Raw genomic sequence first — 72,089 nt, forward strand, 5'->3', positions numbered from 1 at the left:
TGTGTAGCCAAGTTCACATTCCATGTATTAGTGATATCTTATGATGTTTCTTTTTCTGTGTGACTTATTTCAGTTAGAATCATCATACCTGAATCCACTCATTATGCTGCTACGGGCCTGATGACATAGATTTCATGGCTGAGTGATTTTGCATTGTACATAAGTACCACAACTTCTTTATCCATTTTTCACTTTCTGCGATATTGAACTTGTACCGTAAATGAGGTTCTTGTAAACAGAGCCGTCCCAAACATTGGGGTGGCTGTGTCTTTTTGATTTTAATTTCCCTAAGCTATAGGACCATAAGTGGAAGTGCCCTAGGCTCTGTTGCTTTGTTTTTTAGATGTTTCAGGAAACACCATACACTTCTCCCGAGTGTCTGTTGGCAATTTACATCCCGCCCATCAGCATAACAAGGCTCCCAGTTCTCCATGGCCTGTCCTGCGTTTCTGGATTTTACACTTTTTTCAGATGGCCCTTTTGACCGGGGGGAAGTGAGACTTCATTGTAGTGCAGATTTCCTTTGCAAGCTTGCTTGGTTGGCCAAAAAGGGCGTATGCGTTTTTTCCTGAATATATTCAGGAAAAAACGCATACGCCCTTTTTGGCCAAGTGCATCATTGTGGACGTTCTGCCTCTTTTCCTATGCTTTCAATGCAATTCCAGTTTACCTCCTGAAATCGGTTTCCTGCAATTCTGCCCCGCTTTCAAGTCCTCTTGGCAGCCTTACTTCAGTATATTTTTGGACAATAGCTGTCATTTATAACTCTGCAGGTTTGTGAATTACAGTGTCCCTGAGCTCCTTTCTTCAACTCTCTTTCTTTTGAGCTGGCAGCAACACCGCAGGATGGCTTCAGGCCCTAATCTTGTTCCGGCACGGCACGCTGAGCCTTTGGTTATTTCCAATTCCTGGTGGGAAATGAGAGTTAAATTTGCCCGTCGAGACACCTCCAGCTAGTCTCTCATTGGTTCTCCCTATTCCTGTTCATCTTCCGCAGAAATTGCAAACTGGGCCAAACAGGAGGTTAAAGGCCCTGACTCTCCAAGTGTGGAGAGTTAGTAAAGCGTCAGGAATGTTGCAACCTAGTACCAGGGGACCAAAACTGAGACATATTTGAACACGTCTCCCGTTCACACGGTTGATCGTACTCTGGGTTCCACATGCATGTTTTAGCTGAAGGAAGAATACCTTAAACCTGGAGAGTTGAGACCCGTGGAATGGGTACCATGCAATATGACTTCAAAGGGTCTTCATTTGCTCACCGAACCTCTCCAATCTTATCACTGCTGCGTTTATGCCCCTGTACACATGCTTGATTCTCTTTTGGAGACATAGCAATCCATAGGTTTTAAGATACTTACTAGTCAGGTACATTCTTAGGCGTTTAATATGCGGTGTTGAGTCCATTTCGTTGAGCAAGGAGTAGCTCTTGTCTATTCCATATTTGGCTTAAGGAACTTTATCTGTGCTCATTTCAATCTCTGGTTTTATGCAGCACCCCAACTCACCTTTCCCCTTAAGCAAGCATAAGTTGGTTTTCTAAATTTGAGACCCTGTTCTGTTTTGGAATTCAGTTCCTGTGTAGCCAAGTTTACATTCCGTGTATTAGTGATATCTTATGATGTTTCTTTTTCTGTGTGACTTATTTCAGTTAGAATCATCGTACCTGAATCCACTCATTATGCTGCTACGGGCCTAATGACATAGATTTCATTGCTGAGTGATCCTGCATTGTACGTAAGTACCACAAGTTCTTTATCCATTTTTCACTTTCTGCGATATTGAACTTGTACGGTAAACGAGGTTCTTGTAAACAGAGGCGTCCCAAACTTTGGGGTGGCTGTGTCTTTTTGATTTTAATTTCCCTAAGCTATAGGACCATAAGTGGAAGTGCCCTAGGCCCTGTTGCTTTGTTTTCTAGATGTTTCAGGAAACACCATACACTTCTCCCGAGTGTCTGCTGGCAATTTACATCCCGCCCATCAGCATAACAAGGCTCCCAGTTCTCCATGGCCTGTCCTGCCTTTCTGGATTTTACACTTTTTTCAGATGGCCCTTTTGACCGGGGGGAAGTGAGACTTCATTGTAGTGCAGATTTCATTTGCAAGTTTGCTTGGTTGGCCAAAAAGGGTGATGCGTTTTTTCCTGAATATATTCAGGAAAAAACGCATACGCCCTTTTTGGCCAAGTGCATCATTGTGGACGTTCTGCCTCTTTTCCTATGCTTTCAATGCAATTCCAGTCTACCTCCTGAAATCGGTTTCCTGCAATTCTGCCCCGCTTTCAAGTCCTCTTGGCAGCCTTACTTCAGTATATTTTTGGACGATAGCTGTCATTTATAACTCTGCAGGTTTGTGAATTACAGTGCCCCTGAGCTCCTTTCTTCAACTCGCTTTCTTTTGAGCTGGCCTCAACACCGCAGGATGGCTTCAGGCCCTAATCTGGTTCTGGCACGGCAAGCTGAGCCTTTGGTTATTTCCTCTTCCTGGTGGGAAATGAGAGTTAAATTTGCCCGTCCAGACACCTCCAGCTAGTCTCTCATTGGTTCTCCCTATTCCTGTTCATCTTCTGCAGAAATTGCAAACTGGGCCAAACAGGAGGTTAAAGGCGCTGACTCTCCAAGTGGGGAGAGTGTTAGTAAAGTGTCAGGAATGTTGCACCCGAGTACCAGGGGACCAAAACTGAGACATATTTGAACACGTGTCCGTTCACACGGTTGATCATACTCTGGGTTCCACATGCATGTTTTAGCTGAAGGAAGAATACCTTAAACCTGGAGAGTTGAGACCCGTGTAATGGGTACCATGCAATATGACTTCAAAGGGTCTTCATTTGCTCACCGAACCTCTCCAATCCTATCACTGCTGCGTTTATGCCCCTGTACACATGCTTGATTCTCTTTCGGAGACATAGCAATCCATAGGTTTTAAGATACTTACTAGTCAGGTACATTCTTAGGCGTTTAATATGCGGTGTTGAGTCCATTTCGTTGAGCAAGGAGTAGCTCTTGTCTATTCCATATTTGGCTTAAGGAACTTTATCTGTGCTCATTTCAATCTCTGGTTTTATGCAGCACCCCAACTCACCTTTACCCTTAAGCAAGCATAAGTTGGTTTTCTAAATTTGAGACCCTGTTCTGTTCTGTAATTCAGTTCCTGTGTAGCCAAGTTTACATTCCGTGTATTACTGATATCTTATGATGTTTCTTTTTCTGTGTGACTTATTTCAGTTAGAATCATCATACCTGAATCCACTCATTGTGCTGCTAAGGGCCTGATGACATAGATTTCATTGCTGAGTGATATTGCTTTGTAAGTAAATACCACAACTTCTTTATCCATTTTTCACTTTCTGCGATGTTGAACTTGTACTGTAAACGAGGTTCTTGTAAACAGAGGCGTCCCAAACTTTGGGGTGGCTGTGTCTTTTTGATTTTAATTTCCCTAAGCTATAGGACCATAAGTGGAAGTGCCCTAGGCTCTGTTGCTTTGTTTTTTAGATGTTTCAGGAAACACCATACACTTCTCCCGAGTATCTGTTGGCAATTTACATCCCGCCCATCAGCATAACAAGGCTCCCAGTTCTCCATGGCCTGTCCTGCCTTTCTGGATTTTACACTTTTTTCAGATGGCCCTTTTGACCGGGGGGAAGTGAGACTTCATTGTAGTGCAGATTTCCTTTGCAAGTTTGCTTGGTTGGCCAAAAAGGGCGTATGCGTTTTTTCCTGAATATATTCAGGAAAAAACGCATACGCCCTTTTTGGCCAAGTGCATCATTGTGGACGTTCTGCCTCTTTTCCTATGCTTTCAATGCAATTCCAGTCTACCTCCTGAAATCGGTTTCCTGCAATTCTGCCCCGCTTTCAAGTCCTCTTGGCAGCCTTACTTCAGTATATTTTTGGACGATAGCTGTCATTTATAACTCTGCAGGTTTGTGAATTACAGTGCCCCTGAGCTCCTTTCTTCAACTCGCTTTCTTGTGACCTGGCCGCAACACCGCAGGATGGCTTCAGGCCCTAATCTGCTTCCGGCATGGCACGCTGAGCCTTTGGTTATTTCCTCTTCCTGGTGGGAAATGAGAGTTAAATTTGCCCGTCCAGACACCTCCAGCTAGTCTCTCATTGGTTCTCCCTATTCCTGTTCATCTTCCGCAGAAATTGCAAACTGGGCCAAACAGGATGTTAAAGGCGCTGACTCTCCAAGTGGGGAGAGTGTTAGTAAAGCGTCTGGAATGTTGCACCCGGGTACCAGGGGACCAAAACTGAGACATATTTGAATACGTCTCCCGTTCACATGGTTGATCATACTCTGGGTTCCACATGCATGTTTTAGCTGAAGGAAGAATACCTTAAAACTGGAGAGTTGAGACCCGTGGAATGGGTACCATGCAATATGACTTCAAAGGGTCTTCATTTGCTCACCGAACCTCTCCAATCCTATCACTGCTGCGTTTATGCCCCTGTACACATGCTTGATTCTCTTTCGGAGACATAGCAATCCATAGGTTTTAAGATACTTACTAGTCAGGTACATTCTTAGGCGTTTAATATGCGGTGTTGAGTCCATTTCGTTGAGCAAGGAGTAGCTCTTGTCTATTCCATATTTGGCTTAAGGAACTTTATCTGTGCTCATTTCAATCTCTGGTTTTATGCAGCACCCGAACTCACCTTTACCCTTAAGCAAGCATAAGTTGGTTTTCTAAATTTGAGACCCTGTTCTGTTCTGTAATTCAGTTCCTGTGTAGCCAAGTTTACATTCCGTGTATTACTGATATCTTATGATGTTTCTTTTTCTGTGTGACTTATATCAGTTAGAATCATCATACCTGAATCCACTCATTGTGCTGCTAAGGGCCTGATGACATAGATTTCATTGCTGAGTGATATTGCTTTGTAAGTAAATACCACAACTTCTTTATCCATTTTTCACTTTCTGCGATGTTGAACTTGTACTGTAAACGAGGTTCTTGTAAACAGAGGCGTCCCAAACTTTGGGGTGGCTGTGTCTTTTTGATTTTAATTTCCCTAAGCTATAGGACCATAAGTGGAAGTGCCCTAGGCTCTGTTGCTTTGTTTTTTAGATGTTTCAGGAAACACCATACACTTCTCCCGAGTGTCTGTTGGCAATTTACATCCCGCCCATCAGCATAACAAGGCTCCCAGTTCTCCATGGCCTGTCCTGCCTTTCTGGATTTTACACTTTTTTCAGATGGCCCTTTTGACCGGGGGGAAGTGAGACTTCATTGTAGTGCAGATTTCCTTTGCAAGCTTGCTTGGTTGGCCAAAAAGGGCGTATGCGTTTTTTCCTGAATATATTCAGGAAAAAACGCATACGCCCTTTTTGGCCAAGTGCATCATTGTGGACGTTCTGCCTCTTTTCCTATGCTTTCAATGCAATTCCAGTCTACCTCCTGAAATCGGTTTCCTGCAATTCTGCCCCGCTTTCAAGTCCTATTGGCAGCCTTACTTCAGTATATTTTTGGACGATAGCTGTCATTTATAACTCTGCAGGTTTGTGAATTACAGTGCCCCTGAGCTCCTTTCTTCAACTCGCTTTCTTTTGAGCTGGCCTCAACACCGCAGGATGGCTTCAGGCCCTAATCTGGTTCCGGCACGGCACGCTGAGCCTTTGGTTAATTCCTCTTCCTGGTGGGAAATGAGAGTTAAATTTGCCCGTCCAGACACCTCCAGCTAGTCTCTCATTGGTTCTCGCTATTCCTGTTCATCTTCCGCAGAAATTGCAAACTGGGCCAAACAGGAGGTTAAAGGGACTGACTCTCCAAGTCGGGAGGGTGTTAGTAAAGCGTCTGGAATGTTGCACCCGAGTACCAGGGGAGGAAAACTGAGACATATTTGAACACGTCTCCCGTTCACACGGTTGATCATACTCTGGGTTCCACATGCATGTTTTAGCTGAAGGAAGAATACCTTAAACCTGGAGAGTTGAGACCCGTGTAATGGGTACCATGCAATATGACTTCAAAGGGTCTTCATTTGCTCACCGAACTTCTCCAATCCTATCACTGCTGCGTTTATCCCCCTGTACAGACGCTTGATTCTCTTTTGGAGACATAGCAATCCATAGGTTTTAAGATACTTACTAGTCAGGTACATTCTTAGGCATTTAATATGGGGTGTTGAGTCCATTTCGTTGAGCAAGGAGTAGCTCTTGTCTATTCCATATTTGGCTTAAGGAACTTTATCTGTGCTCATTTCAATCTCTGGTTTTATGCAGCACCCCAACTCACCTTTCCCCTTAAGCAAGCATAAGTTGGTTTTCTAAATTTGAGACCCTGTTCTGTTTTGGAATTCAGTTCCTGTGTAGCCAAGTTTACATTCTGTGTATTAGTGATATCTTATGATGTTTCTTTTTCTGTGTGACTTATTTCAGTTAGAATCATCGTACATGAATCCACTCATTATGCTGCTATGGGCCTGATGACATAGATTTCATTGTTGAGTGATACTGCATTGTACGTAAGTACCACAACTTCTTTATCCATTTTTCACTTTCTGTGATATTGAACTTGTACGGTAAATGAGGTTCTTGTAAACAGAGGCGTCCCAAACTTTGGGGTGGCTGTGTCTTTTTGATTTTAATTTCCCTAAGCTATAGGACCATAAGTGGAAGTGCCCTAGGCTCTGTTGCTTTGTTTTTTAGATGTTTCAGGAAACACCATACACTTCTCCCGAGTGTCTGTTGGCAATTTACATCCCGCCCATCAGCATAACAAGGCTCCCAGTTCTCCATGGCCTGTCCTGTCTTTCTGGATTTTACACTTTTTTCAGATGGCCCTTTTGACCGGGGGGAAGTGAGACTTCATTGTAGTGCAGATTTCCTTTGCAAGCTTGCTTGGTTGGCCAAAAAGGGCGTATGCGTTTTTTCCTGAATATATTCAGGAAAAAACGCATACGCCCTTTTTGGCCAAGTGCATCATTGTGGACGTTCTGCCTCTTTTCCTATGCTTTCAATGCAATTCCAGTCTACCTCCTGAAATCGGTTTCCTGCAATTCTGCCCCGCTTTCAAGTCCTCTTGGCAGCCTTACTTCAGTATATTTTTGGACGATAGCTGTCATTTATAACTCTGCAGGTTTGTGAATTACAGTGCCCCTGAGCTCCTTTCTTCAACTCGCTTTCTTTTGAGCTGGCCGCAACACCGCAGGATGGCTTCAGGCCCTAATCTTGTTCCGGCACGGCATGCTGAGCCTTTGTTTATTTCCTCTTCCTGGTGGGAAATGAGAGTTAAATTTGCCCGTCCAGACACCTCCAGCTAGTCTCTCATTGGTTCTCCCTATTCCTGTTCATCTTCCGCAGAAATTGCAAACTGGGCCAAACAGGAGGTTAAAGGCGCTGACTCTCCAAGTGGAGAGAGTGTTAGTAAAGTGTCAGGAATGTTGCACCCGAGTACCAGGGGACCAAAACTGAGACATATTTGAACACGTCTCCGTTCACACGGTTGATCATACTCTGGGTTCCACATGCATGTTTTAGCTGAAGGAAGAATACCTTAAACCTGGAGAGTTGAAACCCGTGGAATGGGTACCATGCAATATGACTTCAAAGGGTCTTCATTTGCTCACCGAACTTCTCCAATCCTATCACTGCTGCGTTTATCACCCTGTACAGACGCTTGATTCTCTTTTGGAGACATAACAATCCATAGGTTTTAAGATACTTACTAGTCAGGTACATTCTTAGGCATTTAATATGGGGTGTTGAGTCCATTTCGTTGAGCAAGGAGTAGCTCTTGTCTATTCCATATTTGGCTTAAGGAACTTTATCTGTGCTCATTTCAATCTCTGGTTTTATGCAGCACCCCAACTCACCTTTCCCCTTAAGCAAGCATAAGTTGGTTTTCTAAATTTGAGACCCTGTTCTGTTTTGGAATTCAGTTCCTGTGTAGCCAAGTTTACATTCTGTGTATTAGTGATATCTTATGATGTTTCTTTTTCTGTGTGACTTATTTCAGTTAGAATCATCGTACCTGAATCCACTCATTATGCTGCTAAGGGCCTGATGACATAGATTTCATTGTTGAGTGATACTGCATTGTACGTAAGTACCACAACTTCTTTATCCATTTTTCACTTTCTGCGATGTTGAACTTGTACTGTAAACGAGGTTCTTGTAAACAGAGGCGTCCCAAACTTTGGGGTGGCTGTGTCTTTTTGATTTTAATTTCCCTAAGCTATAGGACCATAAGTGGAAGTGCCCTAGGCTCTGTTGCTTTGTTTTTTAGATGTTTCAGGAAACACCATACACTTCTCCCGAGTGGCTGTTGGCAATTTACATCCCTCCCATCAGCATAAAAAGGCTCCCAGTTCTCCATGGCCTGTCCTGCCTTTCTGGATTTTACACTTTTTTCAGATGGCCCTTTTGACCGGGGGGAAGTGAGACTTCATTGTAGTGCAGATTTCCTTTGCAAGCTTGCTTGGTTGGCCAAAAAGGGCGTATGCGTTTTTTCCTGAATATATTCAGGAAAAAACGCATACGCCCTTTTTGGCCAAGTGCATCATTGTGGACGTTCTGCCTCTTTTCCTATGCTTTCAATGCAATTCCAGTCTACCTCCTGAAATCGGTTTCCTGCAATTCTGCCCCGCTTTCAAGTCCTCTTGGCAGCCTTACTTCAGTATATCTTTGGACGATAGCTGTCATTTATAACTCTGCAGGTTTGTGAATTACAGTGCCCCTGAGCTCCTTTCTTCAACTCGCTTTCTTTTGAGCTGGCCGCAACACCGCAGGATGGCTTCAGGCCCTAATCTGGTTCCGGCACGGCACGCTGAGCCTTTGGTTAATTCCTCTTCCTGGTGGGAAATGAGAGTTAAATTTGCCCGTCCAGACACCTCCAGCTAGTCTCTCATTGGTTCTCGCTATTCCTGTTCATCTTCCGCAGAAATTGCAAACTGGGCCAAACAGGAGGTTAAAGGGACTGACTCTCCAAGTCGGGAGGGTGTTAGTAAAGCGTCTGGAATGTTGCACCCGAGTACCAGGGGAGGAAAACTGAGACATATTTGAACACGTCTCCCGTTCACACGGTTGATCATACTCTGGGTTCCACATGCATGTTTTAGCTGAAGGAAGAATACCTTAAACCTGGAGAGTTGAGACGCGTGTAATGGGTACCATGCAATATGACTTCAAAGGGTCTTCATTTGCTCACCGAACTTCTCCAATCCTATCACTGCTGCGTTTATCCCCCTGTACAGACGCTTGATTCTCTTTTGGAGACATAGCAATCCATAGGTTTTAAGATACTTACTAGTCAGGTACATTCTTAGGCATTTAATATGGGGTGTTGAGTCCATTTCGTTGAGCAAGGAGTAGCTCTTGTCTATTCCATATTTGGCTTAAGGAACTTTATCTGTGCTCATTTCAATCTCTGGTTTTATGCAGCACCCCAACTCACCTTTCCCCTTAAGCAAGCATAAGTTGGTTTTCTAAATTTGAGACCCTGTTCTGTTTTGGAATTCAGTTCCTGTGTAGCCAAGTTTACATTCTGTGTATTAGTGATATCTTATGATGTTTCTTTTTCTGTGTGACTTATTTCAGTTAGAATCATCGTACCTGAATCCACTCATTGTGCTGCTAAGGGCCTGATGACATAGATTTCATTGCTGAGTGATATTGCTTTGTAAGTAAATACCACAACTTCTTTATCCATTTTTCACTTTCTGCGATGTTGAACTTGTACTGTAAACGAGGTTCTTGTAAACAGAGGCGTCCCAAACTTTGGGGTGGCTGTGTCTTTTTGATTTTAATTTCCCTAAGCTATAGGACCATAAGTGGAAGTGCCCTAGGCTCTGTTGCTTTGTTTTTTAGATGTTTCAGGAAACACCATACACTTCTCCCGAGTGGCTGTTGGCAATTTACATCCCTCCCATCAGCATAAAAAGGCTCCCAGTTCTCCATGGCCTGTCCTGCCTTTCTGGATTTTACACTTTTTTCAGATGGCCCTTTTGACCGGGGGGAAGTGAGACTTCATTGTAGTGCAGATTTCCTTTGCAAGTTTTCTTGGTTGGCCAAAAAGCGTGTATGCGTTTTTTCCTGAATATATGCAGGAAAAAACGCATACGCCCTTTTTGGCCAAGTGCATCATTGTGGACGTTCTGCCTCTTTTCCTATGCTTTCAATGCAATTCCAGTCTACCTCCTGAAATCGGTTTCCTGCAATTCTGCCCCGCTTTCAAGTCCTCTTGGCAGCCTTACTTCAGTATATTTTTGGACGATAGCTGTCATTTATAACTCTGCAGGTTTGTGAATTACAGTGCCCCTGAGCTCCTTTCTTCAACTCGCTTTCTTTTGAGCTGGCCGCAACACCGCAGGATGGCTTCAGGCCCTAATCTTGTTCCGGCATGGCACGCTGAGCCTTTGGTTATTTCCTCTTCCTGGTGGGAAATGAGAGTTAAATTTGCCCGTCCAGACACCTCCAGCTAGTCTCTCATTGGTTCTCCCTATTCCTGTTCATCTTCCGCAGAAATTGCAAACTGGGCCAAACAGGAGGTTAAAGGCGCTGACTCTCCAAGTGGGGAGAGTGTTAGTAAAGTGTCAGGAATGTTGCACCCGAGTACCAGGGGACCAAAACTGAGACATATTTGAACACGTCTCCGTTCACACGGTTGATCATACTCTGGGTTCCACATGCATGTTTTAGCTGAAGGAAGAATACCTTAAACCTGGAGAGTTGAGACCCGTGGAATGGGTACCATGCAATATGACTTCAAAGGGTCTTCATTTGCTCACCGAACCTCTCCAATCCTATCACTGCTGCGTTTATGCCCCTGTACACATGCTTGATTCTCTTTCGGAGACATAGCAATCCATAGGTTTTAAGATACTTACTAGTCAGGTACATTCTTAGGCATTTAATATGGGGTGTTGAGTCCATTTCGTTGAGCAAGGAGTAGCTCTTGTCTATTCCATATTTGGCTTAAGGAACTTTATCTGTGCTCATTTCAATCTCTGGTTTTATGCAGCACCCCAACTCACCTTTCCCCTTAAGCAAGCATAAGTTGGTTTTCTAAATTTGAGACCCTGTTCTGTTTTGGAATTCAGTTCCTGTGTAGCCAAGTTTACATTCTGTGTATTAGTGATATCTTATGATGTTTCTTTTTCTGTGTGACTTATTTCAGTTAGAATCATCGTACCTGAATCCACTCATTATGCTGCTAAGGGCCTGATGACATAGATTTCATTGTTGAGTGATACTGCATTGTACGTAAGTACCACAACTTCTTTATCCATTTTTCACTTTCTGCGATGTTGAACTTGTACTGTAAACGAGGTTCTTGTAAACAGAGGCGTCCCAAACTTTGGGGTGGCTGTGTCTTTTTGATTTTAATTTCCCTAAGCTATAGGACCATAAGTGGAAGTGCCCTAGGCTCTGTTGCTTTGTTTTTTAGATGTTTCAGGAAACACCATACACTTCTCCCGAGTATCTGTTGGCAATTTACATCCCGCCCATCAGCATAACAAGGCTCCCAGTTCTCCATGGCCTGTCCTGCCTTTCTGGATTTTACACTTTTTTCAGATGGCCCTTTTGACCGGGGGGAAGTGAGACTTCAATGTAGTGCAGATTTCCTTTGCAAGCTTGCTTGGTTGGCCAAAAAGGGCGTATGCGTTTTTTCCTGAATATATTCAGGAAAAAACGCATACGCCCTTTTTGGCCAAGTGCATCATTGTGGACGTTCTGCCTCTTTTCCTATGCTTTCAATGCAATTCCAGTCTACCTCCTGAAATCGGTTTCCTGCAATTCTGCCCCGCTTTCAAGTCCTCTTGGCAGCCTTACTTCAGTATATTTTTGGACGATAGCTGTCATTTATAACTCTGCAGGTTTGTGAATTACAGTGCCCCTGAGCTCCTTTCTTCAACTCGCTTTCTTTTGAGCTGGCCGCAACACCGCAGGATGGCTTCAGGCCCTAATCTGGTTCCGGCACGGCAAGCTGAGCCTTTGGTTAATTCCTCTTCCTGGTGGGAAATGAGAGTTAAATTTGCCCGTCCAGACACCTCCAGCTAGTCTCTCATTGGTTCTCGCTATTCCTGTTCATCTTCCACAGAAATTGCAAACTGGGCCAAACAGGAGGTTAAAGGGACTGACTCTCCAAGTCGGGAGGGTGTTAGTAAAGCGTCTGGAATGTTGCACCCGAGTACCAGGGTACGAAAACTGAGACATATTTGAACACGTTTCCCGATCACATGGTTGATCATACTCTAGTTTCCACATGCATGTTTTAGCTGAAGGTAGAATACCTTAAAACTGGGTAGTTGAAACCCGTGGAATGGGTACCATGCAATATGACTTCAAAGGGTCTTCATTTGCTCACCGAACCTCTCCAATCCTATCACTGCTGCGTTTATGCCCCTGTACACATGCTTGATTCTCTTTCGGAGACATAGCAATCCATAGGTTTTAAGATACTTACTAGTCAGGTACATTCTTAGGCGTTTAATATGCGGTGTTGAGTCCATTTCGTTGAGCAAGGAGTAGCTCTTGTCTATTCCATATTTGGCTTAAGGAACTTTATCTGTGCTCATTTCAATCTCTGGTTTTATGCAGCACCCCAACTCACCTTTACCCTTAAGCAAGCATAAGTTGGTTTTCTAAATTTGAGACCCTGTTCTGTTCTGTAATTCTGTTCCTGTGTAGCCAAGTTTACATTCCGTGTATTACTGATATCTTATGATGTTTCTTTTTCTGTGTGACTTATATCAGTTAGAATCATCATACCTGAATCCACTCATTGTGCTGCTAAGGGCCTGATGACATAGATTTCATTGCTGAGTGATATTGCTTTGTAAGTAAATACCACAACTTCTTTATCCATTTTTCACTTTCTGCGATGTTGAACTTGTACTGTAAACGAGGTTCTTGTAAACAGAGGCGTCCCAAACTTTGGGGTGGCTGTGTCTTTTTGATTTTAATTTCCCTAAGCTATAGGACCATAAGTGGAAGTGCCCTAGGCTCTGTTGCTTTGTTTTTTAGATGTTTCAGGAAACACCATACACTTCTCCCGAGTGTCTGTTGGCAATTTACATCCCGCCCATCAGCATAACAAGGCTCCCAGTTCTCCATGGCCTGTCCTGCCTTTCTGGATTTTACACTTTTTTCAGATGGCCCTTTTGCCCGGGGGGAAGTGAGACTTCATTGTAGTGCAGATTTCCTTTGCAAGCTTGCTTGGTTGGTCAAAAAGGGTGTATGCGTTTTTTCCTGAATATATTCAGGAAAAAACGCATACGCCCTTTTTGGCCAAGTGCATCATTGTGGACGTTCTGCCTCTTTTCCTATGCTTTCAATGCAATTCCAGTCTACCTCCTGAAATCGGTTTCCTGCAATTCTGCACCGCTTTCAAGTCCTCTTGGCAGCCTTACTTCAGTATATTTTTGGACGATAGCTGTCATTTATAACTCTGCAGGTTTGTGAATTACAGTGCCCCTGAGCTCCTTTCTTCAACTCGCTTTCTTTTGAGCTGGCCGCAACACCGCAGGATGGCTTCAGGCCCTAATCTGGTTCCGGCACGGCACGCTGAGCCTTTGGTTAATTCCTCTTCCTGGTGGGAAATGAGAGTTAAATTTGCCCGTCCAGACACCTCCAGCTAGTCTCTCATTGGTTCTCGCTATTCCTGTTCATCTTCCGCAGAAATTGCAAACTGGGCCAAACAGGAGGTTAAAGGGACTGACTCTCCAAGTCGGGAGGGTGTTAGTAAAGCGTCTGGAATGTTGCACCCGAGTACCAGGGTACGAAAACTGAGACATATTTGAACACGTATCCCGTTCACACGGTTGATCATACTCTGGGTTCCACATGCATGTTTTAGCTGAAGGAAGAATACCTTAAACCTGGAGAGTTGAGACCCGTGTAATGGGTACCATGCAATATGACTTCAAAGGGTCTTCATTTGCTCACCGAACTTCTCCAATCCTATCACTGCTGCGTTTATCCCCCTGTACAGACGCTTGATTCTCTTTTGGAGACATAGCAATCCATAGGTTTTAAGATACTTACTAGTCAGGTACATTCTTAGGCATTTAATATGGGGTGTTGAGTCCATTTCATTGAGCAAGGAGTAGCTCTTGTCTATTCCATATTTGGCTTAAGGAACTTTATCTGTGCTCATTTCAATCTCTGGTTTTATGCAGCACCCCAACTCACCTTTCCCCTTAAGCAAGCATAAGTTGGTTTTCTAAATTTGAGACCCTGTTCTGTTTTGGAATTCAGTTCCTGTGTAGCCAAGTTTACATTCTGTGTATTAGTGATATCTTATGATGTTTCTTTTTCTGTGTGACTTATTTCAGTTAGAATCATCGTACCTGAATCCACTCATTATGCTGCTACGGGCCTGATGACATAGATTTCATTGTTGAGTGATACTGCATTGTATGTAAGTACCACAACTTCTTTATCCATTTTTCACTTTCTGTGATATTGAACTTGTACGGTAAATGAGGTTCTTGTAAACAGAGGCGTCCCAAACTTTGGGGTGGCTGTGTCTTTTTGATTTTAATTTCCCTAAGCTATAGGACCATAAGTGGAAGTGCCCTAGGCTCTGTTGCTTTGTTTTTTAGATGTTTCAGGAAACACCATACACTTCTCCCGAGTGGCTGTTGGCAATTTACATCCCGCCCATCAGCATAACAAGGCTCCCAGTTCTCCATGGCCTGCCCTGCCTTTCTGGATTTTACACTTTTTTCAGATGGCCCTTTTGACCGGGGGGAAGTGAGACTTCATTGTAGTGCAGATTTCCTTTGCAAGCTTGCTTGGTTGGCCAAAAAGGGCGTATGCGTTTTTTCCTGAATATATTCAGGAAAAAATGCATACGCCCTTTTTGGCCAAGTGCATCATTGTGGACGTTCTGCCTCTTTTCCTATGCTTTCAATGCAATTCCAGTCTACCTCCTGAAATCGGTTTCCTGCAATTCTGCCCCGCTTTCAAGTCCTCTTGGCAGCCTTACTTCAGTATATTTTTGGACGATAGCTGTCATTTATAACTCTGCAGGTTTGTGAATTACAGTGCCCCTGAGCTCCTTTCTTCAACTCGCTTTCTTTTGAGCTGGCCGCAACACCACAGGATGGCTTCAGGCCCTAATCTGGTTCCGGCACGGCAAGCTGAGCCTTTGGTTAATTCCTCTTCCTGGTGGGAAATGAGAGTTAAATTTGCCCGTCCAGACACCTCCAGCTAGTCTCTCATTGGTTCTCGCTATTCCTGTTCATCTTCCACAGAAATTGCAAACTGGGCCAAACAGGAGGTTAAAGGGGCTGACTCTCCAAGTCGGGAGGGTGTTAGTAAAGCGTCTGGAATGTTGCACCCGAGTACCAGGGTACGAAAACTGAGACATATTTGAACACGTTTCCCGTTCACATGGTTCATCATACTCTAGTTTCCACATGCATGTTTTAGCTGAAGGTAGAATACCTTAAACCTGGGTAGTTGAAACCCGTGGAATGGGTACCATGCAATATGACTTCAAAGGGTCTTCATTTGCTCACCGAACCTCTCCAATCCTATCACTGCTGCGTTTATGCCCCTGTACACATGCTTGATTCTCTTTTGGAGACATAGCAATCCATAGGTTTTAAGATACTTACTAGTCAGGTACATTCTTAGGCGTTTAATATGCGGTGTTGAGTCCATTTCGTTGAGCAAGGAGTAGCTCTTGTCTATTCCATATTTGGCTTAAGGAACTTTATCTGTGCTCATTTCAATCTCTGGTTTTATGCAGCACCCCAACTCAACTTTACCCTTAAGCAAGCATAAGTTGGTTTTCTAAATTTGAGACCCTGTTCTGTTCTGTAAATCAGTTCCTGTGTAGCCAAGTTTACATTCCGTGTATTACTGATATCTTATGATGTTTCTTTTTCTGTGTGACTTATATCAGCTAGAATCATCATACCTGAATCCACTCATTGTGCTGCTAAGGGCCTGATGACATAGATTCCATTGCTGAGTGATATTCCTTTGTAAGTAAATAGCACAACTTCTTTATCCATTTTTCACTTTCTGCGATTGAACTTGTACTGTAAATGAGGTTCTTGTAAACAGAGGCGTCCCAAACTTTGGGGTGGCTGTGTCTTTTTGATTTTAATTTCCCTAAGCTATAGGACCATAAGTGGAAGTGCCCTAGGCTCTGTTGCTTTGTTTTTTAGATGTTTCAGGAAACACCATACACTTCTCCCGAGTGTCTGTTGGCAATTTACATCCCGCCCATCAGCATAACAAGGCTCCCAGTTCTCCATGGCCTGTCCTGCCTTTCTGGATTTTACACTTTTTTCAGATGGCCCTTTTGACCGGGGGGAAGTGAGACTTCATTGTAGTGCAGATTTCCTTTGCAAGCTTGCTTGGTTGGCCAAAAAGGGCGTATGCGTTTTTTCCTGAATATATTCAGGAAAAAACGCATACGCCCTTTTTGGCCAAGTGCATCATTGTGGACGTTCTGCCTCTTTTCCTATGCTTTCAATGCAATTCCAGTCTACCTCCTGAAATCGGTTTCCTGCAATTCTGCCCCGCTTTCAAGTCCTCTTGGCAGCCTTACTTCAGTATATTTTTGGACGATAGCTGTCATTTATAACTCTGCAGGTTTGTGAATTACAGTGCCCCTGAGCTCCTTTCTTCAACTCGCTTTCTTTTGAGCTGGCCGCAACACCGCAGGATGGCTTCAGGCCCTAATCTGGTTCCGGCACGGCACGCTGAGCCTTTGGTTAATTCCTCTTCCTGGTGGGAAATGAGAGTTAAATTTGCCCGTCCAGACACCTCCAGCTAGTCTCTCATTGGTTCTCGCTATTCCTGTTCATCTTCCGCAGAAATTGCAAACTGGGCCAAACAGGAGGTTAAAGGGACTGACTCTCCAAGTCGGGAGGGTGTTAGTAAAGCATCTGGAATGTTGCACCCGAGTACCAGGGGAGGAAAACTGAGACATATTTGAACACGTCTCCCGTTCACACGGTTGATCATACTCTGGGTTCCACATGCATGTTTTAGCTGAAGGAAGAATACCTTAAACCTGGAGAGTTGAGACCCGTGGAATGGGTACCATGCAATATGACTTCAAAGGGTCTTCATTTGCTCACCGAACTTCTCCAATCCTATCACTGCTGCGTTTATCCCCCTGTACAGACGCTTCATTCTCTTTCGGAGACATAGCAATCCATAGGTTTTAAGATACTTACTAGTCAGGTACATTCTTAGGCATTTAATATGTGGTGTTGAGTCCATTTCGTTGAGCAAGGAGTAGCTCTTATCTATTCCATATTTGGCTTAAGGAACTTTATCTATGCTCATTTCAATCTCTGGTTTTATGCAGCACCCCAACTCACCTTTCCGCTTAAGCAAGCATAAGTTGGTTTTCTAAATTTGAGACCCTTTTCTGTTTTCGAATTCAGTTCCTGTGTAGCCAAGTTTACATTCTGTGTATTAGTGATATCTTATGATGTTTCTTTTTCTGTGTGACTTATTTCAGTTAGAATCATCGTACCTGAATCCACTCATTATGCTGCTACGGGCCTGATGACATAGATTTCATTGTTGAGTGATACTGCATTGTACGTAAGTACCACAACTTCTTTATCCATTTTTCACTTTCTGTGATATTGAACTTGTACGGTAAATGAGGTTCTTGTAAACAGAGGCGTCCCAAACTTTGGGGTGGCTGTGTCTTTTTGATTTTAATTTCCCTAAGCTATAGGACCATAAGTGGAAGTGCCCTAGGCTCTGTTGCTTTGTTTTTTAGATGTTTCAGGAAACACCATACACTTCTCCCGAGTGTCTGTTGGCAATTTACATCCCGCCCATCAGCATAACAAGGCTCCCAGTTCTCCATGGCCTGTCCTGCCTTTCTGGATTTTACACTTTTTTCAGATGGCCCTTTTGACCGGGGGGAAGTGAGACTTCATTGTAGTGCAGATTTCCTTTGCAAGCTTGCTTGGTTGGCCAAAAAGGGCGTATGCGTTTTTTCCTGAATATATTCAGGAAAAAACGCATACGCCCTTTTTGGCCAAGTGCATCATTGTGGACGTTCTGCCTCTTTTCCTATGCTTTCAATGCAATTCCAGTCTACCTCCTGAAATCGGTTTCCTGCAATTCTGCCCCGCTTTCAAGTCCTCTTGGCAGCCTTACTTCAGTATATTTTTGGACGATAGCTGTCATTTATAACTCTGCAGGTTTGTGAATTACAGTGCCCCTGAGCTCCTTTCTTCAACTCGCTTTCTTTTGAGCTGGCCGCAACACCACAGGATGGCTTCAGGCCCTAATCTGGTTCCGGCACGGCAAGCTGAGCCTTTGGTTAATTCCTCTTCCTGGTGGGAAATGAGAGTTAAATTTGCCCGTCCAGACACCTCCAGCTAGTCTCTCATTGATTCTCGCTATTCCTGTTCATCTTCCACAGAAATTGCAAACTGGGCCAAACAGGAGGTTAAAGGGACTGACTCTCCAAGTCGGGAGGGTGTTAGTAAAGCGTCTGGAATGTTGCACCCGAGTACCAGGGTACGAAAACTGAGACATATTTGAACACGTCTCCCATTCACATGGTTGATCATACTCTGGGTTCCACATGCATGTTTTAGCTGAAGGTAGAATACCTTAAACCTGGGTAGTTGAAACCCGTGGAATGGGTACCATGCAATATGACTTCAAAGGGTCTTCATTTGCTCACCGAACCTCTCCAATCCTATCACTGCTGCGTTTATGCCCCTGTACACATGCTTGATTCTCTTTCGGAGACATAGCAATCCATAGGTTTTAAGATACTTACTAGTCAGGTACATTCTTAGGCGTTTAATATGCGGTGTTGAGTCCATTTCGTTGAGCAAGGAGTAGCTCTTGTCTATTCCATATTTGGCTTAAGGAACTTTATCTGTGCTCATTTCAATCTCTGGTTTTATGCAGCACCCCAACTCACCTTTACCCTTAAGCAAGCATAAGTTGGTTTTCTAAATTTGAGACCCTGTTCTGTTCTGTAATTCAGTTCCTGTGTAGCCAAGTTTACATTCCGTGTATTACTGATATCTTATGATATTTCTTTTTCTGTGTGACTTATATCAGCTAGAACCATCATACCTGAATCCACTCATTGTGCTGCTAAGGGCCTGATGACATAGATTTCATTGCTGAGTGATATTGCTTTGTAAGTAAATACCACAACTTCTTTATCCATGTATCACTTTCTGCGATGTTGAACTTGTACTGTAAATGAGGTTCTTGTAAACACAGGCGTCCCAAACTTTGGGGTGGCTGTGTCTTTTTGATTTTAATTTCCCTAAGCTATAGGACCATAAGTGGAAGTGCCCTAGGCTCTGTTGCTTTGTTTTTTAGATGTTTCAGGAAACACCATACACTTCTCCCGAGTGTCTGTTGGCAATTTACATCCCGCCCATCAGCATAACAAGGCTCCCAGTTCTCCATGGCCTGTCCTGCCTTTCTGGATTTTACACTTTTTTCAGATGGCCCTTTTGACCGGGGGGAAGTGAGACTTCATTGTAGTGCAGATTTCCTTTGCAAGCTTGCTTGGTTGGCCAAAAAGGGCGTATGCGTTTTTTCCTGAATATATTCAGGAAAAAACGCATACGCCCTTTTTGGCCAAGTGCATCATTGTGGACGTTCTGCCTCTTTTCCTATGCTTTCAATGCAATTCCAGTCTACCTCCTGAAATCGGTTTCCTGCAATTCTGCCCCGCTTTCAAGTCCTCTTGGCAGCCTTACTTCAGTATATTTTTGGACGATAGCTGTCATTTATAACTCTGCAGTTTTGTGAATTACAGTGCCCCTGAGCTCCTTTCTTCAACTCGCTTTCTGTTGAGCTGGCCGCAACACCGCAGGATGGCTTCAGGCCCTAATCTGGTTCCGGCACGGCAAGCTGAGCCTTTGGTTAATTCCTCTTCCTGGTGGGAAATGAGAGTTAAATTTGCCCGTCCAGACACCTCCAGCTAGTCTCTCATTGGTTCTCGCTATTCCTGTTCATCTTCCACAGAAATTGCAAACTGGGCCAAACAGGAGGTTAAAGGGACTGACTCTCCAAGTCGGGAGGGTGTTAGTAAAGCGTCTGGAATGTTGCACCCGAGTACCAGGGTACGAAAACTGAGACATATTTGAACACGTTTCCCGATCACATGGTTGATCATACTCTAGTTTCCACATGCATGTTTTAGCTGAAGGTAGAATACCTTAAACCTGGGTAGTTGAAACCCGTGGAATGGGTACCATGCAATATGATTTCAAAGGGTCTTCATTTGCTCACCGAACCTCTCCAATCCTATCACTGCTGCGTTTATGCCCCTGTACACATGGTTGATTCTCTTTCGGAGACATAGCAATCCATAGGTTTTAAGATACTTACTAGTCAGGTACATTCTTAGGCGTTTAATATGCGGTGTTGAGTCCATTTCGCTGAGCAAGGAGTAGCTCTTGTCTATTCCATATTTGGCTTAAGGAACTTTATCTGTGCTCATTTCGATCTCTGGTTTTATGCAGCACCCCAACTCACCTTTACCCTTAAGCAAGCATAAGTTGGTTTTCTAAATTTGAGACCCTGTTCTGTTCTGTAATTCTGTTCCTGTGTAGCCAAGTTTACATTCCGTGTATTACTGATATCTTATGATGTTTCTTTTTCTGTGTGACTTATTTCAGTTAGAATCATCATACCTGAATCCACTCATTGTGCTGCTAAGGGCCTGATGACATAGATTTCATTGCTGAGTGATATTGCTTTGTAAGTAAATACCACAACTTCTTTATCCATTTTTCACTTTCTGCGATGTTGAACTTGTACGGTACATGAGGTTCTTGTAAACAGAGGCGTCCCAAACTTTGGGGTGGCTGTGTCTTTTTGATTTTAATTTCCCTAAGCTATAGGACCATAAGTGGGAGTGCCCTAGGCTCTGTTGCTTTGTTTTTTAGATGTTTCAGGAAACACCATACACTTCTCCCGAGTGTCTGTTGGCAATTGAAATCCCGCCCATCAGCATAACAAGGCTCCCAGTTCTCCATGGCCTGTCCTGCCTTTCTGGATTTTACACTTTTTTCAGATGGCCCTTTTGACCGGGGGGAAGTGAGACTTCATTGTAGTGCAGATTTCCTTTGCAAGCTTGCTTGGTTGGCCAAAAAGGGCGTATGCGTTTTTTCCTGAATATATTCAGGAAAAAACGCATACGCCCTTTTTGGCCAAGTGCATCATTGTGGACGTTCTGCCTCTTTTCCTATGCTTTCAATGCAATTCCAGTCTACCTCCTGAAATCGGTTTCCTGCAATTCTGCCCCGCTTTCAAGTCCTCTTGGCAGCCTTACTTCAGTATATTTTTGGACGATAGCTGTCATTTATAACTCTGCAGTTTTGTGAATTACAGTGCCCCTGAGCTCCTTTCTTCAACTCGCTTTCTTGTGACCTGGCCGCAACACCGCAGGATGGCTTCAGGCCCTAATCTGGTTCCGGCACGGCACGCTGAGCCTTTGGTTAATTCCTCTTCCTGGTGGGAAATGAGAGTTAAATTTGCCCGTCCAGACACCTCCAGCTAGTCTCTCATTGGTTCTCGCTATTCCTGTTCATCTTCCGCAGAAATTGCAAACTGGGCCAAACAGGAGGTTAAAGGGACTGACTCTCCAAGTCGGGAGGGTGTTAGTAAAGCATCTGGAATGTTGCACCCGAGTACCAGGGGAGGAAAACTGAGACATATTTGAACACGTATCCCGTTCACACGGTTGATCATACTCTGGGTTCCACATGCATGTTTTAGCTGAAGGAAGAATACCTTAAACCTGGAGAGTTGAGACCCGTGGAATGGGTACCATGCAATATGACTTCAAAGGGTCTTCATTTGCTCACCGAACTTCTCCAATCCTATCACTGCTGCGTTTATCACCCTGTACAGACGCTTGATTCTCTTTTGGAGACATAGCAATCCATAGGTTTTAAGATACTTACTAGTCAGGTACATTCTTAGGCATTTAATATGGGGTGTTGAGTCCATTTCGTTGAGCAAGGAGTAGCTCTTGTCTATTCCATATTTGGCTTAAGGAACTTTATCTGTGCTCATTTCAATCTCTGGTTTTATGCAGCACCCCAACTCACCTTTCCCCTTAAGCAAGCATAAGTTGGTTTTCTAAATTTGAGACCCTGTTCTGTTTTGGAATTCAGTTCCTGTGTAGCCAAGTTTACATTCTGTGTATTAGTGATATCTTATGATGTTTCTTTTTCTGTGTGACTTATTTCAGTTAGAATCATCGTACCTGAATCCACTCATTATGCTGCTACGGGCCTGATGACATAGATTTCATTGTTGAGTGATACTGCATTGTACGTAAGTACCACAACTCCTTTATCCATTTTTCACTTTCTGTGATATTGAACTTGTACGGTAAATGAGGTTCTTGTAAACAGAGGCGTCCCAAACTTTGGGGTGGCTGTGTCTTTTTGATTTTAATTTCCCTAAGCTATAGGACCATAAGTGGAAGTGCCCTAGGCTCTGTTGCTTTGTTTTTTAGATGTTTCAGGAAACACCATACACTTCTCCCGAGTGGCTGTTGGCAATTTACATCCCGCCCATCAGCATAACAAGGCTCCCAGTTCTCCATGGCCTGTCCTGCCTTTCTGGATTTTACACTTTTTTCAGATGGCCCTTTTGACCGGGGGGAAGTGAGACTTCATTGTAGTGCAGATTTCCTTTGCAAGCTTGCTTGGTTGGCCAAAAAGGGCGTATGCGTTTTTTCCTGAATATATTCAGGAAAAAACGCATATGCGCTTTTTGGCCAAGTGCATCATTGTGGACGTTCTGTGTCTTTTCCTATGCTTTCAATGCAATTCCAGTCTACCTCCTGAAATCGGTTTCCTGCAATTCTGCCCCGCTTTCAAGTCCTCTTGGCAGCCTTACTTCAGTATATTTTTGGACGATAGCTGTCATTTATAACTCTGCAGTTTTGTGAATTACAGTGCCCGTGAGCTCCTTTCTTCAACTCGCTTTCTTGTGACCTGGCCGCAACACCGCAGGATGGCTTCAGGCCCTAATCTGGTTCCGGCATGGCACGCTGAGCCTTTGGTTATTTCCTCTTCCTGGTGGGAAATGAGAGTTAAATTTGCCCGTCCAGACACCTCCAGCTAGTCTCTCATTTGTTCTCCCTATTCCTGTTCATCTTCCGCAGAAATTGCAAACTGGGCCTAACAGGATGTTAAAGGCGCTGACTCTCCAAGTGGGGAGAGTGTTAGTAAAGCGTCTGGAATGTTGCACCCGGGTACCAGGGGACCAAAACTGAGACATATTTGAATACGTCTCCCGTTCACATGGTTGATCATACTCTGGGTTCCACATGCATGTTTTAGCTGAAGGAAGAATACCTTAAAACTGGAGAGTTGAGACCCGTGGAATGGGTACCATGCAATATGACTTCAAAGGGTCTTCATTTGCTCACCGAACCTCTCCAATCCTATCACTGCTGCGTTTATGCCCCTGTACACATGCTTGATTCTCTTTCGGAGACATAGCAATCCATAGGTTTTAAGATACTTACTAGTCAGGTACATTCTTAGGCGTTTAATATGCGGTGTTGAGTCCATTTCGTTGAGCAAGGAGTAGCTCTTGTCTATTCCATATTTGGCTTAAGGAACTTTATCTGTGCTCATTTCAATCTCTGGTTTTATGCAGCACCCGAACGCACCTTTACCCTTAAGCAAGCATAAGTTGGTTTTCTAAATTTGAGACCCTGTTCTGTTCTGTAATTAAGTTCCTGTGTAGCCAAGTTTACATTCCGTGTATTACTGATATCTTATGATGTTTCTTTTTCTGTGTGACTTATATCAGTTAGAATCATCATACCTGAATCCACTCATTGTGCTGCTAAGGGCCTGATGACATAGATTTCATTGCTGAGTGATATTGCTTTGTAAGTAAATACCACAACTTCTTTATCCATTTTTCACTTTCTGCGATGTTGAACTTGTACTGTAAACGAGGTTCTTGTAAACAGAGGCGTCCCAAACTTTGGGGTGGCTGTGTCTTTTTGATTTTAATTTCCCTAAGCTATAGGACCATAAGTGGAAGTGCCCTAGGCTCTGTTGCTTTGTTTTTTAGATGTTTCAGGAAACACCATACACTTCTCCCGAGTGTCTGTTGGCAATTTACATCCCGCCCATCAGCATAACAAGGCTCCCAGTTCTCCATGGCCTGTCCTGCCTTTCTGGATTTTACACTTTTTTCAGATGGCCCTTTTGACCGGGGGGAAGTGAGACTTCATTGTAGTGCAGATTTCCTTTGCAAGCTTGCTTGGTTGGCCAAAAAGGGCGTATGCGTTTTTTCCTGAATATATTCAGGAAAAAACGCATACGCCCTTTTTGGCCAAGTGCATCATTGTGGACGTTCTGCCTCTTTTCCTATGCTTTCAATGCAATTCCAGTCTACCTCCTGAAATCGGTTTCCTGCAATTCTGCCCCGCTTTCAAGTCCTCTTGGCAGCCTTACTTCAGTATATTTTTGGACGATAGCTGTCATTTATAACTCTGCAGGTTTGTGAATTACAGTGCCCCTGAGCTCCTTTCTTCAACTCGCTTTCTTTTGAGCTGGCCGCAACACCGCAGGATGGCTTCAGGCCCTAATCTGGTTCCGGCACGGCACGCTGAGCCTTTGGTTAATTCCTCTTCCTGGTGGGAAATGAGAGTTAAATTTGCCCGTCCAGACACCTCCAGCTAGTCTCTCATTGGTTCTCGCTATTCCTGTTCATCTTCCGCAGAAATTGCAAACTGGGCCAAACAGGAGGTTAAAGGGACTGACTCTCCAAGTCGGGAGGGTGTTAGTAAAGCGTCTGGAATGTTGCACCCGAGTACCAGGGGAGGAAAACTGAGACATATTTGAACACGTCTCCCGTTCACACGGTTGATCATACTCTGGGTTCCACATGCATGTTTTAGCTGAAGGAAGAATACCTTAAACCTGGAGAGTTGAGACCCGTGTAATGGGTACCATGCAATATGACTTCAAAGGGTCTTCATTTGCTCACCGAACTTCTCCAATCCTATCACTGCTGCGTTTATCCCCCTGTACAGACGCTTGATTCTCTTTTGGAGACATAGCAATCCATAGGTTTTAAGATACTTACTAGTCAGGTACATTCTTAGGCATTTAATATGGGGTGTTGAGTCCATTTCGTTGAGCAAGGAGTAGCTCTTGTCTATTCCATATTTGGCTTAAGGAACTTTATCTGTGCTCATTTCAATCTCTGGTTTTATGCAGCACCCCAACTCACCTTTCCCCTTAAGCAAGCATAAGTTGGTTTTCTAAATTTGAGACCCTGTTCTGTTTTGGAATTCAGTTCCTGTGTAGCCAAGTTTACATTCTGTGTATTAGTGATATCTTATGATGTTTCTTTTTCTGTGTGACTTATTTCAGTTAGAATCATCGTACCTGAATCCACTCATTATGCTGCTATGGGCCTGATGACATAGATTTCATTGTTGAGTGATACTGCATTGTACGTAAGTACCACAACTTCTTTATCCATTTTTCACTTTCTGTGATATTGAACTTGTACGGTAAATGAGGTTCTTGTAAACAGAGGCGTCCCAAACTTTGGGGTGGCTGTGTCTTTTTTATTTTAATTTCCCTAAGCTATAGGACCATAAGTGGAAGTGCCCTAGGCTCTGTTGCTTTGTTTTTTAGATGTTTCAGGAAACACCATACACTTCTCCCGAGTGTCTGTTGGCAATTTACATCCCGCCCATCAGCATAACAAGGCTCCCAGTTCTCCATGGCCTGTCCTGCCTTTCTGGATTTTACACTTTTTTCAGATGGCCCTTTTGACCGGGGGGAAGTGAGACTTCATTGTAGTGCAGATTTCCTTTGCAAGCTTGCTTGGTTGGCCAAAAAGGGCGTATGCGTTTTTTCCTGAATATATTCAGGAAAAAACGCATACGCCCTTTTTGGCCAAGTGCATCATTGTGGACGTTCTGCCTCTTTTCCTATGCTTTCAATGCAATTCCAGTCTACCTCCTGAAATCGGTTTCCTGCAATTCTGCCCCGCTTTCAAGTCCTCTTGGCAGCCTTACTTCAGTATATTTTTGGACGATAGCTGTCATTTATAACTCTGCAGGTTTGTGAATTACAGTGCCCCTGAGCTCCTTTCTTCAACTCGCTTTCTTTTGAGCTGGCCGCAACACCGCAGGATGGCTTCAGGCACTAATCTGGTTCCGGCACGGCACGCTGAGCCTTTGGTTAATTCCTCTTCCTGGTGGGAAATGAGAGTTAAATTTGCCCGTCCAGACACCTCCAGCTAGTCTCTCATTGGTTCTCGCTATTCCTGTTCATCTTCCGCAGAAATTGCAAACTGGGCCAAACAGGAGGTTAAAGGGACTGACTCTCCAAGTCGGGAGGGTGTTAGTAAAGCATCTGGAATGTTGCACCCGAGTACCAGGGGAGGAAAACTGAGACATATTTGAACACGTCTCCCGTTCACACGGTTGATCATACTCTGGGTTCCACATGCATGTTTTAGCTGAAGGAAGAATACCTTAAACCTGGAGAGTTGAGACCCGTGGAATGGGTACCATGCAATATGACTTCAAAGGGTCTTCATTTGCTCACCGAACTTCTCCAATCCTATCACTGCTGCGCTTATCACCCTGTACAGATGCTTGATTCTCTTTTGGAGACATAGCAATCCATAGGTTTTAAGATACTTACTAGTCAGGTACATTCTTAGGCATTTAATATGGGGTGTTGAGTCCATTTCGTTGAGCAAGGAGTAGCTCTTGTCTATTCCATATTTGGCTTAAGGAACTTTATCTGTGCTCATTTCAATCTCTGGTTTTATGCAGCACCCCAACTCACCTTTCCCCTTAAGCAAGCATAAGTTGGTTTTCTAAATTTGAGACCCTGTTCTGTTTTGGAATTCAGTTCCTGTGTAGCCAAGTTTACATTCTGTGTATTAGTGATATCTTATGATGTTTCTTTTTCTGTGTGACTTATTTCAGTTAGAATCATCGTACCTGAATCCACTCATTATGCTGCTACGGGCCTGATGACATACATTTCATTGTTGAGTGATACTGCATTGTACGTAAGTACCACAACTTCTTTATCCATTTTTCACTTTCTGTGATATTGAACTTGTATGGTAAATGAGGTTCTTGTAAACAGAGGCGTCCCAAACTTTGGGGTGGCTGTGTCTTTTTGATTTTAATTTCCCTAAGCTATAGGACCATAAGTGGAAGTGCCCTAGGCTCTGTTGCTTTGTTTTTTAGATGTTTCAGGAAACACCATACACTTCTCCCGAGTGGCTGTTGGCAATTTACATCCCGCCCATCAGCATAACAAGGCTCCCAGTTCTCCATGGCCTGTCCTGCCTTTCTGGATTTTACACTTTTTTCAGATGGCCCTTTTGACCGGGGGGAAGTGAGACTTCATTGTAGTGCAGATTTCCTTTGCAAGCTTGCTTGGTTGGCCAAAAAGGGCGTATGCGTTTTTTCCTGAATATATTCAGGAAAAAACGCATACGCCCTTTTTGGCCAAGTGCATCATTGTGGACGTTCTGCCTCTTTTCCTATGCTTTCAATGCAATTCCAGTCTACCTCCTGAAATCGGTTTCCTGCAATTCTGCCCCGCTTTCAAGTCCTCTTGGCAGCCTTACTTCAGTTATATTTTTGGACGATAGCTGTCATTTATAACTCTGCAGGTTTGTGAATTACAGTGCCCCTGAGCTCCTTTCTTCAACTCGCTTTCTTTTGAGCTGGCCGCAACACCGCAGGATGGCTTCAGGCCCTAATCTGGTTCCGGCACGGCAAGCTGAGCCTTTGGTTAATTCCTCTTCCTGGTGGGAAATGAGAGTTAAATTTGCCCGTCCAGACACCTCCAGCTAGTCTCTCATTGGTTCTCGCTATTCCTGTTCGTCTTCCACAGAAATTGCAAACTGGGCCAAACAGGAGGTTAAAGGGACTGACTCTCCAAGTCGGGAGGGTGTTAGTAAAGCGTCTGGCATGTTGCACCCGAGTACCAGGGTACGAAAACTGAGACATATTTGAACACGTTTCCCGATCACATGGTTGATCATAATCTAGTTTCCACATGCATGTTTTAGCTGAAGGTAGAATACCTTAAACCTGGGTAGTTGAGACCCGTGGAATGGGTACCATGCAATATGACTTCAAAGGGTCTTCATTTGCTCACCGAACCTCTCCAATCCTATCACTGCTGCGTTTATGCCCCTGTACACACGCTTGATTCTCTTTCGGAGACGTAGCAATGCATAGGTTTTAAAATACTTACTAGTCAGGTACATTCTTAGGCGTTTAATATGGGGTGTTGAGTCCATTTCGTTGAGCAAGGAGTAGCTCTTGTCTGTTACATATTTGGCTTAAGGAACTTTATCTGTGCTCATTTCAATCTCTGGTTTTATGCAGCACCCCAACTCACCTTTACCCTTAAGCAAGCATAAATTGGTTTTCTAAATTTGAGACCCTGTTCTGTTCTGTAATTCAGTTCCTGTGTAGCCAAGTTTACATTCCGTGTATTACTGATATCTTATGATGTTTCTTTTTCTGTGTGACTTATTTCAGTTAGAATCATCGTCCCTGAATCCACTCATTATGCTTCTACGGGCCTGATGACATAGATTTCATTGCTGAGTGATACTGCATTGTACGTAAGTACCACAAGTTCTTTATCCATTTTTCACTTTCTGTGATATTGAGCTTGTATGGTAAACGAGGTTCTTGTAAACAGAGGCGTCCCAAACTTTGGGGTGGCTGTGTCTTTTTGATTTTAATTTCCCTAAGCTATAGGACCATAAGTGGAAGTGCCCTAGGCTCTGTTGCTTTGTTTTTTAGATGTTTCAGGAAACACCATACACTTCTCCCGAGTGGCTGTTGGCAATTTACATGCCGCCCATCAGCATAACTAGGCTCCCAGTTCTCCATGGCCTGTCCTGCCTTTCTGGATTTTACACTTTTTTCAGATGGCCCTTTTGACCGGGGGGAAGTGAGACTTCATTGTAGTGCAGATTTCCTTTGCAAGTTTGCTTGGTTGACCAAAAAGTGCGTATGCGTTTTTTCCTGAATATATTCAGGAAAAAACGCATACGCCCTTTTTGGCCAAGTGCATCATTGTGGACGTTCTGCCTCTTTTCCTATGCTTTCAATGCAATTCCAGTCTACCTCCTGAAATCGGTTTCCTGCAATTCTGCCCCGCTTTCAAGTCCTCTTGGCAGCCTTACTTCAGTATATTTTTGGACGATAGCTGTCATTTGTAACTCTGCAGGTTTGTGAATTACAGTGCCCCTGAGCTCCTTTCTTCAACTCGCTTTCTTGTGACCTGGCCGCAACACCGCAGGATGGCTTCAGGCCCTAATCTGGTTCCGGCACGGCAAGCTGAGCCTTTGGTTAATTCCTCTTCCTGGTGGGAAATGAGAGTTAAATTTGCCCGTCCAGACACCTCCAGCTAGTCTCTCATTGGTTCTCGCTATTCCTGTTCATCTTCCACAGAAATTGCAAACTGGGCCAAACAGGAGGTTAAAGGGACTGACTCTCCAAGTCGGGAGGGTGTTAGTAAAGCGTCTGGAATGTTGCACCCGAGTACCAGGGTGCGAAAACTGAGACATATTTGAACACGTTTCCCGATCACATGGTTGATCATACTCTAGTTTCCACATGCATGTTTTAGCTGAAGGTAGAATACCTTAAACCTGGGTAGTTGAGACCCGTGGAATGGGTACCATGCAATATGACTTCAAAGGGTCTTCATTTGCTCACCGAACCTCTCCAATCCTATCACTGCTGCATTTATGCCCCTGTACACATGCTTGATTCTCTTTCGGAGACATAGCAATCCATAGGTTTTAAGATACTTACTAGTCAGGTACATTCTTAGGCGTTTAATATGCGGTGTTGAGTCCATTTCGTTGAGCAAGGAGTAGCTCTTGTCTATTACATATTTGATTAAGGAACTTTATCTGTGCTCATTTCATTCTCTGGTTTTATGCAGCACCCCAACTCACCTTTACCCTTAAGCAAGCATAAGTTGGTTTACTAAATTTGAGACCCTGTTCTGTTCTGTAATTCAGTTCCTGTGTAGCCAAGTTTACATTCCGTGTATTACTGATATCTTATGATGTTTCTTTTTCTGTGTGACTTATATCAGTTAGAATCATCATACCTGAATCCACTCATTGTGCTGCTAAGGGCCTGATGACATAGATTTCATTGCTGAGTGATATTGCTTTGTAAGTAAATACCACAACTTCTTTATCCATTTTTCACTTTCTGCGATGTTGAACTTGTACTGTAAACGAGGTTCTTGTAAACAGAGGCGTCCCAAACTTTGGGGTGGCTGTGTCTTTTTGATTTTAATTTCCCTAAGCTATAGGACCATAAGTGGAAGTGCCCTAGGCTCTGTTGCTTTGTTTTTTAGATGTTTCAGGAAACACCATACACTTCTCCCGAGTGTCTGTTGGCAATTTACATCCTGCCCATCAGCATAACAATGCTCCCAGTTCTCCATGGCCTGTCCTGCCTTTCTGGATTTTACACTTTTTTCAGATGGCCCTTTTGACCGGGGGGAAGTGAGACTTCATTGTAGTGCAGATTTCCTTTGCAAGTTTGCTTGGTTTGCCAAAAAGGGCGTATGCGTTTTTTCCTGAATATATTCAGGAAAAAACGCATACGCCCCTTTTGGCCAAGTGCATCATTGTGGACGTTCTACCTCTTTTCCTATGCTTTCAATGCAATTCCAGTCTACCTCCTGAAATCGGTTTCCTGCAATTCTGCCCCGCTTTCAAGTCCTCTTGGCAGCCTTACTTCAGTATATTTTTGGACGATAGCTGTCATTTATAACTCTGCAGGTTTGTGAATTACAGTGCCCCTGAGCTCCTTTCTTCAACTCGCTTTCGTTTGAGCTGGCCGCAACACCGCAGGATGGCTTCAGGCCCTAATCTGGTTCCGGCACGGAACGCTGAGCCTTTGGTTAATTCCTCTTCCTGGTGGGAAATGAGAGTTAAATTTGCCCGTCCAGACACCTCCAGCTAGTCTCTCATTGGTTCTCGCTATTCCTGTTCATCTTCCGCAGAAATTGCAAACTGGGCCAAACAGGAGGTTAAAGGGACTGACTCTCCAAGTCGGGAGGGTGTTAGTAAAGCGTCTGGAATGTTGCACCCGAGTACCAGGGGAGGAAAACTGAGACATATTTGAACACATCTCCCGTTCACAAGGTTGATCATACTCTGGGTTCCACATGCATGTTTTAGCTGAAGGAAGAATACCTTAAACCTGGAGAGTTGAGACCCGTGTAATGGGTACCATGCAATATGACTTCAAAGGGTCTTCATTTGCTCACCGAACTTCTCCAATCCTATCACTGCTGCGTTTATCACCCTGTACAGACGCTTGATTCTCTTTTGGAGACATAGCAATCCATAGGTTTTAAGATACTTACTAGTCAGGTACATTCTTAGGCATTTAATATGGGGTGTTGAGTCCATTTCGTTGAGCAAGGAGTAGCTCTTGTCTATTCCATATTTGGCTTAAGGAACTTTATCTGTGCTCATTTCAATCTCTGGTTTTATGCAGCACCCCAACTCACCTTTCCCCTTAAGCAAGCATAAGTTGGTTTTCTAAATTTGAGACCCTGTTCTGTTTTGGAATTCAGTTCCTGTGTAGCCAAGTTTACATTCTGTGTATTAGTGATATCTTATGATGTTTCTTTTTCTGTGTGACTTATTTCAGTTAGAATCATCGTACCTGAATCCACTCATTATGCTGCTACGGGCCTGATGACATAGATTTCATTGTTGAGTGATACTGCATTGTACGTAAGTACCACAACTTCTTTATCCATTTTTCACTTTCTGTGATATTGAACTTGTACGGTAAATGAGGTTCTTGTAAACAGAGGCGTCCCAAACTTTGGGGTGGCTGTGTCTTTTTGATTTTAATTTCCCTAAGCTATAGGACCATAAGTGGAAGTGCCCTAGGCTCTGTTGCTTTGTTTTTTAGATGTTTCAGGAAACACCATACACTTCTCCCGAGTGTCTGTTGGCAATTTACATCCCGCCCATCAGCATAACAAGGCTCCCAGTTCTCCATGGCCTGTCCTGCCTTTCTGGATTTTACACTTTTTTCAGATGGCCCTTTTGACCGGGGGGAAGTGAGACTTCATTGTAGTGCAGATTTCCTTTGCAAGCTTGCTTGGTTGGCCAAAAAGGGCGTATGCGTTTTTTCCTGAATATATTCAGGAAAAAACGCATACGCCCTTTTTGGCCAAGTGCATCATTGTGGACGTTCTGCCTCTTTTCCTATGCTTTCAATGCAATTCCAGTCTACCTCCTGAAATCGGTTTCCTGCAATTCTGCCCCGCTTTCAAGTCCTCTTGGCAGCCTTACTTCAGTATATTTTTGGACGATAGCTGTCATTTATAACTCTGCAGGTTTGTGAATTACAGTGCCCCTGAGCTCCTTTCTTCAACTCGCTTTCTTTTGAGCTGGCCGCAACACCGCAGGATGGCTTCAGGCCCTAATCTGGTTCCGGCACGGCAAGCTGAGCCTTTGGTTAATTCCTCTTCCTGGTGGGAAATGAGAGTTAAATTTGCCCGTCCAGACACCTCCAGCTAGTCTCTCATTGGTTCTCGCTATTCCTGTTCATCTTCCGCAGAAATTGCAAACTGGGCCAAACAGGAGGTTAAAGGGACTGACTCTCCAAGTCGGGAGGATGTTAGTAAAGCGTCTGGAATGTTGCACCCGAGTACCAGGGTACGAAAACTGAGACATATTTGAACACATTTCCCGATCACATGGTTGATCATACTCTAGTTTCCACATGCATGTTTTAGCTGAAGGTAGAATACCTTAAACCTGGGTAGTTGAAACCCGTGGAATGGGTACCATGCAATATGACTTCAAAGGGTCTTCATTTGCTCACCGAACCTCTCCAATCCTATCACTGCTGCGTTTATGCCCCTGTACACATGCTTGATTCTCTTTCGGAGACATAGCAATCCATAGGTTTTAAGATACTTACTAGTCAGGTACATTCTTAGGCGTTTAATATGCGGTGTTGAGTCCATTTCGTTGAGCAAGGAGTAGCTCTTGTCTATTCCATATTTGGCTTAAGGAACTTTATCTGTGCTCATTTCAATCTCTGGTTTTATGCAGCACCCCAACTCACCTTTACCCTTAAGCAAGCATAAGTTGGTTTTCTAAATTTGAGACCCTGTTCTGTTCTGTAATTCAGTTCCTGTGTAGCCAAGTTTACATTCCGTGTATTACTGATATCTTATGATGTTTCTTTTTCTGTGTGACTTATATCAGTTAGAATCATCATACCTGAATCCACTCATTGTGCTGCTAAGGGCCTGATGACATAGATATCATTGCTGAGTGATATTGCTTTGTAAGTAAATACCACAACTTCTTTATCCATTTTTCACTTTCTGCGATGTTGAACTTGTACTGTAAACGAGGTTCTTGTAAACAGAGGCGTCCCAAACTTTGGGGTGGCTGTGTCTTTTTGATTTTAATTTCCCTAAGCTATAGGACCATAAGTGGAAGTGCCCTAGGCTCTGTTGCTTTGTTTTTTAGATGTTTCAGGAAACACCATACACTTCTCCCGAGTGTCTGTTGGCAATTTACATCCCGCCCATCAGCATAACAAGGCTCCCAGTTCTCCATGGCCTGTCCTGCCTTTCTGGATTTTACACTTTTTTCAGATGGCCCTTTTGACCGGGGGGAAGTGAGACTTCATTGTAGTGCAGATTTCCTTTGCAAGCTTGCTTGGTTGGCCAAAAAGGGCGTATGCGTTTTTTCCTGAATATATTCAGGAAAAAACGCATACGCCCTTTTTGGCCAAGTGCATCATTGTGGACGTTCTGCCTCTTTTCCTATGCTTTCAATGCAATTCCAGTCTACCTCCTGAAATCGGTTTCCTGCAATTCTGCCCCGCTTTCAAGTCCTCTTGGCAGCCTTACTTCAGTATATTTTTGGACGATAGCTGTCATTTATAACTCTGCAGGTTTGTGAATTACAGTGCCCTGAGCTCCTTTCTTCAACTCGCTTTCTTTTGAGCTGGCCGCAACACCGCAGGATGGCTTCAGGCCTTAATCTGGTTCCGGCACGGCAAGCTGAGCCTTTGGTTAATTCCTCTTCCTGGTGGGAAATGAGAGTTAAATTTGCCCGTCCAGACACCTCCAGCTAGTCTCTCATTGGTTCTCGCTATTCCTGTTCATCTTCCGCAGAAATTGCAAACTGGGCCAAACAGGAGGTTAAAGGGACTGACTCTCCAAGTCGGGAGGGTGTTAGTAAAGCATCTGGAATGTTGAACCCGAGTACCAGGGGAGGAAAACTGAGACATATTTGAACACGTCTCCCGTTCACACGGTTGATCATACTCTGGGTTCCACATGCATGTTTTAGCTGAAGGAAGAATACCTTAAACCTGGAGAGTTGAGACCCGTGTAATGGGTACCATGCAATATGACTTCAAAGGGTCTTCATTTGCTCACCGAACTTCTCCAATCCTATCACTGCTGCGTTTATCCCCCTGTACAGACGCTTGATTCTCTTTTGGAGACATAGCAATCCATAGGTTTTAAGATACTTACTAGTCAGGTACATTCTTAGGCGTTTAATATGCGGTGTTGAGTCCATTTCGTTGAGCAAGGAGTAGCTCTTGTCTATTCCATATTTGGCTTAAGGAACTTTATCTGTGCTCATTTCAATCTCTGGTTTTATGCAGCACCCCAACTCACCTTTACCCTTAAGCAAGCATAAGTTGGTTTTCTAAATTTGAGACCCTGTTCTGTTCTGCAATTCAGTTCCTGTGTAGCCAAGTTTACATTCCGTGTATTAGTGATATCTTATGATGTTTCTTTTTCTGTGTGACTTATTTCAGTTAGAATCATCATACCTGAATCCACTCATTGTGCTGCTAAGGGCCTGATGACATAGATTTCATTGCTGAGTGATATTGCTTTGTAAGTAAATACCACAACTTCTTTATCCATTTTTCACTTTCTGCGATGTTGAACTTGTACTGTAAACGAGGTTCTTGTAAACAGAGGCGTCCCAAACTTTGGGGTGGCTGTGTCTTTTTGATTTTAATTTCCCTAAGCTATAGGACCATAAGTGGAAGTGCCCTAGGCTCTGTTGCTTTGTTTTTTAGATGTTTCAGGAAACACCATACACTTCTCCCGAGTGTCTGTTGGCAATTTACATCCCGCCCATCAGCATAACAAGGCTCCCAGTTCTCCATGGCCTGTCCTGCCTTTCTGGATTTTACACTTTTTTCAGATGGCCCTTTTGACCGGGGGGAAGTGAGACTTCATTGTAGTGCAGATTTCCTTTGCAAGCTTGCTTGGTTGGCCAAAAAGGGCGTATGCGTTTTTTCCTGAATATATTCAGGAAAAAACGCATACGCACTTTTTGGCCAAGTGCATCATTGTGGACGTTCTGCCTCTTTTCCTATGCTTTCAATGCAATTCCAGTCTACCTCCTGAAATCGGTTTCCTGCAATTCTGCCCCACTTTCAAGTCCTCTTGGCAGCCTTACTTCAGTATATTTTTGGACGATAGCTGTCATTTATAACTCTGCAGGTTTGTGAATTACAGTGCCCCTGAGCTCCTTTCTTCAACTCGCTTTCTTTTGAGCTGGCCGCAACACCGCAGGATGGCTTCAGGCCCTAATCTGGTTCCGGCACGGCACGCTGAGCCTTTGGTTAATTCCTCTTCCTGGTGGGAAATGAGAGTTAAATTTGCCCGTCCAGACACCTCCAGCTAGTCTCTCATTGGTTCTCGCTATTCCTGTTCATCTTCCACAGAAATTGCAAACTGGGCCAAACAGGAGGTTAAAGGGACTGACTCTCCAAGTCGGGAGGGTGTTAGTAAAGCGTCTGGAATGTTGCACCCGAGTACCAGGGTATGAAAACTGAGACATATTTGAACACGTTTCCCGATCACATGGTTGATCGTACTCTAGGTTCCACATGCATGTTTTAGATGAAGGAAGAATACCTTAAACCTGGGTAGTTGAAACCCGTGGAATGGGTACCATGCAATATGACTTCAAAGGGTCTTCATTTGCTCACCGAACCTCTCCAATCCTATCACTGCTGCATTTATGCCCCTGTACACATGCTTGATTCTCTTTCGGAGACATAGCAATCCATAGGTTTTAAGATACTTACTAGTCAGGTACATTCTTAGGCGTTTAATATGCGGTGTTGAGTCCATTTCGTTGAGCAAGGAGTAGCTCTTGTCTATTCCATATTTGGCTTAAGGAACTTTATCTGTGCTCATTTCAATCTCTGGTTTTATGCAGCACCCCAACTCACCTTTACCCTTAAGCAAGCATAAGTTGGTTTTCTAAATTTGAGACCCTGTTCTGTTCTGTAATTCAGTTCCTGTGTAGCCAAGTTTACATTCCGTGTATTACTGATATCTTATGATGTTTCTTTTTCTGTGTGACTTATATCAGTTAGAATCATCATACCTGAATCCACTCATTGTGCTGCTAAGGGCCTGATGACATAGATTTCATTGCTGAGTGATATTGCTTTGTACGTAAATACCACAACTTCTTTATCCATTTTTCACTTTCTGCGATGTTGAACTTGTACTGTAAACGAGGTTCTTGTAAACAGAGGCGTCCCAAACTTTGGGGTGGCTGTGTCTTTTTGATTTTAATTTCCCTAAGCTATAGGACCATAAGTGGAAGTGCCCTAGGCTCTGTTGCTTTGTTTTTTAGATGTTTCAGGAAACACCATACACTTCTCCCGAGTGGCTGTTGGCAATTTACATCCCGCCCATCAGCATAACAAGGCTCCCAGTTCTCCATGGCCTGTCCTGCCTTTCTGGATTTTACACTTTTTTCAGATGGCCCTTTTGACCGGGGGGAAGTGAGACTTCATTGTAGTGCAGATTTCCTTTGCAAGCTTGCTTGGTTGGCCAAAAAGGGCGTATGCGTTTTTTCCTGAATATATTCAGGAAAAAACGCATACGCCCTTTTTGGCCAAGTGCATCATTGTGGACGTTCTGCCTCTTTTCCTATGCTTTCAATGCAATTCCAGTCTACCTCCTGAAATCGGTTTCCTGCAATTCTGCCCCGCTTTCAAGTCCTCTTGGCAGCCTTACTTCAGTATATTTTTGGACGATAGCTGTCATTTATAACTCTGCATGTTTGTGAATTACAGTGCCCCTGAGCTCCTTTCTTCAACTCGCTTTCTTGTGACCTGGCCGCAACACCGCAGGATGGCTTCAGGCCCTAATCTGGTTCTGGCACGGCAAGCTGAGCCTTTGGTTAATTCCTCTTCCTGGTGGGAAATGAGAGTTAAATTTGCCCGTCCAGACACCTCCAGCTAGTCTCTCATTGGTTCTCGCTATTCCTGTTCATCTTCCGCAGAAATTGCAAACTGGGCCAAACAGGAGGTTAAAGGGACTGACTCTCCAAGTCGGGAGGGTGTTAGTAAAGCATCTGGAATGTTGCACCCGAGTACCAGGGGAGGAAAACTGAGACATATTTGAACACGTCTCCCGTTCACACGGTTGATCATACTCTGGGTTCCACATGCATGTTTTAGCTGAAGGAAGAATACCTTAAACCTGGAGAGTTGAGACCCGTGTAATGGGTACCATGCAATATGACTTCAAAGGGTCTTCATTTGCTCACCGAACTTCTCCAATCCTATCACTGCTGCGTTTATCCCCCTGTACAGACGCTTGATTCTCTTTTGGAGACATAGCAATCCATAGGTTTTAAGATACTTACTAGTCAGGTACATTCTTAGGCGTTTAATATGCGGTGTTGAGTCCATTTCGTTGAGCAAGGAGTAGCTCTTGTCTATTCCATATTTGGCTTAAGGAACTTTATCTGTGCTCATTTCAATCTCTGGTTTTATGCAGCACCCCAACTCACCTTTACCCTTAAGCAAGCATAAGTTGGTTTTCTAAATTTGAGACCCTGTTCTGTTCTGCAATTCAGTTCCTGTGTAGCCAAGTTTACATTCCGTGTATTACTGATATCTTATGATGTTTCTTTTTCTGTGTGACTTATTTCAGTTAGAATCATCATACCTGAATCCACTCATTGTGCTGCTAAGGGCCTGATGACATAGATTTCATTGCTGAGTGATATTGCTTTGTAAGTAAATACCACAACTTCTTTATCCATTTTTCACTTTCTGCGATGTTCAACTTGTACTGTAAACGAGGTTCTTGTAAACAGAGGCGTCCCAAACTTTGGGGTGGCTGTGTGTTTTAGATTTAAATTTCCCTAAGCTATAGGACCATAAGTGGAAGTGCCCTAGGCTCTGTTGCTTTGTTTTTTAGATGTTTCAGGAAACACCATACACTTCTCCCGAGTGGCTGTTGGCAATTTACATCCCGCCCATCAGCATAACAAGGCTCCCAGTTCTCCATGGCCTGTCCTGCCTTTCTGGATTTTACACTTTTTTCAGATGGCCCTTTTGACCGGGGGGAAGTGAGACTTCATTGTAGTGCAGATTTCCTTTGCAAGCTTTCTTGGTTGGCCAGAAAGGGCGTATGCGTTGTTTCCTGAATATATTCAGGAAAAAACGCATACGCCCTTTTTGGCCAAGTGCATCATTGTGGACGTTCTGCCTCTTTTCCTATGCTTTCAATGCAATTCCAGTCTACCTCCTGAAATCGGTTTCCTGCAATTCTGCCCCGCTTTCAAGTCCTCTTGGCAGCCTTACTTCAGTATATTTTTGGACGATAGCTGTCATTTATAACTCTGCAGGTTTGTGAATTACAGTGCCCCTGAGCTCCTTTCTTCAACTCGCTTTCTTGTGACCTGGCCGCAACACCGCAGGATGGCTTCAGGCCCTAATCTGGTTCCGGCACGGCAAGCTGAACCTTTGGTTAATTCCTCTTAATGGTGGGAAATGAGAGTTAAATTTGCCCGTCCAGACACCTCCAGCTAGTCTCTCATTGGTTCTCGCTATTCCTGTTCATCTTCCACAGAAATTGCAAACTGGGCCAAACAGGAGGTTAAAGGGACTGACTCTCCAAGTCGGGAGGGTGTTAGTAAAGCGTCTGGAATGTTGCACCCGAGTACCAGGGTACGAAAACTGAGACATATTTGAACACGTTTCCCGATCACATGGTTGATCATACTTTGGGTTCCACATGCATGTTTTAGCTGAAGGAAGAATACCTTAAACCTGGGTAGTTGAAACCCGTGGAATGGGTACTATGCAATATGACTTCAAAGGGTCTTCATTTGCTCACCGAACCTCTCCAATCCTATCACTGCTGCGTTTATGCCCCTGTACACATGCTTGATTCTCTTTCGGAGACATAGCAATCCATAGGTTTTAAGATACTTACTAGTCAGGTACATTCTTAGGCGTTTAATATGCGGTGTTGAGTCCATTTCGTTGAGCAAGGAGTAGCTCTTGTCTATTCCATATTTGGCTTAAGGAACTTTATCTGTGCTCATTTCAATCTCTGGTTTTATGCAGCACCCCAACTCACCTTTACCCTTAAGCAAGCATAAGTTGGTTTTCTAAATTTGAGACCCTGTTCTGTTCTGTAATTCAGTTCCTGTGTAGCCAAGTTTACATTCCGTGTATTACTGATATCTTATGATGTTTCTTTTTCTGTGTGACTTATTTCAGTTAGAATCATCATACCTGAATCCACTCATTGTGCTGCTAAGGGCCTGATGACATAGATTTCATTGCTGAGTGATATTGCTTTGTAAGTAAATACCACAACTTCTTTATCCATTTTTCACTTTCTGCGATGTTGAACTTGTACTGTAAACGAGGTTCTTGTAAACAGAGGCGTCCCAAACTTTGGGGTGGCTGTGTGTTTTAGATTTAAATTTCCCTAAGCTATAGGACCATAAGTGGAAGTGCCCTAGGCTCTGTTGCTTTGTTTTTTAGATGTTTCAGGAAACACCATACACTTCTCCCGAGTGTCTGTTGGCAATTTACATCCCGCCCATCAGCATAACAAGGCTCCCAGTTCTCCATGGCCTGTCCTGCCTTTCTGGATTTTACACTTTTTTCAGATGGCCCTTTTGACCGGGGGGAAGTGAGACTTCATTGTAGTGCAGATTTCCTTTGCAAGCTTGCTTGGTTGGCCAGAAAGGGCGTATGCGTTTTTTCCTGAATATATTCAGGAAAAAACGCATACGCCCTTTTTGGCCAAGTGCATCATTGTGGACGTTCTGCCTCTTTTCCTATGCTTTCAATGCAATTCCAGTCTACCTCCTGAAATCGGTTTCCTGCAATTCTGCCCCGCTTTCAAGTCCTCTTGGCAGCCTTACTTCAGTATATTTTTGGACGATAGCTGTCATTTATAACTCTGCAGGTTTGTGAATTACAGTGCCCCTGAGCTCCTTTCTTCAACTCGCTTTCTTTTGAGCTGGCCGCAACACCGCAGGATGGCTTCAGGCCCTAATCTGGTTCCGGCACGGCAAGCTGAGCCTTTGGTTAATTCCTCTTCCTTGTGGGAAATGAGAGTTAAATTTGCCCGTCCAGACACCTCCAGCTAGTCTCTCATTGGTTCTCCCTATTCCTGTTCATCTTCTGCAGAAATTGCAAACTGGGCCAAACAGGAGGTTAAAGTGACTGACTCTCCAAGTGGGGAGAGTGTTAGTAAAGCGTCTGGAATGTTGCACCCGAGTACCAGGGGAGGAAAACTGAGACATATTTGAACATGTCTCCCGTTCACACGGTTGATCATACTCTGGGTTCCACATGCATGTTTTAGCTGAAGGAAGAATACCTTAAACCTGGGTAGTTGAAACCCGTGGAATGGGTACCATGCAATATGACTTCAAAGGGTCTTCATTTGCTCACCGAACCTCTCCAATCCTATCACTGCTGCGTTTATGCCCCTGTACACATGCTTGGTTCTCTGTCGGAGACATAGCAATCCATAGGTTTTAAGATACTTACTAGTCAGGTACATTCTTAGGCGTTTAATATGCGGTGTTGAGTCCATTTCGTTGAGCAAGGAGTAGCTCTTGTCTATTCCATATTTGGCTTAAGGAACTTTATCTGTGCTCATTTCAATCTCTGGTTTTATGCAGCACCCCAACTCACCTTTACCCTTAAGCAAGCATAAGTTGGTTTTCTAAATTTTAGACCCTGTTCTGTTCTGTAATTCAGTTCCTGTGTAGCCAAGTTTACATTCCGTGTATTACTGATATCTTATGATGTTTCTTTTTCTGTGTGACTTATTTCAGTTAGAATCATCGTACCTGAATCCACTCATTATGCTGTTACGGGCCTGATGACATAGATTTCATTGCTGATTGATATTGCATTGTACGTAAGTACCACAACTTCTTTATCCATTTTTCACTTTCTGCGATATTGAACTTGTACCGTAAACGAGGTTCTTGTAAACAGAGCCATCCCAAACTTTTGGGTGGCTGTGTCTTTTTGATTTTAATTTCCCTAAGCTATAGGACCATAAGTGGAAGTGCCCTAGGCTCTGTTGCTTTGTTTTTTAGATGTTTCAGGAAACCCCATACACTTCTCCCGAGTGGCTGTTGGCAATTTACATCCCGTCCATCAGCATAACAAGGCTCCCAGTTCTCCATGGCCTGTCCTGCCTTTCTGGATTTTACACTTTTTTCAGATGGCCCTTTTGACCAGGGGGAAGTGAGACTTCATTGTAGTGCAGATTTCCTTTGCAAGCTTGCTTGGTTGGCCAAAAAGGGCGTATGCCTTTTTTCCTGAATAAATTCAGGAAAAAAGGCATACTCCCTTTTTGGCCAAGTGAATCATTGTGGACGTTCTGCCTCTTTTCCTATGCTTTAAATGCAATTCCAGTCTACCTCCTGAAATCGTTTTCCTGCAATTCTGCCTTGCTTTCAATGCCTCTTCATAGCCTTACCTCAATATATTTTTTGAAAATAGTTGGCCTTTATAACTCTGCAGGTTTTTGAATTGCAGTGGCCCTTAGCTCCATTTTTCAGCTCTTATTTTTGTGATCTTGCCTCATAACCACAGGATTCCTTCAGGCCCTATTCTTCTTCTGGGGCACCTTGCTGTGCCTTTGGTTTATTCTTCTTACTGATGTGAATTTAGAGTGACATGTGCCCATTGAAACCGCTACAGCTAGTTTCTCACTGGTTCCCCCTATTCCCATTCATCCTCCGCACTAACTGCAGACTGTGCGATACCAGAACTTAAAGACATTGACTCTCCATGTGGGGATATTTTTGGTAAAGCGGCTGGAATGTCGATCCGGAGCCCCAGGAGAGGAAAAATGAGGTGCGTTTTAGAAACCTTTCCCGATCATATGGTATACCAGTCGCTGGGTTTCCCAAGCATGGTTTAGCTGTAGGAAGATTCCCTTCAACCTGGAGTGTTTGGACCCTTGGAATGAGTAGCATGAAGTATTGCATTAAACTTTTGGCAGTTGCTCACCAAAGCTCATCAATCCTCTCAGCCCCAAGTGTCCAGCCTTATGTCTTATCCAGCTGTGGGTTTATATGTGGTCAATCCAGGTTGCATCACAGCCCCTGAGCGAATTTTGTAAGAATTTTTCTCTCTTTCATTGTTTCTGCGTTTTGTTTTTAAAATTTATTTCTATAATGGGGTTTAGCTCATTTTCACTGCTGTGTTTGTCCCACTCTGCACACACTTGATTCCCTTATGGAGATATATCAATACATGGGTTTTAAGATTCTTATTACTCAGATATATTTCTCTGCGGTGTATAGGGTGTGTTGAGGCCAGTTCATTGAGCAAGGTGTAGATCTTGTCTAATATCTATTTGGTTTATTGAACGGTATCTGTGCTAATTTCAAACTCTGGTTTTATGCATCACCCCACCTCTCCTTTCCCCTTAAGCTGAAATAAGTGTGTTTTCTAAATGTGAGACACTGTTCTGTTCTGTAATTCATTTCTTGTGCAGCCATATTTACCCTCCCTCTATAAGTGATATCTTATGATATGTTTCTTTTCTGTTTGACTTATTTCAAGTAGTATTATCGGACCTAAATCCACTCTTTATCCTTCTACTAGCCTTATTACATTGATTTCATGGTGAAGAAATATTCCATTGTACATAAGTACCACATCTTCTTTATCCATTGCTCTCTTTCCTGGGATATTTAAGGTATACTGAAGTTGAGGTTCTTGTAAACAGAGTAGCCCTAAACTGTGGTGTGCTTGTGTCTTGTTGATTTTTAGACTTCCCTAGATATACTCCCATGATTGGAAGTGTCCTATGCTCTGTAGCTCTGTTTTTTAGATGATTTAGGAACCACCATACACTTCTCCAGAGTGGCTCTCGGCAGTTCACACACTGCCCATCAGCGTATAAAGGCTCCCTGTTCTCCATGGCCTGTCCTGCATTTCTGGTTTTTACAATTTTTTAGGATGGCCCTTTTGACCAGTGGGAAATGAGACTTCTTTGTTGTGCACATTTGCATTGCTTGCTTGCTTCGTTGCCCATAAAGTGCGTATGCGTTTTTTCCTGGATATAATCAGGAAAAAACGCATACGCCCTTTTGGGCCAACTGCATCATTGTCGAAATTCTGCCGCTTTTCATGTGCTTTAAAGACGAGTCCAATCTATCTCTTGAAATCTGTTTCTTGCAATTCTGTCTTGCATTCAGATCCTCTTCTTTGCCTTACCTCAACATATTTTTGGACGTTAGTTTTCATTTATAACTCTGCAGGTTTGTGAATTGCAGTGACCCTGAGCTCCATTTTTTAAGTTGCTCTTTTGTGAGCTGGCCTCAAACCCGCAGGATTGCTTCAGGCCCTATTTTGGCTCGGGCGAGGTGGGCTGAGCCTTTTTTCAATTCTTATTCTTAATGGGAAATTAGAGTGATATGTGCCCGTCCAAACCCCTACAACTATTCTCTCATTGGTTCCCCGTTCATCCTCCTCACAATTTGCAAAATGTGTGAAACAGAAGTTGAAATGTGCTGATTCTCCAAGTGGGGAGATTCTAAGTAACGTGGCTGGAATGGTGAACAGGAGCACCAGGAGAGGATAAATGAGCTGCATTTTAGACACATCTCCCGATCACATGGTGTACAGTCCTCTGGGTTTTCCATGCATGTTTTAGCTGTAGGAAGATCCCTTGAACCTGCATATTTGGGACCCATTGAATGGGTACCAGGTAGTATTACTTTAAAGGGTGTGCATTTCCTCACCCAACCTCACATTTCTCTTAGCACAAACAGTTTCCAGCCTTATGTCTCATCCTGCTGTGGGTCTAGATGTGTTCAATCCATGTTGCATCACCGGCCCTGAGGAAAAGTTGTAAGAGGTTTTCTCTGTCTCTCTGTCGTTTATTTTTTTCAATTTATTACTATATTGGTTACAGCTGATTTTCAAAGCTCTGTTTCTTGCTGCTGTACATCCACTTGATTCACGTACAGAGAGACATCAGTAAATTCTTTTTCAGATTCTTACCAGTCGTATATATTCTTTTCCGGTGACTTGAGTGTGCTGAGTGCAGTTCTTTTAGCTACCGTGTAGGCCTTGTTGATTATCAGTTTGGTATTTGGAATGGTATCTTTGCTAATTTCAACCTCCTGGGTGGTGCCTCACCCCTCCCCACCTTTCCCGTTTAGCAGCCTTATGCGTGTTTTCTACATATTTGACTATGTTTTTGTTTTGTAATTTATTTCATGTGTAGCCATTTTGGATTCCACCTTTAAGTGATATCTTATGATATGTGTCTTTTTCTTTTTGAATTATGTCACTTAGAAAGATCATACGTAACTCCTCCAGAGTTGTTACAACTGGCCATATTTCATTGATTTCCAGGCTGAATAATATTCCACTCTACCTAAGTACCACATCTCTACCCATTTTTTCCCTCCAGAGACATTTAAGTTATATCCTAGTTGAGGATCTTTTAAACAGAGAGGGGGTAAACATTGGGGTGCCTGTGTCCTCTCGATTTTTGTTTTTCTCAAGATATACGCCCATGAATGCAAGTGCCCTATGCTCTGTAGCTCATTTTTTAGATGTTTTAGTAAACACAATACACTTCTCCAGAATGGCCGTTGGCAATATACATTTCCACTATAAGTCTCACAGGGCTCCCTCTTCTCCTTGCCCTGTCCTGCATTTCTGTTGTTTACGCTTTATGAGGATGGCTCTTCTGACTGATGCGAAGTGATATCTTTTGTAGTATTGACTTCCAGTGCCCACCTGTTTGGTTGGCTAAAAAAGTGTATGCCCTTTTCTTGAATATATACAGAAAAAAACGCATACACCCTTTTTGGCCAACTGCAATGTTGGCAATGTTCAGCTCCTTTTCTTGTGCTTAATGGCGAGTCCTTTCTACCTCCTCAAATCCCTTTCCTGCCATTCTCCCTTGCTTACAAGTCCTTTTCTCTGACTTTCCTCAAGACATTTTTCAGTGATGGATATTTTCAACTCTGCAGTTTTGTGAATTTTACTGCCCCTGAGTTCCATTGTTCAACTTGTGTTTATGGGAACTGGCCACAAAGCAGCGGGATTTCCTCAAGCCCTATACTGTTTCCATGGGCAACCCTAGCCTTTGGTCAATTCGTCTTCCTGATTGGAAATTAGAGTGACATGTCCCTGTCTGAACACCTAGGACTTGTCTCTCATTGTTCCTCATCCTTCCGCTTCATCCTCTGGACAAATTCCAAACTGTACGCAACAGGATGTTGACAGTGCTGACATCTCCAAGTGGGGAGACTGTTAATAAAGACTCTGGAGGGGTGAACCCGAGCACCAGGAGATGAGGAGATGAGATGCCTTTTCCAAACTCTTCCCGATCAGACGGTATACCATCCTCTGGGTGTGACAGACATGTTTTAGCAGTAGGAAGAGTCCCATTCATGTAAGGAGAACACCAGGGCTTTTTCAAAATCAGTGTCTCCCTGAAACCCAAACTGGGGGATTTTTTAAGCTACGGCTACACATATGTTCATTAAGGGCCTTGGGAAGTAGGCAGAGTCCAAACTTTAGATGATTGAAGTCTTCAGGGTCAGAAGCACTCACCACCAGCTTCCCTTAGGTTACACTTTAACTGTCATTGATAGATGATGTCAATAAAAATATCTATTCTTTTTCAGATTATTTCCCCTTATAGGTTATTGCAAAATGTTGAGTGTAGTTCCCTGTGCTATACAGTAGTTCCTTGTTGATGATCTATTTTATACATAGCAGTGTGTATGTGTTAATCCCAAACTGTTAATTTATCCCTCCTCCCACCTTTCCCCTTTGGTAATAATAAATTATAAGATTTTATACTTCTCAGAAATGGGGGAGCTGAAAGAGAGGTATCATTTTCAATGGAAAAGCATTTAAAACAAGATTGAAGCTTTAACCAAGATTATTAGATGTACATCCTTGGAAAGAAATCACTTCGTTTCTCTAATATTGACCTGACAAATAAGACAAACCTTTTCACTGAACTTGCTTATAATAAAGTGATGGAAATATCAAATGGAAGTGTTAGAAACATCTTATTTTACCCGAGCCTTATACACTGTTCTATGTTAACTACAGTTTGGCTCACACATCTGTTCATTGAGGTTACAATAGTCTCAATTTCTGTTACTGATCCTCCAGAGTGGACCCCAACAAGTGTCCCCCTGCCCAGTGTCATTGGGGCCAACAGATCGAGACTGAGTTTGGTTCACAAGCAAAGGAAACTTTATATTTTGATCAGAGAATGGAGAGGTGAGAGCATGCACTACCCCGTGGGCTGTGGGCTGGGCTGCTGTGTAGAGATCCTGTCAGAGTCAGTGGGAGGGAGGGGGCGGAGCTCTCGAGGGCCAGGTTGGCTGCAGCTCAGGCTCTATATCGCGGAGTCTGCACTGGGCCCCAGGAGCTGAGGTGTCGACCCAGCCATTCTGCACTAGGAAATCTGGTCTGAAGTGCCAGGTGTGGAACCTCTGCATGCGGGACCCTAGGAGCACGTGAAATTAGACAAAGCACAAAGGATAAAAAAGGTTAGACTTGACTTTATTGCCCAGATTCTATTTTTATCTCCCAGGGATTTTTAATGGGCTTTGCTGGGGACAAACCCCTCCTCTGCCTTTTGTCCCGTTCCTCATTCTTGGAGTGCTGAGGGTGCAGACACTTCTTCTGTAACTGCTGAGTGCTGAGTTGGGAGCCCTAATACCCGGGGGCGAGGGTCAGAGCTTCTCTCCAGCAGCCTCCAGGTGACGTTGATTGTCCCCAGGTCCCCTGCCTCCCTGCTCGTCCACCTGAGCACCAGCATTGGAAGTGTTATAGATTCTAATGACCTTTAAGGGTCCAGGAAAGAGATGTGCAGAGACGCTGTGGGGGCCGGTTTCACCCCGCCCCACATTTGTTCGGCCACCTTAGGCTGACCGTTTCTGCCAGCCTAGATGCTCTGACCAGTAGTCTGCGCTTTCTTCAATTAGGCCCCTGAATTAACGTACAAACAGCACCAGGTGTCAGAGCCCTGCCCGCTCAACTCCCAGACAGTCCAGGGTCAGTGGTGATCAAGGACCATGATGACCACTGAGTCAACAGCCTTTTGAAGTAAACAGGAGTCCAGCCGGTCTTATTGGCCACCATCATCACGGTGTCTGTAGGCTTTTCTATGGTGACAGTGTGATATACGGTTCCCCCGCCAAGATTATTAGCTCCCCTCTGGGTACAGTAAGTCCTGCAAGCAGTAGTCTGCTCTTTTGGGACACACTCTTGTTGTTTTATGAGAGAAACTCCAGGTCAAGTGATGTTCACACGAATCGTCATGGTGCCCTGTTGCCCCCGGTTATCTCTCTGGATGTTGGAGTTGGAGGGCCTCCTCACTCGAGGTCGGTGTGCCCACGGAGCGAACCCTGCAACTTCAGGGCATGGTTGGTGGTTAGGATCACCACGTGGGGTCCTTTTCCCTTAGGAGGGAGGTGGCCTTTTGGGCTGCTGATTTCCAGGTTTTTAGATACCGCCAGTATCTTGGCCAGATGCGGCAGTGGGCCAAGCCCCTTGGTGACCGTAGTTTATCCTACCTGGATGGCATTCTTGCATTGTTCCATTTCAAGTGGTCCCAGTTTTTGCACTAATTCTCCAATGGCGATTCACTTTTCACCGGGAATGTAAAGGTCAAAGGGTTTAGCTAAATTAGGGAGTTCCAGGGCAAGGGTCTGAATTGACTGCTCTTTCCATTCTTGAAAGGCCACTTCTGGATTCTATTCAAAAGGATCATCATCTTTTCCTTTCAGTGTTTCATATAGAGGCCCAGCTAGTAGACTGTAGTTAGGGATCCAGAAGCAGCAAACCCTGGCCTCCCCAGGAACCCCTAAGCTGTCTTCTAGTTTTAGAAAGGGGTAAGGCTGCAAATGGTTTCTTCCCTTTCCTGGGATGGGCTTCTCCGACCTTCTGTGAGAATGAAGCCCAGGCAGGTCACCGCAGTCTGTGATATTTGAGCTTTTTCTTGGACAACTTCTATCCTTTATTGGCTTGGTAGTTCAGAGGCCTCCTTAGTAGGGCTGGCGATCAGAATGTCGTCTGCGTACTGAAGGAGGGTTTCCTTTTCCAGAGGTAGAACTTTTAGGTCTTTAGCTAAGCTTTCCCCAAAGATGGTGTGGGAATTTTTGCACCCTTGGGGCAAGACGGCCCGGAAGTATTGTTTTAGTTGTATGTTGAGTCCTGCCACTCACAAGCCAAAATTTCTTGTGACTCTGGGACTAATGGAATACAAAAGAAGGCATCATTGAAGACTAATACAGAATACCATGTCCTGGTGGTTGGTAGAATGACCAGCAGGGTGTAGGAATTAGGAGCAACTGGAGGTATATCCTCGGTGGCTTCACTGACTGTCCTGACATCCTTTACCAGGTCCCCAGCAGCCCATGGGGCTCTCGTGGTCAGACCAATCCCAGAATATGGAGCTCACCTGGGCAGGTACCCCACCCCCACCCCAGCCCACGGGGCTCTCGTGGTCAGGCCCTTCCCAGGATACAGAGCTACCCTTGCAGGTACCATGGCAGGGCTGGGCACACAGGAACCGTGCACATAGCCCTCATTGCAGAGCACCCCCAGCTCACCTGTCGCTCAGAGCTGACACAGAGCACCTCAGAGCAGGACTTGAACTAACAAACAGCAGCTGCGACAGGTCTGTGACCCTGGGCATCACTCTGTGCGGCCTCCCTCCACCTGGTCTTCCAGAGACTTCCACTGCACCCGGGGCACCAGGCCTCTGTCTCAACCACCACCCACCCCTCCTCTCCCTGACTCCTGGGTTCCTCTCATAAGGAGAGGGTTTTCTTGAAGTTGTCTCCCACTCATGGGCCAGATAAAATGATTAGAAAACAAGCCAAAGCTGCAGCCCCTTGTCTATCCTGACTCTCAGGAGCCCACACCTGTTCCTTGGACCTGGCCGGTTCAGCAAGTTCCATTTTCTGCAACTGTGAGCCCCTGAGGAGTGATGATTGGCTGACCTGGGCAGCCTTACCGTGCGGGCCAGCCCTCCCCAGGTGTGCCTGGGTTGAGATCAATATAAATACCACTCCAGGCAGCAAGAGCCCCTGCAGCCGTGCCTGACGCCATTTTCTCTGCCCTGTCAGCAGTCTCGGGGCTGGGCTGGTGGGAGGGAGTGAGAGGCCACGGCTTTGTGGGTGGCCCAGTGTGAGTGGGGCTCTGCTGGACTTTCTGCAGCAGTTGCCAGGCTGCCACCTGCTAAAGAAGAGGATGTGTCACCCATACCTGCTGCTGGAATTTCTCCCTGGGCAGAGGTGAGGAAGGAAAAAAGCAGTGGGGGCAGGGACAGGACGGGTATCTCAGTCAGGGAAATGGAAATCTTCCAGAAGAGCACCCAGGGCCAGGACCATCCTGGCTGGCCTGCAGGCACCAAGTCGGCCGGCATGCTGTCACTCGTGTGGCTCTATGGCCCTTCCTCTAGGCTTTCAAGTCCTTGTATATATTCAGGTGTTTTACCTGGGACGGGTGGGAATAGTTCAGCAGCAACTGGCCTGGGGCTCAGCTCACGTTTACTCACAGATGCCTCGGCACGGTGCCCCAGCTTTGCAATGAGGACGCTTGTTGCGTGGGGGCTGCTGGCTGAATGGGAGACGATTCCCCACCACTGGCCAACTTCAGAATTGTTTACAACTGGAGCAAGTGCCCTGATACGGTTTTCTTCTGTGGAACTGGTGGGTTCTGTGTTTTTTTTCTCTTTTTCGTTTTTGCTTCAAGGTAGATTTTATTCCTCTTTTTTGTATTTACAGATATAAGCATGGAAATAATTTATTCATATAAATACATGTATGTGAAGGGAATAATTGTTTTTTCTGTTTTATTTTTTAAATTTTATTTCTTTTTAATTTTGAATTTTATTTTATATTTTTATACAGCAGGTTCTTATTGGTTATCTATTTTATACATATAAATGTATACATGCCAATCCCAGTCTCTCAACTCCTCCCACCACCACCCCCCCAACAGCTTTCCCCCCTTGTTGTCCATACATTTGTTGTCTACATCTGTTGCTCTATTTATGCCTTGCAAAATGGTTAATCTGTACAGTTTTTCTAGGTTCCACATATATGCATGAATATACAAGATTTGTTTTTCTCTTTCTGACTTTCTTCACTCTGTATGACAGTCTCTAGATCCATCGACGTCTCTACAAATGACCCAATTTCATTCCTTTTCATGGCTTAGTAATATTCCATTTTATATATGTACCACAGCTTTATGCATTCGTCTGTCTGTGGGCATTTAGGTTGCTTCCATTACCTCGATATTGTAAATAGTGATGCAATGAACATTGCGGTGAATGTCTCGTTTTGATTTATGGTTTTGTCTGGGTATATGTCCAGTACTGGGATTGCTGTATCATATGGTAATTCTACTGTTAGTTTCTTAAGAAACTCCATATTGTTCTCCGTAGTGACTGTATCAATTAATATTCCCAACAATAGTGGAAGAGGGTTCCTTTTCTCCACACCCTTTCCAGCATTTTTGTTTGTAGATTTTCTCATGATGCCCATTCTATCAGGTGTGAGGTGATACCTCATTGTTGAGTCCATTTTGTTGAGCAAGGGGTAGGTCTTGTCTATTACATATTTGGCTTATTGAATGGTATCTGTGCTAATTTCAAACTCTGGTTTTATGCAGCACCCCAACTCACTTTCCCCCTTAAGCAAGCATAAGTTGGTTTTCTAAACTTGAGACCCTGTTCTGTTTTGTAATTCAGTTCATGTGTAGCCAAGTTCACATTCCATGTATTAGTGATATCTTATGATGTTTCTTTTTCTGTGTGACTTATTTCAGTTAGAATCATCATACCTGAATCCACTCATTATGCTGCTACGGGCCTGATGACATAGATTTCATGGCTGAGTGATTTTGCATTGTACATAAGTACCACAACTTCTTTATCCATTTTTCACTTTCTGCGATATTGAACTTGTACCGTAAATGAGGTTCTTGTAAACAGAGCCGTCCCAAACATTGGGGTGGCTGTGTCTTTTTGATTTTAATTTCCCTAAGCTATAGGACCATAAGTGGAAGTGCCCTAGGCTCTGTTGCTTTGTTTTTTAGATGTTTCAGGAAACACCATACACTTCTCCCGAGTGTCTGTTGGCAATTTACATCCCGCCCATCAGCATAACAAGGCTCCCAGTTCTCCATGGCCTGTCCTGCGTTTCTGGATTTTACACTTTTTTCAGATGGCCCTTTTGACCGGGGGGAAGTGAGACTTCATTGTAGTGCAGATTTCCTTTGCAAGCTTGCTTGGTTGGCCAAAAAGGGCGTATGCGTTTTTTCCTGAATATATTCAGGAAAAAACGCATACGCCCTTTTTGGCCAAGTGCATCATTGTGGACGTTCTGCCTCTTTTCCTATGCTTTCAATGCAATTCCAGTTTACCTCCTGAAATCGGTTTCCTGCAATTCTGCCCCGCTTTCAAGTCCTCTTGGCAGCCTTACTTCAGTATATTTTTGGACAATAGCTGTCATTTATAACTCTGCAGGTTTGTGAATTACAGTGTCCCTGAGATCCTTTCTTCAACTCTCTTTCTTTTGAGCTGGCAGCAACACCGCAGGATGGCTTCAGGCCCTAATCTTGTTCCGGCACGGCACGCTGAGCCTTTGGTTATTTCCAATTCCTGGTGGGAAATGAGAGTTAAATTTGCCCGTCGAGACACCTCCAGCTAGTCTCTCATTGGTTCTCCCTATTCCTGTTCATCTTCCGCAGAAATTGCAAACTGGGCCAAACAGGAGGTTAAAGGCCCTGACTCTCCAAGTGTGGAGAGTTAGTAAAGCGTCAGGAATGTTGCAACCTAGTACCAGGGGACCAAAACTGAGACATATTTGAACACGTCTCCCGTTCACACGGTTGATCGTACTCTGGGTTCCACATGCATGTTTTAGCTGAAGGAAGAATACCTTAAACCTGGAGAGTTGAGACCCGTGGAATGGGTACCATGCAATATGACTTCAAAGGGTCTTCATTTGCTCACCGAACCTCTCCAATCTTATCACTGCTGCGTTTATGCCCCTGTACACATGCTTGATTCTCTTTTGGAGACATAGCAATCCATAGGTTTTAAGATACTTACTAGTCAGGTACATTCTTAGGCGTTTAATATGCGGTGTTGAGTCCATTTCGTTGAGCAAGGAGTAGCTCTTGTCTATTCCATATTTGGCTTAAGGAACTTTATCTGTGCTCATTTCAATCTCTGGTTTTATGCAGCACCCCAACTCACCTTTCCCCTTAAGCAAGCATAAGTTGGTTTTCTAAATTTGAGACCCTGTTCTGTTTTGGAATTCAGTTCCTGTGTAGCCAAGTTTACATTCCGTGTATTAGTGATATCTTATGATGTTTCTTTTTCTGTGTGACTTATTTCAGTTAGAATCATCGTACCTGAATCCACTCATTATGCTGCTACGGGCCTAATGACATAGATTTCATTGCTGAGTGATCCTGCATTGTACGTAAGTACCACAAGTTCTTTATCCATTTTTCACTTTCTGCGATATTGAACTTGTACGGTAAACGAGGTTCTTGTAAACAGAGGCGTCCCAAACTTTGGGGTGGCTGTGTCTTTTTGATTTTAATTTCCCTAAGCTATAGGACCATAAGTGGAAGTGCCCTAGGCCCTGTTGCTTTGTTTTCTAGATGTTTCAGGAAACACCATACACTTCTCCCGAGTGTCTGCTGGCAATTTACATCCCGCCCATCAGCATAACAAGGCTCCCAGTTCTCCATGGCCTGTCCTGCCTTTCTGGATTTTACACTTTTTTCAGATGGCCCTTTTGACCGGGGGGAAGTGAGACTTCATTGTAGTGCAGATTTCATTTGCAAGTTTGCTTGGTTGGCCAAAAAGGGTGATGCGTTTTTTCCTGAATATATTCAGGAAAAAACGCATACGCCCTTTTTGGCCAAGTGCATCATTGTGGACGTTCTGCCTCTTTTCCTATGCTTTCAATGCAATTCCAGTCTACCTCCTGAAATCGGTTTCCTGCAATTCTGCCCCGCTTTCAAGTCCTCTTGGCAGCCTTACTTCAGTATATTTTTGGACGATAGCTGTCATTTATAACTCTGCAGGTTTGTGAATTACAGTGCCCCTGAGCTCCTTTCTTCAACTCGCTTTCTTTTGAGCTGGCCTCAACACCGCAGGATGGCTTCAGGCCCTAATCTGGTTCTGGCACGGCAAGCTGAGCCTTTGGTTATTTCCTCTTCCTGGTGGGAAATGAGAGTTAAATTTGCCCGTCCAGACACCTCCAGCTAGTCTCTCATTGGTTCTCCCTATTCCTGTTCATCTTCTGCAGAAATTGCAAACTGGGCCAAACAGGAGGTTAAAGGCGCTGACTCTCCAAGTGGGGAGAGTGTTAGTAAAGTGTCAGGAATGTTGCACCCGAGTACCAGGGGACCAAAACTGAGACATATTTGAACACGTGTCCGTTCACACGGTTGATCATACTCTGGGTTCCACATGCATGTTTTAGCTGAAGGAAGAATACCTTAAACCTGGAGAGTTGAGACCCGTGTAATGGGTACCATGCAATATGACTTCAAAGGGTCTTCATTTGCTCACCGAACCTCTCCAATCCTATCACTGCTGCGTTTATGCCCCTGTACACATGCTTGATTCTCTTTCGGAGACATAGCAATCCATAGGTTTTAAGATACTTACTAGTCAGGTACATTCTTAGGCGTTTAATATGCGGTGTTGAGTCCATTTCGTTGAGCAAGGAGTAGCTCTTGTCTATTCCATATTTGGCTTAAGGAACTTTATCTGTGCTCATTTCAATCTCTGGTTTTATGCAGCACCCCAACTCACCTTTACCCTTAAGCAAGCATAAGTTGGTTTTCTAAATTTGAGACCCTGTTCTGTTCTGTAATTCAGTTCCTGTGTAGCCAAGTTTACATTCCGTGTATTACTGATATCTTATGATGTTTCTTTTTCTGTGTGACTTATTTCAGTTAGAATCATCATACCTGAATCCACTCATTGTGCTGCTAAGGGCCTGATGACATAGATTTCATTGCTGAGTGATATTGCTTTGTAAGTAAATACCACAACTTCTTTATCCATTTTTCACTTTCTGCGATGTTGAACTTGTACTGTAAACGAGGTTCTTGTAAACAGAGGCGTCCCAAACTTTGGGGTGGCTGTGTCTTTTTGATTTTAATTTCCCTAAGCTATAGGACCATAAGTGGAAGTGCCCTAGGCTCTGTTGCTTTGTTTTTTAGATGTTTCAGGAAACACCATACACTTCTCCCGAGTATCTGTTGGCAATTTACATCCCGCCCATCAGCATAACAAGGCTCCCAGTTCTCCATGGCCTGTCCTGCCTTTCTGGATTTTACACTTTTTTCAGATGGCCCTTTTGACCGGGGGGAAGTGAGACTTCATTGTAGTGCAGATTTCCTTTGCAAGTTTGCTTGGTTGGCCAAAAAGGGCGTATGCGTTTTTTCCTGAATATATTCAGGAAAAAACGCATACGCCCTTTTTGGCCAAGTGCATCATTGTGGACGTTCTGCCTCTTTTCCTATGCTTTCAATGCAATTCCAGTCTACCTCCTGAAATCGGTTTCCTGCAATTCTGCCCCGCTTTCAAGTCCTCTTGGCAGCCTTACTTCAGTATATTTTTGGACGATAGCTGTCATTTATAACTCTGCAGGTTTGTGAATTACAGTGCCCCTGAGCTCCTTTCTTCAACTCGCTTTCTTTTGAGCTGGCCGCAACACCGCAGGATGGCTTCAGGCCCTAATCTTGTTCCGGCACGGCATGCTGAGCCTTTGTTTATTTCCTCTTCCTGGTGGGAAATGAGAGTTAAATTTGCCCGTCCAGACACCTCCAGCTAGTCTCTCATTGGTTCTCCCTATTCCTGTTCATCTTCCGCAGAAATTGCAAACTGGGCCAAACAGGAGGTTAAAGGCGCTGACTCTCCAAGTGGAGAGAGTGTTAGTAAAGTGTCAGGAATGTTGCACCCGAGTACCAGGGGACCAAAACTGAGACATATTTGAACACGTCTCCGTTCACACGGTTGATCATACTCTGGGTTCCACATGCATGTTTTAGCTGAAGGAAGAATACCTTAAACCTGGAGAGTTGAAACCCGTGGAATGGGTACCATGCAATATGACTTCAAAGGGTCTTCATTTGCTCACCGAACCTCTCCAATCCTATCACTGCTGCGTTTATGCCCCTGTACACATGCTTGATTCTCTTTCGGAGACATAGCAATCCATAGGTTTTAAGATACTTACTAGTCAGGTACATTCTTAGGCGTTTAATATGCGGTGTTGAGTCCATTTCGTTGAGCAAGGAGTAGCTCTTGTCTATTCCATATTTGGCTTAAGGAACTTTATCTGTGCTCATTTCAATCTCTGGTTTTATGCAGCACCCGAACTCACCTTTACCCTTAAGCAAGCATAAGTTGGTTTTCTAAATTTGAGACCCTGTTCTGTTCTGTAATTCAGTTCCTGTGTAGCCAAGTTTACATTCCGTGTATTACTGATATCTTATGATGTTTCTTTTTCTGTGTGACTTATATCAGTTAGAATCATCATACCTGAATCCACTCATTGTGCTGCTAAGGGCCTGATGACATAGATTTCATTGCTGAGTGATATTGCTTTGTAAGTAAATACCACAACTTCTTTATCCATTTTTCACTTTCTGCGATGTTGAACTTGTACTGTAAACGAGGTTCTTGTAAACAGAGGCGTCCCAAACTTTGGGGTGGCTGTGTCTTTTTGATTTTAATTTCCCTAAGCTATAGGACCATAAGTGGAAGTGCCCTAGGCTCTGTTGCTTTGTTTTTTAGATGTTTCAGGAAACACCATACACTTCTCCCGAGTGTCTGTTGGCAATTTACATCCCGCCCATCAGCATAACAAGGCTCCCAGTTCTCCATGGCCTGTCCTGCCTTTCTGGATTTTACACTTTTTTCAGATGGCCCTTTTGACCGGGGGGAAGTGAGACTTCATTGTAGTGCAGATTTCCTTTGCAAGCTTGCTTGGTTGGCCAAAAAGGGCGTATGCGTTTTTTCCTGAATATATTCAGGAAAAAACGCATACGCCCTTTTTGGCCAAGTGCATCATTGTGGACGTTCTGCCTCTTTTCCTATGCTTTCAATGCAATTCCAGTCTACCTCCTGAAATCGGTTTCCTGCAATTCTGCCCCGCTTTCAAGTCCTATTGGCAGCCTTACTTCAGTATATTTTTGGACGATAGCTGTCATTTATAACTCTGCAGGTTTGTGAATTACAGTGCCCCTGAGCTCCTTTCTTCAACTCGCTTTCTTTTGAGCTGGCCTCAACACCGCAGGATGGCTTCAGGCCCTAATCTGGTTCCGGCACGGCACGCTGAGCCTTTGGTTAATTCCTCTTCCTGGTGGGAAATGAGAGTTAAATTTGCCCGTCCAGACACCTCCAGCTAGTCTCTCATTGGTTCTCGCTATTCCTGTTCATCTTCCGCAGAAATTGCAAACTGGGCCAAACAGGAGGTTAAAGGGACTGACTCTCCAAGTCGGGAGGGTGTTAGTAAAGCGTCTGGAATGTTGCACCCGAGTACCAGGGGAGGAAAACTGAGACATATTTGAACACGTCTCCCGTTCACACGGTTGATCATACTCTGGGTTCCACATGCATGTTTTAGCTGAAGGAAGAATACCTTAAACCTGGAGAGTTGAGACCCGTGTAATGGGTACCATGCAATATGACTTCAAAGGGTCTTCATTTGCTCACCGAACTTCTCCAATCCTATCACTGCTGCGTTTATCCCCCTGTACAGACGCTTGATTCTCTTTTGGAGACATAGCAATCCATAGGTTTTAAGATACTTACTAGTCAGGTACATTCTTAGGCATTTAATATGGGGTGTTGAGTCCATTTCGTTGAGCAAGGAGTAGCTCTTGTCTATTCCATATTTGGCTTAAGGAACTTTATCTGTGCTCATTTCAATCTCTGGTTTTATGCAGCACCCCAACTCACCTTTCCCCTTAAGCAAGCATAAGTTGGTTTTCTAAATTTGAGACCCTGTTCTGTTTTGGAATTCAGTTCCTGTGTAGCCAAGTTTACATTCTGTGTATTAGTGATATCTTATGATGTTTCTTTTTCTGTGTGACTTATTTCAGTTAGAATCATCGTACATGAATCCACTCATTATGCTGCTATGGGCCTGATGACATAGATTTCATTGTTGAGTGATACTGCATTGTACGTAAGTACCACAACTTCTTTATCCATTTTTCACTTTCTGTGATATTGAACTTGTACGGTAAATGAGGTTCTTGTAAACAGAGGCGTCCCAAACTTTGGGGTGGCTGTGTCTTTTTGATTTTAATTTCCCTAAGCTATAGGACCATAAGTGGAAGTGCCCTAGGCTCTGTTGCTTTGTTTTTTAGATGTTTCAGGAAACACCATACACTTCTCCCGAGTGTCTGTTGGCAATTTACATCCCGCCCATCAGCATAACAAGGCTCCCAGTTCTCCATGGCCTGTCCTGTCTTTCTGGATTTTACACTTTTTTCAGATGGCCCTTTTGACCGGGGGGAAGTGAGACTTCATTGTAGTGCAGATTTCCTTTGCAAGCTTGCTTGGTTGGCCAAAAAGGGCGTATGCGTTTTTTCCTGAATATATTCAGGAAAAAACGCATACGCCCTTTTTGGCCAAGTGCATCATTGTGGACGTTCTGCCTCTTTTCCTATGCTTTCAATGCAATTCCAGTCTACCTCCTGAAATCGGTTTCCTGCAATTCTGCCCCGCTTTCAAGTCCTCTTGGCAGCCTTACTTCAGTATATTTTTGGACGATAGCTGTCATTTATAACTCTGCAGGTTTGTGAATTACAGTGCCCCTGAGCTCCTTTCTTCAACTCGCTTTCTTTTGAGCTGGCCGCAACACCGCAGGATGGCTTCAGGCCCTAATCTTGTTCCGGCACGGCATGCTGAGCCTTTGTTTATTTCCTCTTCCTGGTGGGAAATGAGAGTTAAATTTGCCCGTCCAGACACCTCCAGCTAGTCTCTCATTGGTTCTCCCTATTCCTGTTCATCTTCCGCAGAAATTGCAAACTGGGCCAAACAGGAGGTTAAAGGCGCTGACTCTCCAAGTGGAGAGAGTGTTAGTAAAGTGTCAGGAATGTTGCACCCGAGTACCAGGGGACCAAAACTGAGACATATTTGAACACGTCTCCGTTCACACGGTTGATCATACTCTGGGTTCCACATGCATGTTTTAGCTGAAGGAAGAATACCTTAAACCTGGAGAGTTGAAACCCGTGGAATGGGTACCATGCAATATGACTTCAAAGGGTCTTCATTTGCTCACCGAACTTCTCCAATCCTATCACTGCTGCGTTTATCACCCTGTACAGACGCTTGATTCTCTTTTGGAGACATAACAATCCATAGGTTTTAAGATACTTACTAGTCAGGTACATTCTTAGGCATTTAATATGGGGTGTTGAGTCCATTTCGTTGAGCAAGGAGTAGCTCTTGTCTATTCCATATTTGGCTTAAGGAACTTTATCTGTGCTCATTTCAATCTCTGGTTTTATGCAGCACCCCAACTCACCTTTCCCCTTAAGCAAGCATAAGTTGGTTTTCTAAATTTGAGACCCTGTTCTGTTTTGGAATTCAGTTCCTGTGTAGCCAAGTTTACATTCTGTGTATTAGTGATATCTTATGATGTTTCTTTTTCTGTGTGACTTATTTCAGTTAGAATCATCGTACCTGAATCCACTCATTATGCTGCTAAGGGCCTGATGACATAGATTTCATTGTTGAGTGATACTGCATTGTACGTAAGTACCACAACTTCTTTATCCATTTTTCACTTTCTGCGATGTTGAACTTGTACTGTAAACGAGGTTCTTGTAAACAGAGGCGTCCCAAACTTTGGGGTGGCTGTGTCTTTTTGATTTTAATTTCCCTAAGCTATAGGACCATAAGTGGAAGTGCCCTAGGCTCTGTTGCTTTGTTTTTTAGATGTTTCAGGAAACACCATACACTTCTCCCGAGTGGCTGTTGGCAATTTACATCCCTCCCATCAGCATAAAAAGGCTCCCAGTTCTCCATGGCCTGTCCTGCCTTTCTGGATTTTACACTTTTTTCAGATGGCCCTTTTGACCGGGGGGAAGTGAGACTTCATTGTAGTGCAGATTTCCTTTGCAAGCTTGCTTGGTTGGCCAAAAAGGGCGTATGCGTTTTTTCCTGAATATATTCAGGAAAAAACGCATACGCCCTTTTTGGCCAAGTGCATCATTGTGGACGTTCTGCCTCTTTTCCTATGCTTTCAATGCAATTCCAGTCTACCTCCTGAAATCGGTTTCCTGCAATTCTGCCCCGCTTTCAAGTCCTCTTGGCAGCCTTACTTCAGTATATCTTTGGACGATAGCTGTCATTTATAACTCTGCAGGTTTGTGAATTACAGTGCCCCTGAGCTCCTTTCTTCAACTCGCTTTCTTTTGAGCTGGCCGCAACACCGCAGGATGGCTTCAGGCCCTAATCTGGTTCCGGCACGGCACGCTGAGCCTTTGGTTAATTCCTCTTCCTGGTGGGAAATGAGAGTTAAATTTGCCCGTCCAGACACCTCCAGCTAGTCTCTCATTGGTTCTCGCTATTCCTGTTCATCTTCCGCAGAAATTGCAAACTGGGCCAAACAGGAGGTTAAAGGGACTGACTCTCCAAGTCGGGAGGGTGTTAGTAAAGCGTCTGGAATGTTGCACCCGAGTACCAGGGGAGGAAAACTGAGACATATTTGAACACGTCTCCCGTTCACACGGTTGATCATACTCTGGGTTCCACATGCATGTTTTAGCTGAAGGAAGAATACCTTAAACCTGGAGAGTTGAGACGCGTGTAATGGGTACCATGCAATATGACTTCAAAGGGTCTTCATTTGCTCACCGAACTTCTCCAATCCTATCACTGCTGCGTTTATCCCCCTGTACAGACGCTTGATTCTCTTTTGGAGACATAGCAATCCATAGGTTTTAAGATACTTACTAGTCAGGTACATTCTTAGGCATTTAATATGGGGTGTTGAGTCCATTTCGTTGAGCAAGGAGTAGCTCTTGTCTATTCCATATTTGGCTTAAGGAACTTTATCTGTGCTCATTTCAATCTCTGGTTTTATGCAGCACCCCAACTCACCTTTCCCCTTAAGCAAGCATAAGTTGGTTTTCTAAATTTGAGACCCTGTTCTGTTTTGGAATTCAGTTCCTGTGTAGCCAAGTTTACATTCTGTGTATTAGTGATATCTTATGATGTTTCTTTTTCTGTGTGACTTATTTCAGTTAGAATCATCGTACCTGAATCCACTCATTGTGCTGCTAAGGGCCTGATGACATAGATTTCATTGCTGAGTGATATTGCTTTGTAAGTAAATACCACAACTTCTTTATCCATTTTTCACTTTCTGCGATGTTGAACTTGTACTGTAAACGAGGTTCTTGTAAACAGAGGCGTCCCAAACTTTGGGGTGGCTGTGTCTTTTTGATTTTAATTTCCCTAAGCTATAGGACCATAAGTGGAAGTGCCCTAGGCTCTGTTGCTTTGTTTTTTAGATGTTTCAGGAAACACCATACACTTCTCCCGAGTGGCTGTTGGCAATTTACATCCCTCCCATCAGCATAAAAAGGCTCCCAGTTCTCCATGGCCTGTCCTGCCTTTCTGGATTTTACACTTTTTTCAGATGGCCCTTTTGACCGGGGGGAAGTGAGACTTCATTGTAGTGCAGATTTCCTTTGCAAGTTTTCTTGGTTGGCCAAAAAGCGTGTATGCGTTTTTTCCTGAATATATGCAGGAAAAAACGCATACGCCCTTTTTGGCCAAGTGCATCATTGTGGACGTTCTGCCTCTTTTCCTATGCTTTCAATGCAATTCCAGTCTACCTCCTGAAATCGGTTTCCTGCAATTCTGCCCCGCTTTCAAGTCCTCTTGGCAGCCTTACTTCAGTATATTTTTGGACGATAGCTGTCATTTATAACTCTGCAGGTTTGTGAATTACAGTGCCCCTGAGCTCCTTTCTTCAACTCGCTTTCTTTTGAGCTGGCCGCAACACCGCAGGATGGCTTCAGGCCCTAATCTTGTTCCGGCATGGCACGCTGAGCCTTTGGTTATTTCCTCTTCCTGGTGGGAAATGAGAGTTAAATTTGCCCGTCCAGACACCTCCAGCTAGTCTCTCATTGGTTCTCCCTATTCCTGTTCATCTTCCGCAGAAATTGCAAACTGGGCCAAACAGGAGGTTAAAGGCGCTGACTCTCCAAGTGGGGAGAGTGTTAGTAAAGTGTCAGGAATGTTGCACCCGAGTACCAGGGGACCAAAACTGAGACATATTTGAACACGTCTCCGTTCACACGGTTGATCATACTCTGGGTTCCACATGCATGTTTTAGCTGAAGGAAGAATACCTTAAACCTGGAGAGTTGAGACCCGTGGAATGGGTACCATGCAATATGACTTCAAAGGGTCTTCATTTGCTCACCGAACCTCTCCAATCCTATCACTGCTGCGTTTATGCCCCTGTACACATGCTTGATTCTCTTTCGGAGACATAGCAATCCATAGGTTTTAAGATACTTACTAGTCAGGTACATTCTTAGGCGTTTAATATGCGGTGTTGAGTCCATTTCGTTGAGCAAGGAGTAGCTCTTGTCTATTCCATATTTGGCTTAAGGAACTTTATCTGTGCTCATTTCAATCTCTGGTTTTATGCAGCACCCCAACTCACCTTTCCCCTTAAGCAAGCATAAGTTGGTTTTCTAAATTTGAGACCCTGTTCTGTTTTGGAATTCAGTTCCTGTGTAGCCAAGTTTACATTCTGTGTATTAGTGATATCTTATGATGTTTCTTTTTCTGTGTGACTTATTTCAGTTAGAATCATCGTACCTGAATCCACTCATTATGCTGCTAAGGGCCTGATGACATAGATTTCATTGTTGAGTGATACTGCATTGTACGTAAGTACCACAACTTCTTTATCCATTTTTCACTTTCTGCGATGTTGAACTTGTACTGTAAACGAGGTTCTTGTAAACAGAGGCGTCCCAAACTTTGGGGTGGCTGTGTCTTTTTGATTTTAATTTCCCTAAGCTATAGGACCATAAGTGGAAGTGCCCTAGGCTCTGTTGCTTTGTTTTTTAGATGTTTCAGGAAACACCATACACTTCTCCCGAGTATCTGTTGGCAATTTACATCCCGCCCATCAGCATAACAAGGCTCCCAGTTCTCCATGGCCTGTCCTGCCTTTCTGGATTTTACACTTTTTTCAGATGGCCCTTTTGACCGGGGGGAAGTGAGACTTCAATGTAGTGCAGATTTCCTTTGCAAGCTTGCTTGGTTGGCCAAAAAGGGCGTATGCGTTTTTTCCTGAATATATTCAGGAAAAAACGCATACGCCCTTTTTGGCCAAGTGCATCATTGTGGACGTTCTGCCTCTTTTCCTATGCTTTCAATGCAATTCCAGTCTACCTCCTGAAATCGGTTTCCTGCAATTCTGCCCCGCTTTCAAGTCCTCTTGGCAGCCTTACTTCAGTATATTTTTGGACGATAGCTGTCATTTATAACTCTGCAGGTTTGTGAATTACAGTGCCCCTGAGCTCCTTTCTTCAACTCGCTTTCTTTTGAGCTGGCCGCAACACCGCAGGATGGCTTCAGGCCCTAATCTGGTTCCGGCACGGCAAGCTGAGCCTTTGGTTAATTCCTCTTCCTGGTGGGAAATGAGAGTTAAATTTGCCCGTCCAGACACCTCCAGCTAGTCTCTCATTGGTTCTCGCTATTCCTGTTCATCTTCCACAGAAATTGCAAACTGGGCCAAACAGGAGGTTAAAGGGACTGACTCTCCAAGTCGGGAGGGTGTTAGTAAAGCGTCTGGAATGTTGCACCCGAGTACCAGGGTACGAAAACTGAGACATATTTGAACACGTTTCCCGATCACATGGTTGATCATACTCTAGTTTCCACATGCATGTTTTAGCTGAAGGTAGAATACCTTAAAACTGGGTAGTTGAAACCCGTGGAATGGGTACCATGCAATATGACTTCAAAGGGTCTTCATTTGCTCACCGAACCTCTCCAATCCTATCACTGCTGCGTTTATGCCCCTGTACACATGCTTGATTCTCTTTCGGAGACATAGCAATCCATAGGTTTTAAGATACTTACTAGTCAGGTACATTCTTAGGCGTTTAATATGCGGTGTTGAGTCCATTTCGTTGAGCAAGGAGTAGCTCTTGTCTATTCCATATTTGGCTTAAGGAACTTTATCTGTGCTCATTTCAATCTCTGGTTTTATGCAGCACCCCAACTCACCTTTACCCTTAAGCAAGCATAAGTTGGTTTTCTAAATTTGAGACCCTGTTCTGTTCTGTAATTCTGTTCCTGTGTAGCCAAGTTTACATTCCGTGTATTACTGATATCTTATGATGTTTCTTTTTCTGTGTGACTTATATCAGTTAGAATCATCATACCTGAATCCACTCATTGTGCTGCTAAGGGCCTGATGACATAGATTTCATTGCTGAGTGATATTGCTTTGTAAGTAAATACCACAACTTCTTTATCCATTTTTCACTTTCTGCGATGTTGAACTTGTACTGTAAACGAGGTTCTTGTAAACAGAGGCGTCCCAAACTTTGGGGTGGCTGTGTCTTTTTGATTTTAATTTCCCTAAGCTATAGGACCATAAGTGGAAGTGCCCTAGGCTCTGTTGCTTTGTTTTTTAGATGTTTCAGGAAACACCATACACTTCTCCCGAGTGTCTGTTGGCAATTTACATCCCGCCCATCAGCATAACAAGGCTCCCAGTTCTCCATGGCCTGTCCTGCCTTTCTGGATTTTACACTTTTTTCAGATGGCCCTTTTGCCCGGGGGGAAGTGAGACTTCATTGTAGTGCAGATTTCCTTTGCAAGCTTGCTTGGTTGGTCAAAAAGGGTGTATGCGTTTTTTCCTGAATATATTCAGGAAAAAACGCATACGCCCTTTTTGGCCAAGTGCATCATTGTGGACGTTCTGCCTCTTTTCCTATGCTTTCAATGCAATTCCAGTCTACCTCCTGAAATCGGTTTCCTGCAATTCTGCACCGCTTTCAAGTCCTCTTGGCAGCCTTACTTCAGTATATTTTTGGACGATAGCTGTCATTTATAACTCTGCAGGTTTGTGAATTACAGTGCCCCTGAGCTCCTTTCTTCAACTCGCTTTCTTTTGAGCTGGCCGCAACACCGCAGGATGGCTTCAGGCCCTAATCTGGTTCCGGCACGGCACGCTGAGCCTTTGGTTAATTCCTCTTCCTGGTGGGAAATGAGAGTTAAATTTGCCCGTCCAGACACCTCCAGCTAGTCTCTCATTGGTTCTCGCTATTCCTGTTCATCTTCCGCAGAAATTGCAAACTGGGCCAAACAGGAGGTTAAAGGGACTGACTCTCCAAGTCGGGAGGGTGTTAGTAAAGCGTCTGGAATGTTGCACCCGAGTACCAGGGTACGAAAACTGAGACATATTTGAACACGTATCCCGTTCACACGGTTGATCATACTCTGGGTTCCACATGCATGTTTTAGCTGAAGGAAGAATACCTTAAACCTGGAGAGTTGAGACCCGTGTAATGGGTACCATGCAATATGACTTCAAAGGGTCTTCATTTGCTCACCGAACTTCTCCAATCCTATCACTGCTGCGTTTATCCCCCTGTACAGACGCTTGATTCTCTTTTGGAGACATAGCAATCCATAGGTTTTAAGATACTTACTAGTCAGGTACATTCTTAGGCATTTAATATGGGGTGTTGAGTCCATTTCATTGAGCAAGGAGTAGCTCTTGTCTATTCCATATTTGGCTTAAGGAACTTTATCTGTGCTCATTTCAATCTCTGGTTTTATGCAGCACCCCAACTCACCTTTCCCCTTAAGCAAGCATAAGTTGGTTTTCTAAATTTGAGACCCTGTTCTGTTTTGGAATTCAGTTCCTGTGTAGCCAAGTTTACATTCTGTGTATTAGTGATATCTTATGATGTTTCTTTTTCTGTGTGACTTATTTCAGTTAGAATCATCGTACCTGAATCCACTCATTATGCTGCTACGGGCCTGATGACATAGATTTCATTGTTGAGTGATACTGCATTGTATGTAAGTACCACAACTTCTTTATCCATTTTTCACTTTCTGTGATATTGAACTTGTACGGTAAATGAGGTTCTTGTAAACAGAGGCGTCCCAAACTTTGGGGTGGCTGTGTCTTTTTGATTTTAATTTCCCTAAGCTATAGGACCATAAGTGGAAGTGCCCTAGGCTCTGTTGCTTTGTTTTTTAGATGTTTCAGGAAACACCATACACTTCTCCCGAGTGGCTGTTGGCAATTTACATCCCGCCCATCAGCATAACAAGGCTCCCAGTTCTCCATGGCCTGCCCTGCCTTTCTGGATTTTACACTTTTTTCAGATGGCCCTTTTGACCGGGGGGAAGTGAGACTTCATTGTAGTGCAGATTTCCTTTGCAAGCTTGCTTGGTTGGCCAAAAAGGGCGTATGCGTTTTTTCCTGAATATATTCAGGAAAAAATGCATACGCCCTTTTTGGCCAAGTGCATCATTGTGGACGTTCTGCCTCTTTTCCTATGCTTTCAATGCAATTCCAGTCTACCTCCTGAAATCGGTTTCCTGCAATTCTGCCCCGCTTTCAAGTCCTCTTGGCAGCCTTACTTCAGTATATTTTTGGACGATAGCTGTCATTTATAACTCTGCAGGTTTGTGAATTACAGTGCCCCTGAGCTCCTTTCTTCAACTCGCTTTCTTTTGAGCTGGCCGCAACACCACAGGATGGCTTCAGGCCCTAATCTGGTTCCGGCACGGCAAGCTGAGCCTTTGGTTAATTCCTCTTCCTGGTGGGAAATGAGAGTTAAATTTGCCCGTCCAGACACCTCCAGCTAGTCTCTCATTGGTTCTCGCTATTCCTGTTCATCTTCCACAGAAATTGCAAACTGGGCCAAACAGGAGGTTAAAGGGGCTGACTCTCCAAGTCGGGAGGGTGTTAGTAAAGCGTCTGGAATGTTGCACCCGAGTACCAGGGTACGAAAACTGAGACATATTTGAACACGTTTCCCGTTCACATGGTTCATCATACTCTAGTTTCCACATGCATGTTTTAGCTGAAGGTAGAATACCTTAAACCTGGGTAGTTGAAACCCGTGGAATGGGTACCATGCAATATGACTTCAAAGGGTCTTCATTTGCTCACCGAACCTCTCCAATCCTATCACTGCTGCGTTTATGCCCCTGTACACATGCTTGATTCTCTTTTGGAGACATAGCAATCCATAGGTTTTAAGATACTTACTAGTCAGGTACATTCTTAGGCGTTTAATATGCGGTGTTGAGTCCATTTCGTTGAGCAAGGAGTAGCTCTTGTCTATTCCATATTTGGCTTAAGGAACTTTATCTGTGCTCATTTCAATCTCTGGTTTTATGCAGCACCCCAACTCAACTTTACCCTTAAGCAAGCATAAGTTGGTTTTCTAAATTTGAGACCCTGTTCTGTTCTGTAAATCAGTTCCTGTGTAGCCAAGTTTACATTCCGTGTATTACTGATATCTTATGATGTTTCTTTTTCTGTGTGACTTATATCAGCTAGAATCATCATACCTGAATCCACTCATTGTGCTGCTAAGGGCCTGATGACATAGATTCCATTGCTGAGTGATATTCCTTTGTAAGTAAATAGCACAACTTCTTTATCCATTTTTCACTTTCTGCGATTGAACTTGTACTGTAAATGAGGTTCTTGTAAACAGAGGCGTCCCAAACTTTGGGGTGGCTGTGTCTTTTTGATTTTAATTTCCCTAAGCTATAGGACCATAAGTGGAAGTGCCCTAGGCTCTGTTGCTTTGTTTTTTAGATGTTTCAGGAAACACCATACACTTCTCCCGAGTGTCTGTTGGCAATTTACATCCCGCCCATCAGCATAACAAGGCTCCCAGTTCTCCATGGCCTGTCCTGCCTTTCTGGATTTTACACTTTTTTCAGATGGCCCTTTTGACCGGGGGGAAGTGAGACTTCATTGTAGTGCAGATTTCCTTTGCAAGCTTGCTTGGTTGGCCAAAAAGGGCGTATGCGTTTTTTCCTGAATATATTCAGGAAAAAACGCATACGCCCTTTTTGGCCAAGTGCATCATTGTGGACGTTCTGCCTCTTTTCCTATGCTTTCAATGCAATTCCAGTCTACCTCCTGAAATCGGTTTCCTGCAATTCTGCCCCGCTTTCAAGTCCTCTTGGCAGCCTTACTTCAGTATATTTTTGGACGATAGCTGTCATTTATAACTCTGCAGGTTTGTGAATTACAGTGCCCCTGAGCTCCTTTCTTCAACTCGCTTTCTTTTGAGCTGGCCGCAACACCGCAGGATGGCTTCAGGCCCTAATCTGGTTCCGGCACGGCACGCTGAGCCTTTGGTTAATTCCTCTTCCTGGTGGGAAATGAGAGTTAAATTTGCCCGTCCAGACACCTCCAGCTAGTCTCTCATTGGTTCTCGCTATTCCTGTTCATCTTCCGCAGAAATTGCAAACTGGGCCAAACAGGAGGTTAAAGGGACTGACTCTCCAAGTCGGGAGGGTGTTAGTAAAGCATCTGGAATGTTGCACCCGAGTACCAGGGGAGGAAAACTGAGACATATTTGAACACGTCTCCCGTTCACACGGTTGATCATACTCTGGGTTCCACATGCATGTTTTAGCTGAAGGAAGAATACCTTAAACCTGGAGAGTTGAGACCCGTGGAATGGGTACCATGCAATATGACTTCAAAGGGTCTTCATTTGCTCACCGAACTTCTCCAATCCTATCACTGCTGCGTTTATCCCCCTGTACAGACGCTTCATTCTCTTTCGGAGACATAGCAATCCATAGGTTTTAAGATACTTACTAGTCAGGTACATTCTTAGGCATTTAATATGTGGTGTTGAGTCCATTTCGTTGAGCAAGGAGTAGCTCTTATCTATTCCATATTTGGCTTAAGGAACTTTATCTATGCTCATTTCAATCTCTGGTTTTATGCAGCACCCCAACTCACCTTTCCGCTTAAGCAAGCATAAGTTGGTTTTCTAAATTTGAGACCCTTTTCTGTTTTCGAATTCAGTTCCTGTGTAGCCAAGTTTACATTCTGTGTATTAGTGATATCTTATGATGTTTCTTTTTCTGTGTGACTTATTTCAGTTAGAATCATCGTACCTGAATCCACTCATTATGCTGCTACGGGCCTGATGACATAGATTTCATTGTTGAGTGATACTGCATTGTACGTAAGTACCACAACTTCTTTATCCATTTTTCACTTTCTGTGATATTGAACTTGTACGGTAAATGAGGTTCTTGTAAACAGAGGCGTCCCAAACTTTGGGGTGGCTGTGTCTTTTTGATTTTAATTTCCCTAAGCTATAGGACCATAAGTGGAAGTGCCCTAGGCTCTGTTGCTTTGTTTTTTAGATGTTTCAGGAAACACCATACACTTCTCCCGAGTGTCTGTTGGCAATTTACATCCCGCCCATCAGCATAACAAGGCTCCCAGTTCTCCATGGCCTGTCCTGCCTTTCTGGATTTTACACTTTTTTCAGATGGCCCTTTTGACCGGGGGGAAGTGAGACTTCATTGTAGTGCAGATTTCCTTTGCAAGCTTGCTTGGTTGGCCAAAAAGGGCGTATGCGTTTTTTCCTGAATATATTCAGGAAAAAACGCATACGCCCTTTTTGGCCAAGTGCATCATTGTGGACGTTCTGCCTCTTTTCCTATGCTTTCAATGCAATTCCAGTCTACCTCCTGAAATCGGTTTCCTGCAATTCTGCCCCGCTTTCAAGTCCTCTTGGCAGCCTTACTTCAGTATATTTTTGGACGATAGCTGTCATTTATAACTCTGCAGGTTTGTGAATTACAGTGCCCCTGAGCTCCTTTCTTCAACTCGCTTTCTTTTGAGCTGGCCGCAACACCACAGGATGGCTTCAGGCCCTAATCTGGTTCCGGCACGGCAAGCTGAGCCTTTGGTTAATTCCTCTTCCTGGTGGGAAATGAGAGTTAAATTTGCCCGTCCAGACACCTCCAGCTAGTCTCTCATTGATTCTCGCTATTCCTGTTCATCTTCCACAGAAATTGCAAACTGGGCCAAACAGGAGGTTAAAGGGACTGACTCTCCAAGTCGGGAGGGTGTTAGTAAAGCGTCTGGAATGTTGCACCCGAGTACCAGGGTACGAAAACTGAGACATATTTGAACACGTCTCCCATTCACATGGTTGATCATACTCTGGGTTCCACATGCATGTTTTAGCTGAAGGTAGAATACCTTAAACCTGGGTAGTTGAAACCCGTGGAATGGGTACCATGCAATATGACTTCAAAGGGTCTTCATTTGCTCACCGAACCTCTCCAATCCTATCACTGCTGCGTTTATGCCCCTGTACACATGCTTGATTCTCTTTCGGAGACATAGCAATCCATAGGTTTTAAGATACTTACTAGTCAGGTACATTCTTAGGCGTTTAATATGCGGTGTTGAGTCCATTTCGTTGAGCAAGGAGTAGCTCTTGTCTATTCCATATTTGGCTTAAGGAACTTTATCTGTGCTCATTTCAATCTCTGGTTTTATGCAGCACCCCAACTCACCTTTACCCTTAAGCAAGCATAAGTTGGTTTTCTAAATTTGAGACCCTGTTCTGTTCTGTAATTCAGTTCCTGTGTAGCCAAGTTTACATTCCGTGTATTACTGATATCTTATGATATTTCTTTTTCTGTGTGACTTATATCAGCTAGAACCATCATACCTGAATCCACTCATTGTGCTGCTAAGGGCCTGATGACATAGATTTCATTGCTGAGTGATATTGCTTTGTAAGTAAATACCACAACTTCTTTATCCATGTATCACTTTCTGCGATGTTGAACTTGTACTGTAAATGAGGTTCTTGTAAACACAGGCGTCCCAAACTTTGGGGTGGCTGTGTCTTTTTGATTTTAATTTCCCTAAGCTATAGGACCATAAGTGGAAGTGCCCTAGGCTCTGTTGCTTTGTTTTTTAGATGTTTCAGGAAACACCATACACTTCTCCCGAGTGTCTGTTGGCAATTTACATCCCGCCCATCAGCATAACAAGGCTCCCAGTTCTCCATGGCCTGTCCTGCCTTTCTGGATTTTACACTTTTTTCAGATGGCCCTTTTGACCGGGGGGAAGTGAGACTTCATTGTAGTGCAGATTTCCTTTGCAAGCTTGCTTGGTTGGCCAAAAAGGGCGTATGCGTTTTTTCCTGAATATATTCAGGAAAAAACGCATACGCCCTTTTTGGCCAAGTGCATCATTGTGGACGTTCTGCCTCTTTTCCTATGCTTTCAATGCAATTCCAGTCTACCTCCTGAAATCGGTTTCCTGCAATTCTGCCCCGCTTTCAAGTCCTCTTGGCAGCCTTACTTCAGTATATTTTTGGACGATAGCTGTCATTTATAACTCTGCAGTTTTGTGAATTACAGTGCCCCTGAGCTCCTTTCTTCAACTCGCTTTCTGTTGAGCTGGCCGCAACACCGCAGGATGGCTTCAGGCCCTAATCTGGTTCCGGCACGGCAAGCTGAGCCTTTGGTTAATTCCTCTTCCTGGTGGGAAATGAGAGTTAAATTTGCCCGTCCAGACACCTCCAGCTAGTCTCTCATTGGTTCTCGCTATTCCTGTTCATCTTCCACAGAAATTGCAAACTGGGCCAAACAGGAGGTTAAAGGGACTGACTCTCCAAGTCGGGAGGGTGTTAGTAAAGCGTCTGGAATGTTGCACCCGAGTACCAGGGTACGAAAACTGAGACATATTTGAACACGTTTCCCGATCACATGGTTGATCATACTCTAGTTTCCACATGCATGTTTTAGCTGAAGGTAGAATACCTTAAACCTGGGTAGTTGAAACCCGTGGAATGGGTACCATGCAATATGACTTCAAAGGGTCTTCATTTGCTCACCGAACCTCTCCAATCCTATCACTGCTGCGTTTATGCCCCTGTACACATGGTTGATTCTCTTTCGGAGACATAGCAATCCATAGGTTTTAAGATACTTACTAGTCAGGTACATTCTTAGGCGTTTAATATGCGGTGTTGAGTCCATTTCGCTGAGCAAGGAGTAGCTCTTGTCTATTCCATATTTGGCTTAAGGAACTTTATCTGTGCTCATTTCGATCTCTGGTTTTATGCAGCACCCCAACTCACCTTTACCCTTAAGCAAGCATAAGTTGGTTTTCTAAATTTGAGACCCTGTTCTGTTCTGTAATTCTGTTCCTGTGTAGCCAAGTTTACATTCCGTGTATTACTGATATCTTATGATGTTTCTTTTTCTGTGTGACTTATTTCAGTTAGAATCATCATACCTGAATCCACTCATTGTGCTGCTAAGGGCCTGATGACATAGATTTCATTGCTGAGTGATATTGCTTTGTAAGTAAATACCACAACTTCTTTATCCATTTTTCACTTTCTGCGATGTTGAACTTGTACGGTACATGAGGTTCTTGTAAACAGAGGCGTCCCAAACTTTGGGGTGGCTGTGTCTTTTTGATTTTAATTTCCCTAAGCTATAGGACCATAAGTGGGAGTGCCCTAGGCTCTGTTGCTTTGTTTTTTAGATGTTTCAGGAAACACCATACACTTCTCCCGAGTGTCTGTTGGCAATTGAAATCCCGCCCATCAGCATAACAAGGCTCCCAGTTCTCCATGGCCTGTCCTGCCTTTCTGGATTTTACACTTTTTTCAGA

Source organism: Pseudorca crassidens, unplaced genomic scaffold, assembly GCF_039906515.1.
Source record: "Pseudorca crassidens isolate mPseCra1 unplaced genomic scaffold, mPseCra1.hap1 Scaffold_46, whole genome shotgun sequence".
In the NCBI taxonomy this organism is placed as follows: Eukaryota; Metazoa; Chordata; class Mammalia; order Artiodactyla; family Delphinidae; genus Pseudorca; species Pseudorca crassidens.